Source organism: Lampetra fluviatilis, chromosome 16 (genome assembly GCF_964198595.1).
Source record: "Lampetra fluviatilis chromosome 16, kcLamFluv1.1, whole genome shotgun sequence".
NCBI classification, from domain to species: Eukaryota; Metazoa; Chordata; class Hyperoartia; order Petromyzontiformes; family Petromyzontidae; genus Lampetra; species Lampetra fluviatilis.
Genome location: NC_136290.1, coordinates 8540890 through 8601837, shown reverse-complemented (window position 1 = coordinate 8601837; position 60948 = coordinate 8540890). Strand labels below are relative to the sequence as shown.

General features: G+C 46.7%; 1 protein-coding gene across 2 annotated transcripts; it reads right to left on the bottom strand.

Moving 5' to 3' along the window:
- Positions 1-2943: 2943 nt before the first annotated feature.
- ALX4 (ALX homeobox 4) lies at positions 2944-53589 on the bottom strand. Of its 2 annotated transcripts, XM_078863450.1 has the most exons (5): positions 52846-53589; positions 46017-46309; positions 17138-17272; positions 13064-13117; positions 2944-3662 (listed from the first exon to the last, which is right to left on the bottom strand). In XM_078863450.1, exons 1-5 carry the CDS (start codon positions 52934-52936, stop codon positions 3267-3269), a joined length of 969 nt encoding a protein of 322 aa, XP_078719576.1. In that variant the 5' UTR covers positions 52937-53589; the 3' UTR covers positions 2944-3266. The 2 variants fall into 2 exon arrangements, with proteins under 2 accessions (XP_078719576.1, XP_078719577.1); XM_078863451.1 differs by lacking the exon at positions 13064-13117 and having other exon boundaries at positions 2944-3665.
- Positions 53590-60948: the final 7359 nt, after the last annotated feature.

The following is a 60948-nucleotide window of genomic DNA, read 5'->3' as shown; positions in this document are numbered from 1 at the left end:
TTTTCAAACTGTGTTTTGCAATGTCTGTTTCTGCCCCCTTCCACCCTCCCCAAATGTATTTTATGAGCCGGCCGGTGATGACGCATGCCTGTAATCCAGCAACTCTTAAACGCGAGGGTTGGTGGATTGCGCAAATGCTGTGAAACTCTCATCCCGCATGCGGTCGAGGCCTAACAGGCAACAACAACAAAAAGGTGAACTCCACTTGCTCCATCAGGATGGGATAGCGTGTTGCTCCCTCGCCCCACGCAACTCGAACGCGTGGGTTCTCTCCGGGCGCTCAGGTTTCCTCCCACATGTAAATCGGTCATTTATTTGGCCGCTTAAGATATTCATATATTGAGGGCAGCAAAGCTTGGGCAGTTGTTGGCTGCAGCCTTTCCGCTCGTCTGCGGTTCCTCCTCGCGCCACTGAGTCGTTCTCCGTCTTCGAGAGCGAGCGAAAACTATACGGCGGTTACGGCGCGCTACAAGGTGACATTATTTTATAGTTGAGACTCAGATATTCATCGTTGAGTCCATCGGATGGGATTTGTTAGCAGATGAGACGTGAGTAAGACCCTTTTTTTTGCATTTTTCTGAATTTATTAAAATAACTTAGGAATAAAATATGCTTGTGACTATTACATATTTCAAAATATTTTAATTACACGTCATTTTTTCCATTTATTACAATAACATTTTTTTCAGTTTATTATAAAAGAAAACAATTCTTATATCTCTATGCAAAATAATCGGGGCGTGGGAGGGGGTGGGGTTAAACATTTCAAAACTTAAGTAAAAAGCTTCTGTAAATATTCTCAGTCTTTATCATTATATATGCAGTTGTATATAAAGGTCATTAATTTTTTTTGAATTTTTTTTTTAAATCAAGTTAATAATTTTACGATATACACACCGTGATTTACTACATCCTAACAAAAAATACTACAACTAAAAATAGTCTTCTTTAATGAAGGAAAACGAATAAGAGTAGGTCAATGCTCGTCCCATGCTGTTGACACTTTAGGCTAATTCTTAATTCCATATCAGCAGTAGAAAATAATCTATTGGCTCCTGTCGCAAACGTGAAGTTCCATACAGAATATGCCCACACACAGTGCTATGCTACGAGTAGCTACGTTACTAATACTGTTTGGAGACATTACATTGACTAAACAACAACAACAGCAGACATGTATTTCTGTTTTAAAAAAAAATCTCGTAATTTTAGCTTTACGGCAGTGTGGTAAAACAACAGTAACAACTGTGTAGTGTTTGCATGCCCTATTTATATAATATACATGTCACAATATAGTTATACGTATATACATATATACAACTGGGTCTGTACAGTTACATACATATGGAGTCTGGCGCTGTTGGGCGAAAGTGCAAAACCGCTAAATTAATGAGTCAATAGCCATAGCCATTCACTTAAAGGGATCGTAATTAATTTTTTTCTGAAATCTGTCAAAGCAGTGTTCATAGTTAATGTAGGGGGTGATCCGTTGATAGCCACCCCACTGATTTCCAATGACAGGTGACGAAATTTAATCGCAGCAGGCAATCGAATATTGTGACATTGATGGCTTCCTATTCGGCAGACAGGGTGTTAACATATTGAAAGCGTGTAATTGAGATTTGGTGGGTGAAGTGTAGGGGCTTTGACGTAAAACGTTTGATCTTCAACTTATCCCTGTTCTTTTAGTGGGGGCACATGTTAATGAGCGGGTCTCGGTGTATCGCCTGTTTAAATCCCAATAGCCTTAACGATACCCTTAGGGTTAGGGGACTGATTGAGTTGTGATTGTGGCAGTCCGTTGCAAAGAAACCCGGTTGATTTCTCGTAACGCGTTTTCATTCATCAACCGACAGATGGTTGCTTCATAGACCCCCAATGAAAGTGAGGGGGGTTTGTTTTAATAGCTGTGCGTACATGTGAATGGAATGTGGATCAAACACGTGGGACCTAAGCCTTACAGAAAAACGTACAAAATTCACCGATTATTTGCGTCCATTAGCTAGTTTACATTTTCTGCGTCCAACTGACGGGCTTTCCGGTGTGATGTTTTCTCTCAATGAGCGTTGTTGCGATAATTGAAAGTTATTTTTTTAAAATATCTATTCTGGATTTTTGTAAAAAATAATATTCCCCAAAAATCGTAGCCTACGAGTTGTGAACAGGATAAAAAAAGGTGTGTTGTTTATACAGGCTGATTCGTTTATAGATATCCCACTGATTTGTATTTGATGGCCCTTTGCGATCCCGACAGGTCATTGAATCCATAATACAGGTTTTTTTTTTAATCGCGTAAATATATAAACGTGGCTTCGCTCTCCAACACATCGGTGTGCTTTACTAGTAACGAATTGGCACGTTCTGTTTACGTGACAACCCTTACTAGTTGGCTGTGTCGGGTGGTGGTGGGTTTTAACGACACATTTATATATTTACGCGATGTAACCCCAAAAAAACCTGTATTATGGATGATATTGGTCACGAAAGCCTGCGTGTTAAACAAGTAATTGACTACTGAATTACGAAAGCTGTGTTGGACAACAGTGTACCAGCAGTGTCGTCGCAAGATTATTAATAGGCTTTAGCCATTCTGGCAATAAAACAGTTGTGTTAAGATGTTCAGACGCCAAACAGAAACCTTTTTGCAAGCAATCATGGCTGCATTAACCACACATACTTGTGGTGAACATGCAAACGAAAACATGCTCTGGTAATATTTGGCATTGTCTTTGAAACGGATTGGTCTACACCAGAGACAGCCTTCCTTGGGGCCTAGTCTCAACCAGTGTTAGACCAGAGGACGCCAAAAGGCCTTTTGCATGTTTTTTGTTGGCATGTTCACCACAAGAACCGTGTGTGGTTAAAGCAGACACGATTCCTTGCAAAATGTTTCTGTTTGGTGCTTGAACATCTTACAACCTGTTTTATCGCCAGAAAGGGTAAAACCTATTCTTATTCTTTGATCCTGGCAAGAAAGGCCCCATGTTTTAGCAAGTCTGTTGCGATTGATGGGAGACGTGTACAAGTTTCGGGTGCATCTTTCCATCTGGGGAATCCCTTATTTACTTTCAGGAATACTGTCGCAGTATTATTTTAACGGTTGTGCTTAAATTCGCTTTACCATCGCCACACTTTGCCCCCCTTTACAGCGGTGAACGTGGGATGGAGGGATCGAGGGCTGGAGGGAGAGGGGAGAGAGGTGGGAATCTTGGCGCAGAGGTGGTGGAGGAGGCGGGCGGGCGGGGGGTTGGGGTCTCGGGGAGGAGTCAGGTGGCCCAGGAGATGGCCGCGCTGTGCTCCTTGGCCTTGAGCCTGAGCGCCGCGATGCTCGACGTCTTGCGCTCCGTCTCGGGGTGCAGCTCGAAGCCGTTGATGGCCGCCGCGGCCGCGGCCGCCGCCCCGAGGGCGGGCCCCGAGAAGAGGCCGTTCATGCCGGCGGCCTGGCCCAGGTGGTGCGGGTGGTGGGGCGCGTGGTGCGCGTGGTGGTGCGGCGCGTGGTGGTGGGGCGCGTGGCCCGTCTGCTGCGGTGCGACGCCCATGAAGCCCGACATGCCGCCGTGGGCGTGCGCGCCCATGCACGAGGGCGGCATGGCCTCGTGCGACATGACGCACGACGACATGGGCGGCGTGCCGCTGTTGTTGCCCCACGACGTGTTCTGGATCTGCTGAAAGAGAGGAGAGGGGAGGGCGGGGGGAAAGATGGCACGCGCCCGGTTAGCGCCGCAGGATTGCGACCGGCGTGGTTCTGCGTTCGCATCGGGACGATTTGGGCGGCTCGGCTTCTCCGCAAATGCGTTTCGTCTACGCATGTGGCGCAAAATTAGTGGTCATGATTTATTGTTTTATAGGCTGATAAACGTGCACGTACCGTCACGATTTCTCTGATCTGCTGATTTTTACATCTGATTCATGTGCCGAGAACTAGACTCTGCACCTGGAGTAACCGAGGCTCTGAATGTGCTGCACCGTGACTATGGAATGCCCTCTCACCTGCGGTTAGACATGCTTGCCATGTTGAGGTCTTCTCTAAAGATTTGCCTGTCTTGCCTGGCCTACACTTCCCATATATGACCAGTGGACTCTGCACTTTGTAGTATTTCTATTTCCTAACTTTGTGGATGGCTCACTGAGATCCCTGGATGAATTGTGTCTGATAAATGTAAATGATTATTATTAATGTATATTCATAAGATATTTTACCCGAATAATCCTTTGAAATGGAACATGTCATTTGCAGGGGTGACCACGGTTATTATTATTTTGGTTGTGTAAAAATAATAAAAAAAATAGCCAATTCGTGGTAAGTCAACAGTGGATGACTGTTTGATTTCATCTACTTTTCCACGACTTTATCCGAATTGCGCCGTGCCCCGAGGCCGTGAGTCTATTTACAACGATCGCAGAGCAGTGCCGTCACAGAGAGTCGAGCGATCTCCGGTCAGCGCAGTCGGGGGGGGGGGGGGCAGCACTTTCCAACCCGCTGTGCCACTGACAGCACTGTTCGCCACGTGACACTCAAACCGATATTTTAATCCTCAGGAGCTGGAATTTAGCCACACGAAATGCGGAGCCAAATTTAACGAGGTGGATGTTTGTTGTTGTTGTTGTTTTCTAGATTTGAAGCTTTCGTGACTGCAAGGATTCATATTCTTAGGTTTTTTCGGTAAAGTCACGTAGGTAAAAAACATTAAAAATGAAATAAAAATCACGACGTTTCGGAGGCAACACAAGCTTCCGTCTTCAGGTGGTACCGTCACAGCCACGAAAGCTGTATCAAGTTGTTGTTGTTGTTGCTGCTGCGTGTGTGTGCAGTCACTGGCGACTTGATTTGAGAACATCGACTCGATACACTTGAGAACCCAGTTTCATCTCGGGTGGTTTCCAGGAAACATGAGCAAGCAGAGGAAACCCAAGCGTGTATGTATGAGGGAATCTCTAACACATTGCCACATATTGTTCGGCGAATTAATTGCGTTACTGCAACTGCTGGCCGCTACATTGTTTGATGTAGTAGCCAGTAAAGTCACTAAGCCTGGCCTCAAAAGCACCACAAAGGAAAATAATGGCGTCACCGAAATAAAAATAATTTTAAAACTCCAATTTGTGTAAAGCTTCTGCCCGTGGTTTGGCTTCCAATTGGAGCAGTCTACTTGCAGGTGTGAAGTTAGGCTTTTGCTTGGCAAAGAGGAAAAGTAACCATGTTCTGACGTTAAAGATTAACTCATGTTTGAGCGCAGTTTTCCCCTCAAGAAGGGGTATTTTCTACGAGGCATAACTCAACTGGGCTTGTGGAAGACTGCCGTTCGTGGGCGGGACTGATGACGAAGTGACAACCAAAGGAGGGATTTGTCCGAGGTTAAGCAATAATCTTGTCGTGTGCAGGCACTTAGATTAACTACACTGGTCAACAACAAAAATAAAAAAAATTCTGGCCTGGACTTTTGCAGCTGTTTTAGACTAATTTCAGGGTGCTGATTCCAAATCTGATCTCAGATTTTCTCTATCACATCTCATTTTATGCTATCGGCATACCAAATTTTCATTTATTTTACCCGAAATTAACTCTGTCACTTATGATTGCAAGTTGTTGCGAGTCAGTGACTGCTTTCGTGTTAAAGTATGGTGCTGTATTTTTAGGATAGTGTGTTTATAATATCATTTTATGTAGATATCCACATTTATTTAATATTTTTCTTCTGCAGTTTTTATTGAAAATGCAATATTTGACATCTCAAAAACCTGATGTGATAGACAAAAACTGATGGCAGATTTGGAATCAGCACCCCGAAATTACATTAAAACCGTTGGAATACCTTATGCCAGAAAAGTGTGTTCACCAGTGTTATTAAACACGTGACCAGAGTAGGGTGTCCTTGAATTGTGCTATTTCATCGCAAGACTGAGAGATGGTGGCAGCTTCGGGAGACGTTCATTCAACGGTGAATTTATCCACGCAGTTGATTTTATCGCATAGGGACCCATCAACTTCAACATGATCCCCCAGTGGCTTTGAATAAAATAATTGATTGATTGGATTTAGCTTACATAACATTAGCTTATTACGGTATTTTTATATTGGCGTGAGAAAAGTAATTAACATCCTCCAAACATATTTTGTTGACGCTTTAAGGGGCTGTGAAGCAAAAGAAAAAGTCTGCCAACGTAAACATTTTAACTTGAAAACGTTATGATTATTGACTTTTTTTCGTATGCAATGATAGCCCAATCCACGTGTTGCCCATTGGTGCAGATCTGAACATCGTTCCGTAGATCTCTGGCAGGAATTCAAATTCTATTACTCGCGTCGATCATGTCAGTTGTAATTGCTCTTGGTCGACGGCTGCACAAATACCGTACTTTATTCATGTATACAAATACAATATGTTGAACAGAGGAGTGTATGTTACGTATATTCACGCAGTATTGAGAGAGCCAATCAAAGTAGCTTTTGTACAAGATCTGCCATTTCCTATCCACTGCTGGATGAAGGCCCCCCTCCCCCCATCCCAGGCCATAGCCTGCTGGGTAGACAGACGCGGCGAGGGTTGAAAAATCTCTGCATGGCAGGCCGGGCACATGAAACGTCACCAGTAGTTACAGATGAATGGAGAGAGAGAGAGAAAAAAAAAGGCCAACCCAAAAAGGGAATCAGTCTTACTTAAGTTACAAATTCGCTAAATCAAATACATTCCTAAAAAAAAGACGTAAAAATGACTCTTGCACAAAAAGTTGAAGTAACAGGGATGCGTTGCGTTGTTTTACTCCTAGTCAGGTGAGAACCCATTTGGATGGAACATATTTTTAGCAAGGCAGAATAATGATGTACAGGTCACAGAGGCAGCAAATGAGTAATATATAGCACTGCTGTGCATAATACTTTAGTGAGATTAATTACCAATTCCTTACCTTAGAAATTAGCCGCCAGCAAAAGAAAAGTGAGAACTGGTGCTGCCAAACCATGTGCACATACGGTGTGCATCTGTCCCTTATTTGTAACGTTTAAAGATTGTTTAACGTATTCATTTACAGCACTTTGGTAATCCACTGTTAGATTAAGACCTCAATACTCCTCTCGATCATGGGCGGTTTTGTCCATACTTCACCACGCTGGTCAATGCGGGTTGATAAAGTGTGGGGACCCAGAATCTGTTCAGATATCACTTCTCATCAATGCTGACCGTGGCCCAGAATAACACTCGCTGGGTTCAATATGCGGTGTGCTAACTGCAGCGCCACCACTCCACCCCCCCGCTCTCCCTCCGCCGTTGATATAATATTCAATGTAACAACAGCCCACAATGTGTGCCACTTGCAACACGTTTTCATTTACACATTATAGGACTTGTATTTCAGCCCAATAATTACGCTCGTTTATTAAAGCCGAAACCTGAGCTGTTGAATCTGCAAAAGTGATAATTGTGAAGGAGCCCTCGTAACTTAAACCTCTTGACCATAAATATCTCTCGACATGTGCCTCTCGAGCCGGGAGGGGGAGGCGTCAGTTTTTGTAGGTGGCATTTAATTTAATTTGACATTGCCGCGCATTCAGACACTGTATTTCCGACAGACCTGTTCTTCACCTGAGGACGGCTGCTTGCGTTGTGGCCGAAACGTCGTGAGAATTGTATTTCATTATGCTTTATTTTTGTTATTTTATTATTTCCCTTCTACGTGACTTTACCGAAAGAACCAAGAAGATTGCCACGCTGCTAAGCCCGTATCACGTCCACGTGGACTGGGCTGGCGACTTGAAGTTGTCGAACATCCTTATTCCGCAGATTAAAATTAGAACGGCCTGCTCATATTGTTGGCAAGAACAAATGCCACCGCTGTTGCCGCTAATGTCACCGTGTTCAGAACAGTTACCAATTTAGTTCCTCTTGCACGCGCGGTATTCCGTATGAGGTTGACGGGCAGGCTGCTTGACATTTAACAATGGTTTTCATTTACACACGCGGCCTCTATCCGTTACTCGCGATGACAGCCAAGAGATATTTGAATCTGGAGTGCGCCTGAAACCCTTTCACGCTGTGAAGACAACGGGCCAAGTTTCTCTTCGGGTTTTAAACGGCGCACACGTGAGATGTAAAGACTGTATTTTTTTATGTGCGAAGGCAAGGCACTTTGCAAACTCTCCGGCAGTGTTTTTGTAAAATATCAAAATATGTGGCTGCCTCTATCTTGATTTAATAATCGCACGATTGGTTGATTGATTCAGAGAAGTATGAAGAACGCCAGTGAAACAGTTGTAGCATCGGCGCTGAGCTGCAGACCTCTTTGGGAGATGGCCACTGAAGATATGTGAGCAATGTTGACCCTTGCGAATCTGACTTTGAGGCATATGCATAATGTTTGAATGCAGGAATGGGGGCACCTTTCCTACAGAGTATTATATTTCAAAGGATGTAGCGTGTCGTTCATGACTGCCTTAAAACCTGTTAATCATAGCCATAAAAGGACACATGCTTAGATTTGCGCCTTTTGGCGTCATCTGGTCGAACACCATATGAGAATAGGCTCTAAAGAAAGCTGTCTCTGGTGTTTCAAGGACAATGCATAAATTATCAGAGTATTTCGATTTAAAGCTTTTGTGACTGCAGAGTATTGTTTTTTGTTTGCATTTGACTGCAAGTATTGTGGTTAATGTAAACATGATTCCTTGCAAAAAGGTGTCAGTTTTGTTGCCAGAAAAAAAAGGGGGAAACAGGGGAAAAACCCTATTAGTATGCTTAGATTTGTTATTATAAGGCATAGGTGCAGCCCTGCAAATGCTTGCCCACACTACTGCTTCTTCACCTGAGGACGGCTGCTTGCGTTGTGGCCGAAACGTCGTGAGAATTATTTTATTATGTTGTATTTTTTATTATTTGATTATTTCCATTCTACGTGACTTTACCGAAAGAACCAAGAAGATGAATACCAGTGATGTACTCATGCATATTGCTCAGTGCCACGCCGGGAGATAGAAACGATGCTGCAACCTCTGCATCTTGCGGGTCTGTTGCGCTAAACCATGACACATCGTGTGGCAGCGTCCCTGCTTGGATTGTGTATTTCTGGTGTATAAAAGCAACTTTCTGTCGCTTGCTGGGCTCTGGATACGAAGCTGGATTTGTTGGTGCTTGGAGAGCCATGCACGCTGGTAATTTAGTGCCCTTCGCCAGCACTAAGAGTAAACATATTTACGAGATCCCATATATTTCTATGATGTATTTGAACATTTATTCGCCCAGAATGTCACGACATTCTTCAGGGTTTATTTGTGGGAAACTTTTTTTTAAATATTCTTTTGGCAAAAAAACAAAACCCGTCCGGGAGATGCTGAACAAACCGTGAAGCCATCGCAAAGAGTACACGGGCCCCAAATGTGGAATTTCTGAGATACGCAGGGGACAAGTTGAAGCCTTACTCTTTTCAATCTCCATGCCTCTTGCCCATTCCCAGTGCCTTCGAAGAGCCGGCTTGTGCACGCGTGGGCCTCCCAAACAAAAAAAAACGAACATTTAATTTTATCCCTTGGCAGTTGTGTGTCTATTCCGAATTCCTGCCCGCTCCACGCTTGCCAGCCGCCGCGGCCGCGTTTCAAGCGATGGCATTTTCAGCTTGCGATTGCCTGATAGGCAGAGCCAAACAATGCCCCCCCCCCCCCCTTGGATGTCTATGGATTGTTCCCGACTGGGAATGTGGAAAGAATGAAAGAAGGGGGGTTGGGGAGTCGGGTGACGCTCCCGTTGCCGATATGCAATCAACAGCACGTAACGCAGAACTGCCCGTTGCACGTGAGGGAGTAAGTATTGTCATCGTCATTATTACTATACAGTTAGTATCATTCAAAAATGGAAATAAGTCTGCTCTCGGTTGTATTCCAACGTAACGTATTTCACAGTAAACGTACGTGCCTGTTGACCAAGTTTCTTAAATCAGTTGAACACGTCGCAGGCTTTCGTGACTAATATCCATAAGAGGTTTTTTTTGGGTCAGATCGCGTAAACATCTAAATGTGTCGTTAAAACCCGCCACCACCCGACACAGCCAACTAGTAAGGGTTGTCAAGTAAACAGAACATGCCACTAGTACAGCACCCCGGTGTGTTGGAGAGCCAAGCCACAACATTCACAATCTGAGTATTTCTGATTCCACTTCAGCAATGATCTCATCGACAGGGATTGTACGTGGGGCAACAGCAAAGTTAAGACATTTAGACAGGACTGAAACCATATTGCTGGATAATCCAACATTCGTCATGTTGATCGCCGTTTTGTTTATAATATGTTAAATGTTTTAAATAACTCTGTCGACCCAGCAGTATTAACGGGTGCAACGCAGTCGATCACCAAATCGTGTTGGGGTGCGGTAAAGTGTGGCTACTCCCACCCCTTGCACGACGCCATTTTGGAAGAGTGTGACCCTTCCTCTAGCATTGGCATGAGTAAGACATTGCAGGTCTGCACTTTTACCTTCTATTCATGATTGTATTTGGTAGTGTGACATTCAACATATTACTCTCACCTGATTATCATCATCATCATCATCTGTTATTTGTACTGCGCCTCTCATGCAGTGAATTTCGAAGTGCCGGAACAAAGTGGTATTTGAAATAATTACTAGCTTAGGAAATGGCCTAATATGATGCTCAGAATGAATACAGCTTAAACAATATGCACAACAACCTAAAATAATTCAATTTGACTCGAGTTATCATGTTTCCTTTAACCTTGGTTTTTTTTATTCCATAGTGGTTTTATAATTACATGGAACTGCAGCATCTAGTGGCATATTTTATACTAAATAAATGATTGCTGTTTTGTAACAAACGTGTGTATGCTGGATAGATTTACTGAGACCATTGATCTAATTAACTTAGAGATAAATATTAAGATTCCAAAGTAATCACTGTGCTTATTTTCAAGCAAGTACATTGGCATTGGTGCATGGTGATCTATGCTTACAAACATTGCGATAATTTTTGTTTACATTAATATTTAGCATTTACTGTACTGCAGATTGCATGTTTTGGTGTACTAATGATAACAATAGACAATAATCAAAGCTCTATCAATTCACTTGTGGATGAAAACCTCTCCACGACGTGTTCGTCATGGCAGTTAGGTTGACCGTAGTTCACCACTGTGATGGTTAGTGAAGATGAGAAGCTAGTGACCTGTTCGGATATCACCCGCCACCGGTGTTAGCGCGGTGCGCTAACCACTGCGCCACTGCTCCCTTGATTTGATATTTTAAAAAAAGGTGAAGGTGCAGCCCTGCTATTGCGTGCTCACGTCACTGCGGCAGAAGGGCCTCCACTAAAGGGAGCTGCAGAGATTCCATCCAGAGGGTTACTTTGGCCTGCTCTTACCAAACTCATTTAGGCTGCTGAGGCTTAGGGATTTCATTAGGCTCCCCATTGTTCCCGCTGGGGCACCTTTGATACGTGCTTCAATCAACAGATGTGCTACCGGGAGGCTGTGGATTATAACCGCTGACTTCTGGCTAAGTGGCGAGTAAGCGCATCGCATGGCCTGAAGTGAAATAGCCGGCTTGCCATTGTGTGGACATTGGAAGGCTTGTACTCAATTAATGTTGTCATTGGACTCAAAATGGATACACCAGACACTGGATGTAAGCACACCGTATTTAAGCACGGTTCTGATATTAGCAACACACACATTCGGTGGGGCAAGTTAAAGGGCGACTTCTGATACAAGCACACTTCGTTTCAAACAAGGAAAGAAAAGACCGTGTGAACAGTACTCAGCATCTGTGCGTTATGCAAAAATAACTATCGGCGTTTCCTGAACAAGTGCATTGTGGTCCTCCTGCCTTAGGTCACCATCAGTATAAATGTGAGTAAATGTCCCCGACTGACAGCAGCAGTGATAAACAACCGTGGACCGATTCCTAACCTCAACTTGTCTATCTGAAAGCTTCAGGGCGTCACTTATGACTCCATTCTCCCCTTGTGAAATGTAATTGACTCTGACCTAACAGTGTTGTGCAATTGTTATAATGGGAGTACTGTGGGTTGAGGTGGATCCAGAAACTTCCCAGCCAGGAGGGGAGGCATTTCCAATTCTGTAAGCTTTTTTTTAAGTGCAGCTCGAAAGTGAATCATAATAATAACGTCACTATATTTGATCTGGTATAGATGAATAAAATGCCAATTTTCAGCGTCGGAATGAGGGTTGGTGGGGGCTGTCAACCCATCGCCCCCTCCCCCATTAGATGTGTCACTGTCAGAGATGGCGACGGCTTGGATGCCTTCATCCAGCAGTGGATTGATTATGGATGCTGATGGTGATAGTGTATTCAATACTTTGACTGTACATCCAATGCGTCCTTGTATTCTTTAAATTATGGCTCAAATAAGTCACTGGCGAGCTACAATTGCACGCTTTCAGTCCGCCCAACGACCTTGTTTCTCTTCTACATGCATCTTATAGTTTTTACCCCTTTAAAATATCCCCAGCTCTCCACGACAGGAAGAACAAAGCAACATGAACATAATTAAGACATTTCCTTCAACAACAATATAAGACGAGCATGGATACAAAGTTGAGTTTCATTTGTTTGACCTACGCCAAACGTCATATGTATAAACATTGCTTACTATCAGCTTCAGAATATTTAAGACTGGAGGAATCCGATGAGCCATGAAGCTCTTTTTTTCACCGATGTCCAGTCGCCCCTGTCAACCCATCCGGTTTACCGGTATTCTTGTACAGGGAAATCGAGATTTCAGGTCCATACGGCGTACAGCCGTTTCAATACGGGAAAAATTATAATATTTGTGTCTATTTGTTTGTGTTTCTCCCTTGTGATGGGAATTTGTAGGATGAACGTTGAGATGTATAAGGGCACGAGGTGACCAATAAGGTCTGAATTGGTCTGTGATAAAGTAGGCACTGCTAAGGGTATGAGTGCCGGAGTACAGAGAATGCCCTCAAAGATGTGTTGTCAAAAGTCTGGCGTGCTACGAATGTATTATGATCCAAAATTGGATCATCAGAGAGAAAGAGGTCGTGGGTCAAGGTAAATACGTATGGGTGTCACAACGCTCACTCACGTAAGAGTTGTTGCTAGGGATTACGTCATCACTCCCACTGCACCAGCCAATCACCTGCCGGAGACACATACCCCGCATGTAACTTGGCCGCAATGACACCACTCACGCTACGCGGCTGACATGACATCATCACCCGGTGTGCTTCAACTCGTCTTTAGTGTTGCTCATGTTGTTAATTATTGCGTTATGTTATTCTTTATTATCAGTTACAATCGACTTACGAGTGGTCCGGACCACTCCATTCGCACGGTTTGGCTACGTACGATGCGGAGGAAGTTCAACGTACCTGTCAACCCCTTATCAGTGCTTACCTTATTACGGACCATTTCAGATCTTATTGGTCATTTTCTGCATCACAACGTCAAACAATTGCAAGTCCTAATTTAGTAAATTAATTTTTTGTTTGTTATTGTTGGTGTAATGATGCATCGATTAAAGTCACCGACACACGCGTGGAATCGTGCGTCTACGTATCGATGTGTGAATCAATTCGTTTACGTCGTATGAGTGGGTTAATGGGAGGCCCGCAGTCAACAGATGCCACTGCATTCACAAGATCGTGACCGTGAATCATGATGATACATTATGTGGAGGGGCTTGACAGTCATGAAGATTGTTGCCCTGAGCTAAACCGATAAAACAAACTGTGATCATACAAATAATTCCAGTGAGTTCATGGTGTCGGCCAAGTCACTGATGAATGCCCAAAACAAACCCCATCGCGTTCAAATTAGTCCTGCCCTTAATTTGGCTAAATTCCATCTCCCTTTCACCGTCACGTGATGAACAATACCCTCATTTGTTGAGCATGTGGACAAAGTTCTGCCCCTCTACTGCGTGGACTAGAGGTCACCGTGAAGGGATCGCAGCGGTAGCTCTGTGATATCCACTTCCACGGGCCTTTCTCTGACGCGAAGGATTGGGTTGCTCTGCGAGAGATTCGAAGAGATTGTCCGTCTCATGGCGCGGGCGGCGATAGCGCAATTTGAATAACACTGGGCGAAAATGACAAACATTGCATATGTATTTTGGTTTAAAGCTTTCGTGACTGCAGGGATTCATATTCTTGGTTCTTTCGGTAAAGTCACGTAGAAGGGAAACAATAAAATAGTAAAAATATAAAACAATAATATTCTCACGACGTTTCGAAAAAAAGGCCACTTTTTTCAAATGTTCTTGCTGTGGTTTTCACACCTGATGATGATTGCTTGTGTTGCAATAGAAACGTCGTGAGAATTGTATTGTTTTATATTTTTATTGTTTCCCTTCTACGTGACTTTACCGAAATAACTAATAATATTGCATATACAATCATAGTATTGTCCCATTTTGTATAAAAACACACAATCTACTATTCTTAATTATGGATCGAAAAGGATTACACTTTTTTGGTATCCATCACCTTCATATGACCACCCAATATATCTTCTATTGTTACACATACAGTACCAACCTCTCGTTTCAGGCTGAGCCAACTACAGGAGATATCTGACCGTGGGCAAAGACACCAATTTTTCATATAGCAATGCGTGCGGGTTTTGCGACGTGACCGAAACCCACTACATATTGGGTTCCATGAGATTTGAGTACGGCACACTCGGCCTTCTATCGGCCCCTAAAATCCACACGGCCCAGCCACCACCACCTTCGGATAGAACAAAAACCGAAGGAAAAGATCATGATCTTGCAAAGCTGCGCTTTACTGTTTCTGCTCGTGACGACGATCGTAATTATCATCATGGTTATTCCGCGTCGTAAATCGAAGGGAGATTTCCGCGGCGAGCGGACGCCGTTGTCGGGAGACGGAGCGCTGCGAGCCTCTTGGTGGTAGCGACGTTTCGGCCACCCCCCCTCTTCCCCGGTGGGACTCGGACCATGGCACCTGGTTGGTCGCGGCGAGGAGTAGAGGCCCTGGCTTAACCCCCCCACCGCCCCAAGCCAAACACGAAGCGCTTCGCTGGATTGGCGACACGCCTTGCCACCCCCTGGCCTTTTTAATCGCGCACAAGGGATGTCTTGTTTCGCGAGCAGAAACACGACCGTGGATTAGGGGGGGTTATGGCGCTGGGCTCCAGTTCCTCCTCGCAGTGCGTTGCAGCTCTCCCCCCCAACCCTCACCCCATCCGCCACTCAACCCCCCGCCCCCAACCCCTGTAATATTTCTTGACTTCTCAAATTGACGCCAGCTGTCTTTGTACGTACGTATGCTGAACTTCTTTCGCACCGTACGGAGCCAACCGCGCTTAAGAGGAGGTGCCAATGTATGTGCACGTGCAACCCCTTTTGTCTATTCACTGCTGGGTGAGGGCAGTCCCCACGCCCTTGCCATTGGGAGCTTGCCCACGTACGGTTGTTTTTGGATTGTTCATGTGTTTTTGTTGTTGTTGTTGTGGCTGTAACCAGGCATCTGCGGTCCTCATCGAAAATTTGCATTTATTGCCCACTGGGTTTTTAGCTGTGCCAAAAATAAAACCTAAACCTTAGAAAAAAACGTGGTGCGGATCACGCGGGTTTGTTTGACCGTAGTTTGACTGTGCTCGACGATGTGGGAGCAATAGATGCTGGAACATAGTACAGTACAACAATATATCTTGCTGCACTGCCTTCTTGCTGACAACAGCCCCGTAGCAGCCTACAACACCGTGATCATCCGTGGTGGTGGTGGTGGTCGTCTGCCCATCCAAACACATGTCTAGCCTCAACTCTACTTAGCGTCAGAGATCCGACAAGATCAGGGACATTGCAGGTGCTTTGCTCATTGGCAAATGGCCTTTAAGGGGTTACATTGAGAGGGTAATTGAGTGGCGTAGGGAGGAAATGTCCCTCTGTCTTTCAATCGTGTGAATCACGCTCCCCCCCCCCCCCACATTCCTCAGCACAGCTAATTTGTGAGTGGGTGCAGCTAAATTACGTGTCAATGACAGTGGTGGCGATACAATACGTTTGAACGGAAGACAATCGTCTGCCAAGGAGAAAGTCTGGTATCTCTAGGTTTTTTTCTAAATTTGTGTATCTATTTATGCAGTACATTTCACGAGAAGGGTTGGAGTGGTGGTGCAGCGGTTAGCGCCCTAAGCTTGATCCTCAGGCACTGCTGATATCAGTGGCAAGCGATTTCTGAACGTTTGCTGGATGCCCCAACCTCACATTTATCTTCACCAACTCGAACTGACCAGTGTGGTGAAGTATGATCAAACGGACTAAGGGGGCCTTGATCCAGCAGTGGCTTAACAAATACTGTCACTCACCTGGCTCAGCCTGGCTCAGCTCAGCCAGGTGTGTGGGATATTTAAAGTCGGCAGCTGTGGAGCCGCACTACGTGGTGGTCAGCAGAGGGCAGTGAAGGTAAGTCCAGTGTTGTACTGTGTCTCTATGCTCCAACGCATCCCAGCTCCCCGTCTGCACCAGGGCTGACATTTTTCACTCGATATTTTTCAAGACACTGCCAGGCTGACTTGGAGTAGGGATTATCGGCATAAGGCACTACCACTAGAGTACAAGGAATGCACATCCATATTAACCATATGTTATTGTACCCTATATTACAAGACTCGTATGAACAGGTTTATAAAAAGTAGTGTCATGGGCACAACACAAGGTGAGATGGTTATGGCGTGCCAATATCATTTACGGACTGTTATAGCTGATACTAAGCACCAATTCTAATTCTACACGTAAAAGACAAAGATCCCCTGTAAAGCCATCAACAGACTGTTAGTGCAAACACTGTTAGAGAGGAGCTCCAATGAAGGCTGGCACTTCACACTAAGGGGTGGGTGGCTAACACCACGCCCGGCCGCCTTTGTCTCCCCAGTGGCAATGTTTACACACCATTATCAGGTACTCATTTGAGGCTGAGTCGACCTAGAGAGGAGTTCCAGGACCGATTCAGATAATCGTCACTGGTGTTGGACGAGACCGCTCCCGAGAAACACAGCAAATACAAATATTCCCACCCCCCCCCCCCCCCCACTCGTATAACCGTAAGATACTTTTTTTGGGGGGGCAAGTGATTCGCACGGACAGTCTTTCGTTCTGCGGCAGCACAGCGTTGTGTTGAGGGACGCCCTGTACCTGTGCGTGGCCGTAGTTGTCGGCTCTGGGCATGACCGGCAGCTCGTAGGCGGCCGCAAAGTGGTTCCTCACTTGCTGCATCTGTCCGAACCGTTCTCTCTTGCGCCATTTCGCACGGCGGTTCTGGAACCAGACCTGATGTATTGGCGGGGGAGATAGAGAGAGAGGAGAGAGAGGAGAGAGTGGGAGAGACAAAGCAAAGAGAGAGAAAAGGAAAAGGACAGAGATAGAGCGACATGGACAAATGGTTATACAAGGTCCTGGAATTCAACAACTGCACACAAAGGGTAGAATTTAATTGTGAAGTGCGTTCTTCAGATTTTTTAAATCAAAGTTTAGCATTTCTTCAGCGCTGCTTTTGTGTTTAGTTTGTTGTCCTTCCCCAGCACCTCCGAGTAGCACGGTTGGCTACGTACGGTGCGAAGAAGGTTCTACATAGATATAATGTGTTTATTAATTTGATCATTTTAAACCGGGATCTATTTGCTGCTAGATGAAGGCCTCCCCAAACCGACACAATGTAACTATTCATCCAGAACTTGCGCACGAGCCGATTTCATCGCTCCATCTCCACAGTGGAATGGTCACTATGAGACCTCCTTTACCAGTGGCAAAATACAGTTATAGGTTTTTACCCTTTAAATGGTGGCAAAATATACTACTATATTTGGTGGCAAAATATACTACTATCTTTTGCCACTGGTAAAGGAGTTATCATAGTGTAAATGCTTACCCCGAGCTCTCAATACTCTGATAGTGCGCTGTCTTTGAGTTGTACGCCTTTTGGCGTCATCTGGTCCAACACCAATGGAGACTAGGCTCTAAGAAAAGCTGTCTCGGGTGTGGACCAATCAACTTCAAGGACAGTGCATATCATTATCAGAGTTGCTTCTTTTTGTTTGCATTTTGACTGCTTGTGTTGTGGTTATTGCAAACATGATGCCTTGTATAAAGGTGTCAGTTTTTGTACCAGTTGAAAGGGTAAAAACCTACTAACAGTGGAATGGTCATTTAGCGCAACCCCCACTCTGGGCTGCCACTCCATCAACCACAGGCCATCATCCCAATCTGCTTGTCTTTCACAGTCAATATATCATGTATTTTACTTTACACACGTCCCCTACTCTGTGTGTTCCTCTTCCCACCTCGCAGTGAAATTAAAAGCATCCATCTCCACGTGCTTCTTTGCACACCATTCAGCTTTTGTTCCGCCCGCTTTGTCAATGTCTTTGTTTCTGATTCACGTGATAATTATTACACATTCTGAACGTGTATTGCATGTGGGGAGGTCTTCATCTAGCTGTTGATTAACAATGATAAAAGTTATTATTAATACTATTGATTATTACTTTATTTGAATGTATTTGAACTATGTATGATATACGGTATTGTTGCAACGTAGTTAACTAACATCTCCATTGTTTGGCTGAATTTTAAGAACCATGTAAATGTGTTTTATTTTTGCAAAATCAGGATTCATATTTACACGCATTGTCAAATATATACTGCGTTGCAGGGCTGGATTTAAAAAAAGTAAATACATTTCTGCACATAGTTCAGGCTTACCAAAAGTGTCGACTTCTTTGTTGAAATGTAAGCATAGTTTTAATATAAGCTACAGTGACCAAAAGCAGAAACAAAATACTTTTGTTTACAAACACTGAAGGCGTGAGTGATGGACCTTGACACGATCTCAATAGTTTGATGGAGTAGTGGCACAGCAGTTAGCGCACTGCACCATGCACCTTGCAGCCTGAGCCATGGATAACATCAGCAGTGAGTAGCAATACCTGAACCGTATTCTTTGGGTCTTTCGGTAAAGTCACTTAGATACGTTTAAATTAATTAAAATAAAATCAAATTACGTTTCGATCGTCATCCTCCTGATGACGATCACCGTCGTAGTTTTTGTGTTTATTTTTTATTAATTTGAACCTATCTACGCGACTTTACCGAAAGACCCAAAGAATATGAATTCCTGCAGTCACGAAAGCTTTAAGTCAATATCTGAACCGGTTTGGGTCCACTCATCCACTTCAGTGTGGTGAAGTATGGTCAATCAATGCAATGTGGGGCGGCCTTCATGAAGCAGTCGAAAAACAAATATCTCAACGATATTATTCATTGTTACGTGAGCCTACGGTATCGTTCGCAGCAGTGTTACTAAAGTGTCACTGTCTACCAACGATACAAACCTGTAGCAAATATAACTGATAAACCTTCGATACAAATGGCATCACGTTGTTTACGTGAATTCTGCTCACGGCCAACACCGGTGGCAATTATCTGAACCGGTCCTGGGCCTCCCCTAGGTTGACTCAACCTCAGATGAGTACCTGGTGCGATGTGTAAACCACCCACCCCCTCGTGTGCCGTGGCGGCCTTCAAAGTTGTTCGCGAACAGCACTTGCCCCAACAGTCTGTTAAAGGCTATACCGGGGGGGGGTCTTTGTCTTTGTTATGTTTTTGTTTAATAAGTGATGCGTTTGGTAATAGTCCATGTTGTATCAACATACGTGTGGACTGTGCCTGTATAAATATTATATTTAAGGTACCATTGGCCCTGTGAGCTTTATGCGTGTGCACCGCACAATCGAGTGCCGGGAATCGCAGTCGACAGCATGTGTTTCAGTCGCGATTCAGCCGTTTGTATTTCTACAAAGTAGCAAACAAAACATAACATTTCGACCTTAAAAGGAAAACGTATGTATGTTGAACTTCTTTCGCACCGTACGCAGACAACCGTGCTAATTAAGAGGTGTGGGGAAATGACAACAAAATAACAATAGGTGACGTTTCAGTCAATTCACCTGTTTGATTCAATCTCTCCGACCCTCCCTATGTCCTGTGAAGGACCATTGCCTGAAACGTCGCCTGCGGTATTCGTTTCCTTTTAATGGCCAAAGTGTTATTGACGAATGAGTTCTTTTGTGTTTCGTTGTCCGTGCTTGTGCACCACTGCCAACTCAAGTCAGCAGCCACGGCGGCATCACCAGACAATGCGCAATTCCAGTGCCGGATTAAGCTCGTGCGGGGCCTGGAGCAAATGTTATACTGGTAGGAACCTCCTGGTTACACCAGCCCACAGGGGATTATTGTGTCCGTCCGTCCGTCCGTCTGTCGTGCATCCAAAAATGGGAGGGGTGGGGCTGGGTGGATAGGGGAGGGTGGGGAGGGTGGGGCTGGGTGGGGGGTGGGGCTGGTGGGGCTGAGTGAGGAGAGGCTGGTCACCTCGTGGTGCCCTTATAAAACTCAACGTTTAACCTACTCACGCCGGCTTGTGCCCGCCCTCACAGTCGGCCATATTTGCGGAATACACCACGCCGTCGTTGACCCTGGTCATTGACCGAGCAACCCAACGTTCCTACCAGCTCCGTCCGCAGGAATGTGTTAAAGGGGCCCAAATAAATAATACATATTTTTCAAAAACACATAAATATTACAATTCTTTTTTTTACTTGCATAGTAAAGTAATTTTATTTTTCATTTGCTATACAGCCAGATAATAAGATAAATCGCTAACCTTAAACACCCATTCGTTCATAAAGGTTGAAGGCATTATAGTACTATAGTAATAGAGCAAGTGCAGAATCACTGAACCGGAATTGATAGCTTGAAAGCATTTAGCGCGGGGCCCTTGAAAGTGCGGGGCCCGTAGCTACTACATATGTAGTAACTACATACGTAGTTACTACATATGTAGTAGCTACTACATGTGTAGCTACTTTTGCTACGAGGATAATCCGGCACTGCACAAATGCAATGAGTCCGCTCCGCACACATTCAACGCAGCCTTCAGCTGTCAGCCGTGTCTCTGTCGTGCCAGCAATATGAACGCGTATTCGTATAATAATAATCATGATAATACGTTTTGATCATCATCATCAGAATCAGTAGCAGCCGTGATCAATCCACGGCTGGATGAAGATCTCCAACCAAGGCGTCCCCACCTCTCACAGTCCGTCAAACGCACGTGGCCCACGAAACCGACCACGCACGCGCGAGCTGATCGCGGGGATCTTCGATCAAAAGGGGTTTGCTGCGCAATATCATCGCCTTGCGTTGTGCAACCCTCGCCGCTGTCGATGGTAGCACGCACCGTTGTTATTGCAACGCGTGGTTGTGCTATTGCAGCCTTTGGGGCAATGCGGCGCTGAATGTTGGCCTCCTGGTGCACCGTGTAATTCACACTGGGTCGTTGTTGTTGTTGTTGCTGTTGGAGCTATACGAGCTCGACGTTACCACGCCGGTCAGTGCGAGTTGATGATGAAGGGGGCGTCGGGTTACCCAGGATTGGTTCAGAACATCACTTGGCCCACTGATTTTTGGCGGTGGCCAGGAATCGAACCCAATTCGTTACAAATATTTGAACAAAATACGCGCGCACACACAAATAATCACCAACATACATTGCATCTCATTCCGATGTGTACTATGCGTATATGATGAGAATGCACTTAAACACAAGTGCATTGAATGTTAGTTAACTATTATTATATTTCGATTTAAAGCTTTCGTGACTGCAGGGATTCATCTTCTTGGTTCTTTCGGTAAAGTCACGTAGAAGGGAAGTAATAAAATAATAAAAATAAAACATAATACAATTTTAAACATAATACGATTTTATTATGTTTTATTTTTATTATTTTATTACTTCCCTTCTACGTGACTTTACCGAAAGAACCAAGAAGATATTATTATATTATTTGGGTCTTTCGGTAAAGCCACGTAGATAAAAAAATATATATAAAATATTATTATATTGCATACAACAATAAGTGTACATGCACAGGAGTTAATCAATTCGGACAATTGCACCTGCACGTGTAGCGTAACAGTTTGCCCGCTGCGCCGTAAACCCAGCGACCCGAGTTAGGTGCTCGCTAACAGCACTTGCCCCAACAGCCTGTGAAGGCTATAAGGGGGATCTTTGTCTTTGTATACATTACGAGTAGCCAGCAGCAAGATGTTGCCCGCATTCCGTCAACTTTGGCGTCACACTCCACCGGTGTCGAACCACTGTTGGGTCACTTATCGGGTGGGAAGGTGTCTCGAGACGCCGAAGAGACGTGGAACTCGAGGCTGACCGCCTTCTCAGCGAAACCGATCATCCTCCGACCTCGTGCAATTGGCGAGGTCCAAATTAGACAATTTCACTCTTTGTCGACTTGCAATCACGACAGACATAGGCACGACTATATCTGTGCTAAATGTCAATCCTGCAGCCATTCCAGAACAATATATCAGTCGTTGTGGTCTATCTATACGAGATACGCGTTTGTGTGCGTGTGCGTTCCAGACGGAGCACCGGTTAGCGCACTTGCGCTACGAACCCGGCTACTCCGAGTTCGACTCCCGCTCATGGTCAACACCAGTGACGATTCTCTGAACCGATCCTTAGATCGACTCAGCCTCAAATGAGTCCCTGGTGCGCTGTGTAACAACATCGCCACTGGGGAGACAAAGGCGGCCGGGCGTGGTGCTGGCCACCCACCCCCTCGTGTGCCGTGCCGACCTTCATAGGTGCTGCTCGCTAACAGCACTTGCCCCAACAGCCTATTGCAGGCCATACAGATGGCATGTTGTCCGTTAAGAAGAAAAGTAGTTGGACTCTGGCAGGATTCGTCGCTGGAAGGGATGACGGCCGGCGAATCGAGACAAACACCGGAGTGGCAGGCCAAGGAGGCAGAGAGGACCTCCCTTGTGGAGATGGAGCCGTGAAATGAGCTCGTGTACGGAGGTTATACCGCGCACTGTTTGTTACATTGCAGCTTGGGGAACCCTTCATCCGTCTTGGATGACGACGAAAATAAAGTTTGATGTGCTCTAACCCCCCCCTCCTCCCCCACCCCTCACCCAGCCCCCCATCTCCCCCACCCCTCACTCAGCCCCCCCCCCCTCCCCAACATCTCTTCCCTCTCCCTCTATCGCTCTTACCCAACTCTCATAACCCGATACACAAGCCCCATTTAAGAAAAACAAAAAAAAAGTAGCCTGGATACGTCCCTCAACATAAACACGGCGGTATCACGCCAAGTTACGTAACCGATCATTATAATGACCGTGGTGGAATCCACACGCATCTGTGATCTACACACACACACGTGCACGCACTCATGTCGATAACGCCGTGTGTGAATCACAGTATGCTAACAAATGACTCCGACAAAGCAAAGCCTCAATTGAGTCTCAAGACTCCCTTTCTCGGGAGCGCCCTGCTAAGGTCTGACGTGCGCTCTGTATACGTTTCGTGTATGTGGTGTGTGTGTGTGACTTCAGACTTTAGCAGGATGCTACGTTGCGATGTTTGTGGCCACTCGCCATCATTGAGCTCTTTGACTTCGTTTGGAAGGAATCACCTCGGAGGGAAATCCACGGCATGCGAAGGAGATGACGCTCACTCAAGCACTCCACTCGAATGGATTGAATCATCGCTGCTGCACTCAAATAATATCCTATTCACCTCGAAGCCCCAATGGGTTTGAAAGTTCCACAGATCTCGGATGTGATCCACCAATCCTCGTCACCGAGTTCCAACAGTTCACACCGCCGAATTGTGAAATATTGGAACGTTGAAATGCATGTCGCCTAATAATACAAGAACTATATATACCAAAACAGAATATCAATTGTACTCGTGTGTGAGATGTGTTTGCAAGTAATGTCCATGCTTTTAATATATATACAAGGACAATTGTATATATACAAGGACAAAGACCACCCGTATCACATTTGAGAAACTGTTGGGGCAAGTGCTGTTAGCGAGCACCTACGAAGGCCGGCACAGCACACGAGGGGGTGGGTGGCCAGCACCACGCAAAGCCGCCTTTGTCTCCCTCGTGGCGATGTTTGCACATCGCACCAGGTACTAAGTTGAGGCTAAATCGACCTCGAGGAGGCTCAGGACGGGTTCAGACAACCGTCATCGGTGTTGACCGTGAGCACGAATCAAACTTGGGTGACCGGATTCGTAGCGCAGCGTGCTAACCACTACACTACATCTCTCCACTGCTATACACACACACGCACGCGTACCCATCTACACACGCGTACCATTATTTACTGCAGTAATAGCCCTTTGCAGAGACTGGTCGCAGTCGTGGAAATTTAATTTCCACCCCTGGCCTAGACGCAGTCAGCAGACACGAGACACTTTGACTTAATATGATCACAATTCTTCTTGGTTCTTTCGGTAAAGTCACGTAGAAGGGAAGTAATAAAATAATAAAAATAAAACATTATAAAATAATTCTCACGACGTTTCTGTTCTGTTATTATGTTTTATTTTTATTATTTTATTATTTCCATTCTACGTGACTTTACCGAAAGAACCAAGAAGATGAATCCCTGCAGTCACGAAAGCTTTAAATCGATACATTACCATCACCATGCTGTTATCTGTGAATGACATCGTATAATTGGAAGGCCACATTGACGAAATAATTTCCAGACGATATTGGAAAATCTTTTTGACTCATCCGCAAATGGAGGATACGTTAAAAATGCGCTATAATAATACTCATTCCATAACCTGGCAACCTTAGTTCGAGTTCTGTCCGTGAAAGAACGTCAGTGGCGAGCAATATTAAAACCATGAGTCATGCTTCCTCTCATTCACCAACCCGCACTGGTCGGCGTGGTGAAGTATGGTCCAACAACAACCGCGATTTTGGCCGCTAAAACGTGCCCAGCAGTGGAATGACAAAGTCTCGTGGTTTGTTGTTGCTGTTATGACCATGTGACATCTGGTCGAACACCATATGAGACTAGGCTCTAAAGAAAGCTGTCTCTGGTGTGGACCAATCAGTTTCAAAGACAATGCATAAATGATCAGAGTATTGTTTTTTGTTTGCATTTGACTGCAAGTATTGTGGTTAATGTAAGCATGATTCCTTGCAAAAGGTGTCAGTTTTTGTTGCCAGAAAAAAGGGGAAAACCCCTATTAGTATATTTTGGTACTGGCAAAGGAGGTCCCATGGTGTGGCTGCTCACCCCGAGCTCTCATTACTCTGATAGTGCGCTGTCTTTGAACTGTGCGTCTTTTGGCGTCATCTGGTCGAACACCATATGAGACTAGGCTCTAAAGAAAGCTGTCTCTGGTGTGGACCAATCAGTTTCAAAGACAATGCATAAATGATCAGAGTATTGTTTTTTGTTTGCATTTGACTGCAAGTATTGTGGTTAATATAAGCATGATTCCTTGCAAAAAGTGTCAGTTTTTGTTGCCAGAAAAAAGGGGAAACCCCCTATTAGTACATGTGACATTTGTTTACCGTGCTGCCTTATATTATTATTACACTTGCAGGGTCTTGGGATTTGCCAGCAGATTGGGTTTGCCGGCGTTCATCCAGAGCGTCGGATTGACCATTAAACCGACGATACTACGACTAATGACGACGAATGCAACCTTTAGAGCGGTACCAATAATAGCCCATCACCGTTTATAACACCGCAGATCACCGAGTGGGACAACTGGAAAATCCTTTTACGCATAATCTGGCGCGTATAAGACGCGACCTAGACGGTTTGCGTTCCACCTCCCGCGGGCTCCGCCGCTTGTATGGCCTTGCCGAATCTGCCAAGAAAAACAAAAGCGGCCCGGTCTAATACTGGAGACGATCACTTTACACTCGGACAGCTGAATTGCAGCCGACTTTCATTTGCACCAAATTCCGGGGGACGGCGCCGACATGAAAATTAGCAGAGTCTACGCAGCGTCAGCCCCAGATATGTGTGGCTCGTGATAGAGGCTCGCTTGTGTATATGCGTGCATGCGTGTGCGCACGTGTGTGTGTGTGCGCACGTGTGTGTGTGTGCGCTCATTATACAGTTTGCATGCGCGCGCGTGTGTACGTATGTATGAGCGGTGGTGTAGCGGTTAGCGCGCTGAGCTACGAACGCGGCGACCCGGGTTCGATTCCCACTCACGGCCAACACCAGTGACGAATTAGTATCTACGGCGGTGCGTAAACATTAGCCCTGGAGAGATAAAGGCGGCCGGGCGTGGAGCTGGCTAACCCACCCCATCGTGCCGTGCCCGTCTTCATAAGTGCTGCTCTTTAGCAGCCTGTGATAGGCTGTCGGGACAAGTGCTGTCATTGACCACGATGGTCAGTACAACAGACGCATACAAGCACAGTACAACAATTCATGTCCATAGACTGTCATGTGACAGCCGATTTGTGGTCATCCATATAAAAGCAATATCTCGGCTCAACACTGCTTAGTTTTCTCTAGGATTTGTCGAGATTGCACACATCGGGTGATTTGGGCATATGGCATACGTGTCGTAAGTAGTATGAGATGGCATCTAGGAGTGTGAATTGTATAACTGCGGTATTTAAATTCATAGAGAATGCAAATATAAATGTGCACTCATCCAGTGTGTAGGATATTAGACATTGCTATACGTGCGCATCTAGAATCGGGTGTGTGTGTGATGTACAATCGATGCGTGACATGTTTCGTGATTTGATGTATGGTTAAATCAATCTCAGACAGAACACGCTAAATCTCAACCCAGGTATATCAGGAGATTTAGCGGCAACGGAATTACTAAGGTGGGATATGTTGGAGGTTGGATATATATACACACACAGGTAAGATATATATTAATTAAATTGGATCTTACACCTTGCTCCCAACTACTACCGTGTGAGCGAGAATATTAAAACGTCCCTCTATAGTCTATATAGATTATAGATGATGCACATACGTTAACTTTCACCGCAGTCAGATTCCGTCCCGTGCTGTAATTCTGTTACCGTTGATACGCGTGTGTTCATCTCGACACGTATTTTGTCACTTTATATTCCACCTTGTGCACGTGAACGTTGCACGTGATGCGACAACTTGGTCTTCATGGCTTTGCTTCATCTCTTAATCCACGATTCACGTCTGCGGCATTGTGTGTCGACAACTCATTGTACGTGGTTGTAGACAGAGGATAATAGTTACGTATATAAATCTACGAATACACACATATACAATAGACTTACAAGCAAACCTCAATAATTAATAAGCAAATGGGCCATGTGAATAAATGGATAATTAATGTATTGATCGATACGCATATTACACTGGTCAACAACAACAACATTTTTTTCTGGACTGGACTTTTGCAGCTGTTTTAGACTAATTTCAGGGTGCTGATTCCAAATCTGATCTCAGATTTGCTCTATCACATCTCATTTTTATGCTATCGGCATACCCCATTTTCATTGATTTTACCGGAAATTAGCTGTCACTTATGATTGCAAGTTGTTGCGAGTCAGTGACTGCTTTAGTGTTAAAATATGGTGCTGTATTTTTAGGATAGTGTGTTTATAATATCATTTTATGTAGATATCTACATTTATTTAATAATTTTCTTCTGCAGTTTTCATTGAAAATGCAATATTTGATATCTCAAAAACCTGATGTGATAGACAAAAACTGATGCCAGATTTGGAATCAGCACCCCAACATTACATTAAAACAGTTGGATTACCTTATGCCAGAAAAAGTGTGTTGACCAGTGTTATCAACGCTTTCACTTGTAACTCGTATGCACGCTTTATATAGACGAGCCGAATATTTATTTACTCAATGCATTTGTCAATAGCAATGTCTTTAAAAAAAACATGTAATGTAATCAGCGATGTTTCGGGCCATGCCTCTTCTTCACAGCACATTGTTTTTGACTCGTGTGTTGACTTTGTTTTGTTAGTTTGTGCTCATGCAGCATCGCCAATAACTTTTTTTTAATATTGTATTTTTAAAAGATTGTATTTCTCACATCGCTCTTTGTCTGCCAGGCGGCTGCAGGACACAGTTCATCCCATGCCGCCTTGATCAGACGTTCTTTAACGTGCGTCTGCTTTGTTAAAGCCCGAGGCGGCCACCGTCTGATTCCGTTTGCACACACGGGGTGGTCAACGCTTTGCCTGCCCTATCAACCCAGCGGCCTGAGTTCCATTTTCGGCCACGTCTGACATGAATTGTGAGTTATAGCTATCTGAACATACCCCCCTGTCTTCAGCACAACCCACACTGACAAGCGTGGTGAAGTATGGCCAAACTACCCCCCTCGGCCAACACTCAATCCAGCCACGGATTGACAAATGCCGGCTAATTACAGATCATCAACGCACGTAGCTCAGATGATATATGTGTGGACGCGCGCTGCATACTTGTAGAATACAATGCTCTCGCGCGCTGTAGAGACATCGTGCCCCGCTCACACGATGTGTCGAAGCCAGTTAGTTTATCCTCTTGCATGTGGAGTCTTGCAAGTTGGCTCAGCAGCAGTGCTCCAGGCGAGACAGTCGAGTGTACGAAGTCTATGGGCGACGTGCGTTACTCAACTGGCTCTCCGCGATGAACGGGTGGGTCACATTGTTACACATGGAGTGCCCTTGCCAACTCTAAACGTCTCGGGCGTTTGTTCAACAAGCCCGACTCTATTTGATGAGAACCAGAAGGTGGAAACCTGTGGCCAGAGTTTGCTTCATTCAATAAATGTCATTGCCGAGATAATTATCGGTTTATGGACTTAAACAATGTTTTACTTTAATGAGTGGGAACACGGAAAACCAAAATCTATATATATATTTTATATATATATATGCTCTGACATTCCACCTCCGATTAGCACGGTTGGCTACGTACGGTGCGAATGAAGTTCAACAGGCGTGTAATTAACGGAACGCGTCCGAGAGTACGACCGTGGAGGAGATGGAGCGATGAAAATCAGTTCGTGTGCAGTTGCTGCCGGATCATTACATCGCAAGATCGCGAGACGTGGCGGCGCCTTGGGGAAAGCCTTCATCCAGCAGTGGACAGACCACGGATTACGATGATGATTGTTACACTTGAACGTGGGACATCGCCCGGGTGCGAACCTGAGCCTGGAACCTTTGCAGGGTGCCACGCAATTCTACGTCTCAATCCGTGCTCTCACTCGAAGCCGGGGGTAACAATATCGACACAACGGCGGCGTCTCCGTGCCGAACTTTCAGTAATTCTTGGCATATTTTGTGTTTGCGGTTGAGGGCAGTCTCGGTTGATTATAGTTTATACGTGATGTTGTATTTAGAGGCCACGTGTCTGTATAGTGGATAATGCATGCGAGCCTACGTGTATCTACACTCTCTCTCTATATATATGCAATACGTGGAAAGCGGGTGGTTCAACAGGTTGCGCGCTGGGGTACAAAACCCGGACATCCCAAGTGTTGTTGCTTAAGCGACAAAGAAGTTGTCCTGGGTTGTGTTGTTATTGTTGTTGTTATTATTGGTTCTTTCGGTAAAGTCACATAGAAGGGAAATAATAAAATAATATAAATATAACAAATAAAAATTCTCAAGACGTTTCGACTGCGACACAAACAATCATCATCAGGTGTCAAATCCACAGCAAGAAATTTTTATTTTTATTTATTTTCTTGCTGTGGATTTCACACCTGATGACGATTGCTTGTGTTGCAGTCGAAACGTCGTGAATTTTTTTTTATTGTTTTATATTTATATTACTTTATCATTTCCCTTCTACGTGACTTTACCGAAAGAACCAAGAATATGAATCACTGCAGTCACGAAAGCTTTAAATCAAAAATTGTTGTTGTTGTTAAATCTAACATCGACTCGGGCCTCAAATAAGCACTTGGTTGGGGTGCGCTCATGACATCGGCTGCGGGGAAACCAAGGCTGGCGTGCTGTGACCGCACGGTTGGCTGCTACGTACGGTGCGAAAAAAGTTCAACGTGCACACACTCCAACGCGTGGCCACATCGCACCGTCTCGTGCGCCGTGTCGGTCTTCCATGGGTGCTTGCTCACAACATGTGCCCCGCGAGTCTCTACGGCTATAGGGAATGAGGATGAGGAGGAGGGGAGATTGTTGTCTCATTATTGCTTGCAACCATTACGTGCAAATGCGTTTGTCTTACATGATATTTTACGGTGGTAGGGGTTCTGAATCAATTACAATATCAATTGCTGTACAAGTAACATTGCTATTCAAATGTATTGCTGCCGTACATACGTGCGCTGTGTTTTATTTATCGTTTGTCAAACTCAGAGTGAGATGTTATGATATTATGTGCAGCAATGCTTCGTGTGCGTACGGCAGGCTGGTGCCTATACGAACTCGTCAACCTGCGTTCGATTCCCAGGCACGGCTGACATCAGTGGCCGAACGATATCTGCACCAGTCCGGGGTTTCGCCGGTCACCAATCCGCCCTGACTAGCATGGTGAAGTATGGTCAACCCCCTGCACCCCCCCCCCCTTTCCTAACACAGTGTGGGCGATGCCTTCATCCAGCAGTGGATTGAGAAGAGCTGTACACTATTCATATTAAGATGCCTGTATTAACATTTATAATAGTATATCCACACAGCGTAATGCGCGTGCATTAACAGCGAGCGCTATTTCTGTCGCTGAAACGAACACACTCTCATCACGTAAATAACACACACGTATAGATATAGTAACAAAAGCAAAGCGGACTTACTGCTACAAAAACCCCGTGTTGAAATTCGTGGCTGGGATCATTGTCTGCCGTTGTATTCGTCCCCATGCACACCCAGTCCATTATCTTTCCCGTCAACATCCCAAGGTGTGTGCGATTCTTGCTGTGGATGTGCGTCCGTGCGCGCAGCGCTACGAACCCGGCGATTCGAGTTGGATTCCTGCTCACGGTTCAGCCAACACCATCGACGATTATCTGAACCGGTTCGACATCAAATGAGTGCCTGGTGCGGTGTGTAAACATCGCCAATAGGGAGACAAAAGCGGCCTGGCTTGGTTCTGGCCACCAAACCTCCTCGTGTGCCCTGCCGGCCTTTCATCGATGCTCATGAACAGCGCTTGCCCCAAAAGTCTGTTCAGCCTATACGGGGTAACTTTGTCCATTTTCAAAGCTTTGCGCGGCCGGGCTCTACATAAATCACGTGGGCACTCAACGCAGCGACCGGGGTCCTTGAAAGTAAAGCAATATTCCCCGTGTGTTTTGATTTATTAGCGCTCATAATTTGGTGTGAGTTTCAAGTTTACGCAAGATTGACTGTGGCCGTTCGTCTGGCTTAATGTGCGTGCCTGGGTCACTCCAAGACTCGATTCCTCGCCATAAGCACGTGTCAAGTCACAGCAAAGCGCATTCCGTAAATGAGCCTAACCGCACTATGTTTAACATAGTCTGCATATCATTATATAAAGCCTGTGTCATGCTATTTTAAAACCTGAAAAAATGTGGTTTAGATGTATTCATAAATATATATGGTTTAAAATAAAATGTAATTGTACCGTATTGAGTGTTTGTATTTATTTAGTTTATATTTATCCAATGTTTTTTTTATTATTTTGAAATTGGATACAACCATATAACCATTGCGTATATATTAAGAGGGCATTTTGAATATACATGCAAAGAAAAATTGTAACGCACGAGTCAATAACACTGCCATGAAAGGCTATACATATACGTTTGGGGCAGTAGTCTTTAACAGCAGAGAGATTAACAAAGGTTAATTTAGGAGCTTTCGTGACTGCAGGAATTATTCTTTGGTTCTTTTCGGTTAAGTCACGTCTAAAAATAAAATAATAAATTAAAACGTCGTAATATGTTATTTTATTTTAATTTATTATTTTATTTTTAGACGTGACTTAACCGAAAAGAACCAAAGAATAGATTAACAAAGGGTCACTTCCCGAAACGTCGCCTATTACCGTACACAGCATACGTTTTCCTTCGAGAGCGATGTTATGGATGCACGTGCTGCGTTTGTGTCCTTTGTGGTCTTGCAGTGCTCGCAGTTCAAACAAGCAATTGTATTTAACTCATCAATGAAATGATCTCAATAACGCAACGCTCTACTGGGTACTGCATATATATTTACATGTACCCATGTGAAAGTGCATTTGCACCTTTGATTCTAAAGCCGATTAATGTGTGAATGAAATTCATCCCGATGTTAAGCAATTTACAAGCGCTAATAAAATCGCTCACTACATTTAACTTGCAATAATTCGCGTGCAGGTTGTGTGTTTATGGAGTTTATTATAGACTAGCATTCAACGCGCACTGCTCTGCGCCGTGTAAAACATTTATTTAAATCTCCGACAATGGTACATTTACATATTTCATTCGCAACGCCACGGAAGTCAGTTTTGTACTGCGCGACTGCTGTGTAAGCCGCTCCAGAGAGGAAGAGACGCACACCAACACGTGTGCCCGGTGTCAATTAATGCGCATCAATCTGGTCACGCAAACACGCATGCCCCTACCGAATTATAAGACGCACTCACCCGCGGCCCACACACACAGTTTTGGCTTTAAATACAGGAGAGGGATAACGCGTCTTATAATGCGGGAGAATACGGCTAGGTTGTTTAAACGGCTGTTGCTTTGCTATGAACGCATTCATAAGAATTGCTTTAGAAGCAATACAATGTAGGCTTGGCACCGATTCGCCTGGATATGGTTAACGACGTGAATAAGCTGAATGCGCAACGCATTCTCATGTTGCTTGTGGGGTCCGTGATGAATTATCCAGGACAGGAGATTTTTTTTTTTACCTTCAAAATATATTATTCTCCATTGCCCAATATCGCCGACCTTTCCAAGTTCGCCAATAAATTGTTTTTCTTAATTCAAATGCAGTTTGAAGCTGTTACCTGATTCGGAAAAAAGAGACACTTTAATTTGCCTGAAGAGTTAACCTGAATTTAAATGTTAAATTAACGCTGTGGGCGGGAAGTCCATATACCGCATGTCCCACACATTTCAGACTGAACTGAGATGAAGGGGTTTAGGGACTTTCTGCCAATTCTCCGATGGAGGATGTATATATATCACGAGTTCACATTACAAGTGGAAAAAAACGTAATAATATATTCCCCGGCTTATCAAACGCACTTTCCTTTCCCCCTGTATTTAAAGTAGACGGCAGGGGTGCGTTTTATGATTCAGGTTATTTGACCATACTTCACCACGCTGGTCATTGGGAGGGGGGGGGGGTGGGTGAATTTGGTGATCGGGGGGCGGCGGTGTTTGGCAGGGACTGGTGCAGAGTTCCGATGTAACTTACCCCCTGATATTAGCCCTGGCTTGGGTATCGAACTCAGGTCGCTGCGTTAACAGCGGGCACGGTGCTTAACAAATCCACTCCGCCCACCCCTCCGGCACATTTGAGCGACACGCGCACGTACACACACGTGTGCGTGTGTCTGCGCGTGTGTGTCTATCATATAGTGGACACAGCCTGTGTGTCTTATCGTGGGTCGATGAGCAACCGCCGATGATATGTGCTTAACCACTTTCTCAAAAACACTCAGTCGCCGATGCCGAATCCTTGCGAGACGTCACCTCCCGTGGAACAATCGCGACACAAAAGCGTCGCAGCAATTCTGCGCGTGATATCTGCACACGAATGTTTGCCTTTGCCTGCAGTTAACAACGGAGGTAACAAGAATGCCACCGTTTTTTTAAATCCCGGCCACCCGCCTTCTCGTACCCTTGATTGGTTCCACGCACGATTTGGTTTCGAATCGATATTTCGTCTGCAGATTCACTGCTCGGGTATTCATTGCGTACGTTGTGTGATTATGCGTCGACGCCCGACACCAGTGATGTGCATTGGTCCTGGGTAACCTTTAAGCGATGCGAGTTCAACTACGGTGAAGCTTGGTCGAGCTGAATGGAGTTCAAAAGAACTCACAACACACCTTCGTGAAATATCGCTCGGTTTGATCTTTCACGGAGCTCACGGTCCACCCTAAACCACGTCCTCACAAACCATCTGATGCACAAATAGCAGATTAAAAACTCTACAGCGGCGTGCGACTGAGGCCATCCAGAACACACCGTACAGCCGTATGACAGACGCGATGCCCCGATCCACAAATACGAAGTTGATACAATCACAGCTGTACACACCGCGACTGCCGACGCGGATGTCTGCTACCTTTGACCACCTGAATGTGAAATCGTACTCGTTGCTCTGCGTCGACATCAGCGGCCGTACGAAAGAAGAATAATGAGAAGATTGGCCCTGATCATTGTTTTTTTACCCTTCTATCTGGCAACAAAACTGACACCTTTTTTTACAAGGAGTCATGTTTGCATAGACCACAATACCTGCAGTCATAATGCAAACAAAAAACATAACTCTGATAATGTATGCAAAAATGAGTTGTTCGCCTTTTGGCGTCATCTGGTCCAACACCATGTGAGACTAGGCTCTTAGGAAAGCTGTCTCGGGTGTGGACCAATCAACTTCAAGGACAGTGCATACATTATCAGAGTTATGTTTTTTGTTTGCATTATGACTGCAGGTATTGTGGTCTATGCAAACATGACTCCTAGTAAAAAAAGGTGTCAGTTTTGTTGCCAGATAGAAGGGTAAAAAACCAATTATCATATTTTTTACTGGCAAATGAGGTTCCAATGGTGTAAAAGATTGGCCCTACTCTGTATGCCGACTGATTGACTAACGCGTGGATTGCGGGAGTTTGAGAGCCGCCCCTTACTGAGCAGAAGGAATCAGAGATTCCTCTTTTTCGTTCCACGTCGCCGTTACCGTGATCTCAGGATTGTTAAACGCTCCGGGGAGGAAGTCTCACCAGTAACGTGCACCCGGTGCCCATAAGCTTCAGAATCAGAAAGAATCAGAATCAGAAAGAGTTTTATTCGCCATGAAAGTTCGCACAGACAAGGAATTTACTTTGGCCGGAAGGTGCATACATTCAACATATAGGAATTTTAAATCTTAAATAAGTGCTTTACAAGTCTAACTATACTAAAGGTATAAGTCTAACTAATACTAGGTTATAACCAAATCTAGTTTGCGCGCACACAACTATCGGATTATCAGACGCACCCAAAGCGTTTGTTTTAAATGTACAAAGGAGGGGCGGGTGCGGTATAAAGGGAAAAGTGCGTCTTATAATCCGGTTATTACTACGATATAATATCGCGAGGCAATCGGAGGTAGGCGAGGTTTAATATGCAATTAAGCTCGGCGTCCCGACTCCTGATGACAACCGTCGTAGTCGAACCCGCTCGGCATTGCTCTGTGCGCACTGTCGCCCTCCATTCTCTTCCTCCTATGCACCGCAGAAGGGCCATCGTCCGAAACGTCGCCTCGTAAATGTATATATATATATGTGTGTGTGTGTGCGGGTTCATTTTAAGGCCACGGCGTTATTGACGAATGTGTTTTTGGGTGGTTTCGTTAACCGTGCCTCGTGCACCGCCGCCAACGCAGCTTCGCAGATAAAAAAAACAAAATCATCATCATCCTCGTAAGCGTCCCGTCTACGATCGGTCGCCTGCTCGACCGAAGCTTATTTAAAAAAACCACGCCAGCGGCTGCTTTATTTCTACCCAACTCGAAACGTCGATAACGTTTGGCATTAATTGGTGGGTGGGTGACTTTTACTCGCACACGTCAACAGCTCATCGTCGGCTGATGTACAACCATCCCCGAAATGTCGACCCGGCGTGTTACAGATACGGTCGACACGTGAGCGCGCATCACGAACAAAAGCGTGCGTCATGGTAGCCAACGCTGTCACGATGTCCACACACCACCACCACCACCCCCATATCGCGTGTGCAGCGGGGAGCGGTGGTGCAGCGGTTAGCGCACTGCGCTACGAACCCCGGCGACCCGAATTTCTACTCCCGCTCACGACCATTTTTGTGTGCATGTTGGGCTTCTTTCGCGCCGTACGTAGCCAACCTTGCTAATAACAGTGGCAATATCTGAACCGGTCCCGGGCCTCCCTTGGGTCGACTCAGCCGCAAATGAGTATCTTGTGCGGTGTGTATACCATAATCACCAGTGGTGATGATGTTATACACACCGCACCAGATATACCCTCGTGTGCCGTGTCGGCCTGCATCGGTGCTACTCACTCACAGCACTTTGCCCCAACAGTCTGTTCAAGGCTATTCGGGGGATCTTTGTCTTTGTGACAAGAGCCCCAACAGTCTGTTCAAGGCTATTCGGGGGATCTTTGTCTTTGTGGCAAGTGTCCCAACAGTCTGTTCAAGGCTATTCGGGGGATCTTTGTCTTTGTGGCAAGTGTCCCAACAGTCTGTTCAAGGCTATTCGGGGGATCATTGTCTTTGTGGAAAGGGTCCCAACAGTCTGTTCAAGGCTATTCGGGGGATCTTTGTCTTTGTGGAAAGGCTAACCTACACGCGCCCATGACGTCAGTCCGTCTTTTAATTGTTTTTCAATTAAAACCCCAAAAAAAACCACGCGACATTGTTGCCATGCACACTCTGCGTGTGCTGTTAGTGCTGTGCTCATGCGAGCTTGGTAATGTCTGCATTGCTCGATGTATGTGTGCATATTCCTACTCATTGCGTTAACGCTGCAATGAGCGTGGGGGTTCTCTCTCTCTCCCTACGCACAACACAGCGGCTCTGCGTGGAACATCGCGTGTCCGATAGGAACAAACGTCATAGCGTTCAGTTGCAATCATCATTGTTATTTTAGACATATGCAATACGCGTGGGTTTAAACTGGCAGCAGTCGGTGATGATTGGCAAGCGATAGCGTAAGACGATGTCGTTGCATGAGCACGTGTATAAAGCCAGTGCCAGAAAGCCAAATAAATTAGCTTTATACGGCGTCTTTCAAAAACAATTCATTAAGCGCTGAACAATTACGCAGCAGTATTGCGACCACAGGAGAGAGAGGGAGGGAGAGAGTCCGGGCCGTTCGGATAAGACAGAGGGGAGACTTGTATGAGTAGTAACAAACATGGGTGATGTGAGCAGGGAGAAGCGAAAGCAACATGGGACTTGAAGACATGTATTGAAAATATCATCAGAGGCGTGGAAAAAAACAACTGATGAAAGCTCAACGAAGGAGCTCATCACGTGGAAATGTATAGCAGCCAAATACTCGAAACGCGTGACGTTGATTCTAAACGTGGAGGGAAAAACCGGAGGACCCGGAAAAAAAACCCCTCCGCGACCACGGGGAGAACACGCGAACTACAAATATACAGCAGCAGCAGGCGTCAGGGTCGGGATGGAACCCACGACCTCCTGTATACCAGGGTGAGGTAGTTAACATCTCATATCCACCGTGATGATGATGAGAGAGAGAGACACGCAAACTCCAAATATACAGCAGCAGCAGGCGTCAGGGTCGGGATCGAACCCACGACCTCCTGTATACCAGGCGAGGTAGTTAACATCTCATTGACACCGTGATGATGATGAGAGAGAGAGACACGCAAACTCCAAATATACAGCAGCAGCAGGCGTCAGGGTCGGGATGGAACCCACGACCTCCTGTATACCAAGCGAGGTAGTTAACATCTCCTAGACACCGTGATGATGATGAGAGAGAGAGACACGCAAACTCCAAATATACAGCAGCAGCAGCAGGCGTCAGGGTCGGGATGGAACCCACGACCTCCTGTATACCAAGCGAGGTAGTTAACATCTCCTAGACACCGTGATGATGATGAGAGAGAGAGACACGCAAACTCCAAATATACAGCAGCAGCAGCAGGCGTCAGGGTCGGGATGGAACCCACGACCTCCTGTATACCAGGCGAGGTAGTTAACATCTCCTAGACACCGTGGCGCTCATTATCTGTGCAAGAGTCATATTGAACAAATGCAAACGTTCTGATGTCGGAGAATTATGCAACGTATAATATATGTGTATGATTATCGATGTGATATAGTTGCAGTTAGGTCCAAATGGTGAGATGCTGAAATGGTACTGAGTAACAACAGGCGTGATACAAAAAAAAGTGCGTTCTTGGTCTTAATAACAAAGTTGCTCACTGCGTAAATCTCAGCGTAAATGTATCAATATATACTTATATATAATAGAAACAGAAGGGGTATCGATGGTGATCATAATAATAATAATCAACAGCGTCTTTGTCGATAGTGTGTGGGGAGGAGGTTGATTGACCATAATTCACACTGGTCAGTGCAACGTTGGGCCTCGAGGGTTTGGCTCACACGACACTCGCTACGAATGTTCGTGGTGGTGGTGACCGGGAATCCAACTCAGGTTTCCGGGCTCCTAGAGCAGTGCTGCTCCTACCACGCCATCGCTCCATCACATCGTAAAACTAGCAGCGTTGCACACCGCGGACATATCCAAATAACGAGTGTGTTGTAGGTGTGCTCTTCACGGAAGGCGCACGCATTGTTTAACTGCGCAATGAAGACCATCGCTGTATTTAGTGTGTTTACATGTGGAATATAGTCACATGGTATACTGTTTGTTGTGGCCGTCAGTGGCATGTCGTGACATATAGGCAAAGATTACCTGAGTAATTCAGACGAGCTTTTAAATCATACGTATATATATATATAAAAACATGCTAGTTTGTTCAAAGATAAACCGGCATATGCAATTTATAACAGTTACGTGTACGAGTAGCTATTCATATTCAAAACAGATAGTAACTCATTTACGGATACAAATGTAATAATACTCTTCGTTTTTTTTTCGGTAAAGTCACGTCGGTAAAAATAAAAATGAAATAATAATAATAAATTAAAATAAATCAATTAAATCACGACGTTTCGAAGGCAACACAAGCTTCCTTCATCAGGTGTAAAAAGGCACAGCAAAATAACTGCTGTGCCTTTGTACACCTGATGAAGGAAGCTTGTGTTGCCTCCGAAACGTCGTGATTTAATTGATGTATTTTCATTTATTATTTTTTTTAATTTTACGTGACTTTACCGAAAAAACCTAAGAGTATGAATCCTTGCAGTCACGAAAGCTCCATAATCTAGAAATGTAATAATATTTTCTGCCATTGAATAGCGATGGATTTTAAGCCACGCGCCTGCCAATCCCAACTTTGCCACCCAAAGTTGACATTTGGGCTGAAAGAAAGTGGAGAGAGACGGGGCAGGAGGGTCAAAACAGTCTCGAGCCATCGAATAGCATCTACCCATGTAAATGTGTTTGTGTGTTTGTGTGTGGGGAGTGGTAGTGTAGTGGTTAGCGCGCTGCACTACGGACCTGGCCACCCGAGTTCGATTCCCGCTCACGGCAAACACCAGTGACGATTATCTGAACCGGTCCTGGGCCTCTCCTAGGTCGACTCAGCCTCAAATGAGTACCTGGTGCGGTGTGTAAACATCGCCACTAGGGAGACAAAGGCGGTCGGGCGTGGTGCTGGCCACTCACCCCCTCGTGTACCGTTCCGGCCTTCATAGGTGCTCGCTAACAGCACTTGCCCCTACAGTCTGTTAAGGCTATACGGGGGATCTTTGTATCTTTGTGTGTGTATATAATGCGCTACAAACCCGTCGACCCGAGTTCTATGCCCGCTCACGGCCAACACCGGTGACGATTATCTGAACCGGTCTTGGGCTTCCCCGAAGGTCGACTCAGCCTCGAATCATCTCCACTAGGGAGACAAAGGCGGTCGGGCGTGGTGCTGGCCACCCACCCCGTCGTGTACCGTGCCGGCCTTCATAGGTGCTCGCTAACAGCACTTGCCCCAGCAGTCTGTTAAGGCTACACGGGGAGGGGCAATGCTTGTATGCTCCACACAAAGACAGAACACAATCTATGGTGCTTTTGTATTTACAACATGATAGACGACGTATTATTTAGAAATTTTCAGGGAGCTTTATGAAAAAAAAACCTAAAAAGAAACACATACAAGCCTGACACTGCTGATGAGAAGTTGCATGTCGAAACCGATTCAGAGTTTGCTTGTCTTGAAGCCACGCTGGTAAAATGATGCACTGCAGGAAGGCCGTGATGGGTTGTCAAAGCTTGCTTATGTTTGTATTTATTTTGTTTAAGACATATAGAGCATGCCACTAAAACATTCACTCTAAAGAAGGGACTTGTATTTAAATTTGTTGTAAAATCCAAAAATAAACTATCATAACGCAGTCCATTGTGGGAAATCAGCGGTGGCCGTCCTATGGATGGACTGGCCCCGTCGTTGGAATGTGGAATTCCCTTACACACCTAGACATATATATATATACACATGCTGCATCCCCAATGCGGGACCTTCCTGAGAAAAATAAATAGTTGAGACTCAATAAGACTGTACTGAGTAAATACCAATAACACAAATGTGCAGCTTTATCAATCCACTGCTGAGTGAAGGCCTTGTGCGTTATGTTCACATAGCCATGTAAACAAGTGGTTGTACTTCTGCTGTTCCTGTTCTTATCACTGCCTAGCAGTCGCCTCCTTGCCTACGACATTGTAGCTTGTAGTTGGTTCTGGCTCGCCGATGACTCCTTATCAAGGCGAAACCTACACAGCAGCAGCCTCTTGCTCACATCCACTGCTGAACATATCAACGCATTGCTTAGAAGTACTGAGGTCCACTCTCTACATATCGAGAGCCAGTACGCGTGTTGGCGAACACAGCGTGCAAGCTGACGCATGTGCACACGAATGTGACCACGTAAATATATCGACAACGACCGATACATGAACGCACAAAGACGAAACTGCATCTACCATGGGTGGAAAAAACCCAATTTTTCCAGCGGCAGGCATCGGGTTTTTTCTTTAATACAATTAAACCCGATTTGGGGGAATTAAAACTTGGTTTAATGAATACGAAACTCTGATCCAAGGCTTAGGCTGCTTCCTCGTCGGTGCTGCTATCGTACTCGGGGGGGCCGTCGGGCACGGGGTAGTCGTAGAATTGTAGATTTGAAGCTGTCGTGACTGCAAGGATTCATACTCTTAGGTTTTTTTCGGTAAAGTCACGTAGGAATAAATAAATAAATAAAAATATTTAAAATAATAGAAATAAAATAATAAATCACGACGTTTCGGAGGCAACACACGCTGCCTTCATCAGGTGTAAAAAAGTCGTATAATGCGGCGGGCAGGTTGGTCTTGATGAACACTCCACAATCGTGGGTGCCAGTGAGTTCCTTAGCTTGGAATGGATGAAGCCCATCGTTGAGAAGTGCGGTTCTGCAATTAGAACCAATTAAACCGGATTTCTCCCAATCTCAGATGATCGGGTTTAATATAAAAAGACAATTAAACCCGATTGTAAAAAAACCCGACTGTGCCACCCTTGCTTGGTCATGGCATCTCCACACCGCACGAGACATTTCCATTGATCCGACGTCAATGTCCACGTCCATAGCTGCTTCCTATACAAAGATCCCCCGGGTAGCCTTCACAGACTGTCGGGGCAAGTGTTGTTAGCGAGTGGCACCTATAGAGGCCGGCACGACACACGAGGGGGTGGGTGGCCAACACCACGCCCGGCCGCCTTTGTCTCTCCGTGTGCTGATGATGTTCACGCAAACTGCATGTGACTCGATTGACGTCGCGAAGGAGCGAGATTAAGATAGGATAGCTAAAGTGCCGGATAATTATGGTTCCTTCAGAGTGGCCAGGTAGCAACTTGGTTGGACAGCGCATTGGTGCACGACAGACAAATAATCCCTGGTGGGCAGTGTGGAACCTGTTGTTCCTACCTGGATTATCATCCTAGTAGCACAAGCAGCTACATATGTCGTGGCTACGGGCCCCGCACTTTCAAGGGCCCCGCGCTAAATACTTTCGAGCGATCAATTGATTCTGCACTTGCTCTATTACTATAGTACTATACCGCCTTCGACTTTTATGAACGGCTGGGTGTTTAGGGTTAGCGATTTGTCGTATTATCTGGCCGTATAGCAAATGAAAAAATACAATTACTTTACTATACAAGTTAAACATTTGTGTTTTAATATTTACGTGTTTTATTTATTTAGGGCCCCTTTATGACGTCATATGCTGCAGGCCCCGCATGAGCTAATCCAGCACTGGGGGGCGTTGTCCAGGGGCGTTCGTCCGAGTTGAACCGGGAAATAAACCCAGGTAGAGGGTTTACTACTACTACACTGTACTACTACTACAGTGTGTACTACTACTACACTGTACTACTACAGTGTGTACTACTACTACTACCCTGTACTACTACTACAGTGTGTACTACTACTACTACAGTGTGTACTACTACCCTGTACTACTACTACAGTGTGTACTACTACTACCCTGTACTACTACTACAGTGTGTACTACTACTACAGTGTGTACTACTACTACACTGTACTACTACAGTGTGTACTACTACTACTACACTGTACTACTACTACAGTGTGTACTACTACTACTAGTATCACGTGTACTACTACTACTACAGTGTGTACTACTACTACTACAGTGTGTACTACTACTACTACAGTGTGTATTACTACTACTACAGTGTGTACTACTACTACAGTGTGTACTACTACTACAGTGTGTACTACTACAGTGTGTACTACTACTACAGTGTGTACTACTACTACAGTGTGTACTACTACTACAGTGCGTACTACTACTACTACAGTGTGTACTACTACTACAGTGCGTACTACTACTACTACAGTGCGTACTACTACTACTACAGTGTGTACTACTACTACTACAGTGTGTACTACTACTACAGTGTGTACTACTACTACAGTGTGTACTACTACTACAGTGTGTACTACTACAGTGTGTACTACTACTACTACAGTGCGTACTACTACTACTACAGTGCGTACTACTACTACTACAGTGTGTACTACTACTACTACAGTGTGTACTACTACTACAGTGCGTACTACTACTACTACAGTGTGTACTACTACTACTACAGTGCGTACTACTACTACTACAGTGTGTACTACTACTACAGTGTGTACTACTACTACAGTGCGTACTACTACTACTACAGTGCGTACTACTACTACTACAGTGCGTACTACTACTACTACAGTGTGTACTACTACTACTACAGTGTGTACTACTACTACAGTGCGTACTACTACTACTACAGTGCGTACTACTACTACTACAGTGTGTACTACTACTACAGTGTGTACTACTACTACAGTGCGTACTACTACTACTACAGTGCGTACTACTACTACTACAGTGCGTACTACTACTACTACAGTGTGTACTACTACAGTGTGTACTACTACTACTACAGTGCGTACTACTACTACAGTGTGTACTACTACTACTACAGTGTGTACTACTACTACTGTGTGTACTACTACTACAGTGCGTACTACTACTACAGTGTGTACTACTACTACAGTGCGTACTACTACTACTACAGTGCGTACTACTACTACTACAGTGTGTACTACTACTACAGTGCGTACTGCTACTACTACAGTGTGTACTACTACTACTACAGTGTGTACTACTACTACTACAGTGCGTACTACTACTACTACAGTGTGTACTACTACTACAGTGCGTACTGCTACTACTACAGTGTGTACTACTACTACTACAGTGTGTACTACTACTACTACAGTGCGTACTACTACTACTACAGTGTGTACTACTACTACTACAGTGTGTACTACTACTACTACAGTGTGTACTACTACTACTACAGTGCGTACTACTACTACTACAGTGTGTACTACTACTACTACAGTGTGTACTACTACTACAGTGTGTACTACTACTACTACAGTGTGTACTACTACAGTGTGTACTACTACTACTACAGTGTGTACTACTACTACAGTGTGTACTACTACTGTACTACTACAGTGATGTGTGTACTACCTACGACACATGTATACAGTATTACTATTTACGCGATCTAACTATATTATGGATATTGTTTGCGAAAGCCTCTGTGTTGAACTTCTTTCGCACCGTACGTAGCCATTGCATTTGAACAGAATGTAAAAATAAAATCACCAATGATTCAATAAGAAAAGATAAAAACACTTATCCTGGGTACCCTTTCCATTCGGCGGCATCTCATCATCACCATTAATATTATCATTGTTAATTGTTGAATTACTAATATCATAAGTCAAGAATGTGCGTGTCCCGCGCGTGACGTCACTCCACATGCCACACCCCTCATTAATAATCATGAGCTAGTGACGTCACTCCAACATGGGGCAACCACCCTCCTCATTAATAATCATGAGAGGGTGACGTCACTCCAACATGGGGCAACCACCCTCCTCATTAATAATCATGAGAGGGTGACGTCACTCCAACATGGGGCAACCACCCTCCTCATTAATAATCATGAGAGGGTGACGTCACTCCAACATGGGGCAACCACCCTACTCATTAATAATCATGAGAGGGTGACGTCACTCCACATGCCACACCCCTAATTAATTATCATGAGCGGATGACGTCACTGTACATGGAGCTCCCTCCCTCATCAATAATCAGGAGCTAATGACGTCACTCATGTGGACCCCGCCTCCACCCCCTCATTAATAATCATGAGCGGGTCATTATTTTCGATTGAATATTTCAGATAAACTGCCTTGGACATGGCTATAGGCTTAGTTATCATCATTAGTATTACCACCATTCATTGTTGTCGCCAGTCACATTGTTACACATGTACCTGCACTGCTACACGCAGGTCTCCCTTGATAAAGGGGTCGTCCATAAATGACGTCACGCGATTTTGGACGATTTTTGACCCCTCCCGCCCCTCGTCACACGGCGTCACAAAAAGTCAAACCTCCCCTCAAATGACGTCACAAAGCTCTGCCCCCCCCCCAAACCATGACTCCATTTTGAAAATAAAACATGCTTCAAATCGCTTTAAACTATTTCATTGTAGTGCGTATTTAACGTGCCGCTGCACTCTGATGTTGTAGGAGTGTTGTTATAACAATTAGTGTTGTTATAAACAATTCTATATTTATTGATTTAAAGCTTTCGTGACTGCAGGGATTTATATTCTTGGTTCTTTCGGTAAAGTCACGTAGAAGGGAAATAATAAAATAATATTAATATAAAATAGTATGTAATTCTATATTTATTTAAAGTTGCGCATTTTGATGTGAAGTCACATTTCTCAACCCCCCTCCCCCCTCGTCACACATCGTCACAAATGTCTGACCCCCCCCCTCCCCCCTAGGTGCGTGACGTCATTTATGGACGGCCCCTACACATGTGCCTGCACTGCCTGGCCCAGGTCTCCCTTGACAAAGTGACGAGTATCACGACTGCTCAAGCTCCCGAGTTTGTTGCTAGACAGCTCTCACCCCCCCGCCACGCCCGACATATATTAGCAGTACTCCTCGGTGTTTTCGGTAAAGCCACGTATGTGAAAAATTACAATTAATAAAAGTAAAATAAAATAAAAATCACGACGTTTCGGAGGCAACACAAGCCTCCGTCTTCAGGTGGAACCGTCACAGCACGATTGCTGTATCGAGTGAGAGAAATTCGAAACGTCGTGATTTTTATTTTATTTTTATTTTACTTTTATTAATTTTAATTTTTCACCTACGTGACTTTACCGAAAAACCTAGGAGTATGAATCCTTGCAGTCACGAAAGCTTCAAATCTAGAACATATTAGCGGGTTTCACTGCGCGTTGTTCAACGCGACTGACGTCCGATGTGCAGCGAAACGTCGGACAACCACGCGATAACAAACCGAAACACAAGGATAAGACAAAGATCCCCCGTATAGCCTTAACAGACCTTTGGTGCAAGTGCTGTTAGCGAGCAGCACCTATGAAGGCCGGCATGGTACACGAGAGCGTGCGTGGCCAGCACCACGCCCGACCGCCTTTGTCTCCCCAGTGGCGATGTTGTTGCACACAGCACCAGGTACTCATTTGAGACCGAGTCAACCTAGGGGAGGCCCAGGACCGGTTCAGATAATCGCCACCGGTGTTGGCCGTGAAGCTTGAATCGAACCCGAGTGGTCAGCTCCCCCACACACACAACGGGGAGAGAGAGCTGCAACTTTAACACCAACGAGTTTTCGAATTCAAATTTCTTTTCCCCGTTACCTCCATCGATTGCATCCCCACCCAGCCCCCCACCACCCCAGCCCCCTAGCCCCCCAGCCCCCCACCGTGCCCTTACCTGCACTCTCGCCTCCGTGAGATCCGTGCGCAATGCGAGCTGCTCTCGTGCGTACACGTCCGGGTAGTGGGTCTTCTGGAAGACCTTCTCCAGCTCCTCGAGCTGGTAGCTCGTGAAGGTGGTGCGGTTTCGTCTCTTCTTGGCCGCCTTGACGCCAGGCGCGCCCCCCCCTCCGTCTCGCTCGGACACCGATTCGCCGCTCGACTTGTCCGGGGAATCCTTGAGCGACGACTGCTTGAGAGCCAGGTACGAGGAGGCGTCCATCGTTGTCGACTGGTTCATGGCCGAGAGATCTGGTGGTGGTGGTGGTGGTGGTTGAGGTGGTGGTGGAGGTGGTTGAGGTGGTGGCGGTGGTGGTGGAGGTGGTTGAGGTGGTGGTGGTGGAGGTGGAGGTGGTGGAGGTGGTTGAGGTGGTGGTTGAGGTGGTGGTGGAGGTGGTTGAGGTGGTGGTGGTGGAGGTGGTGGAGGTGGTGGTGGTGGAGGTGGTGGACGTGGTGGAGGTGGTTGAGGTGGTGGTGGAGGTGGTCGAGGTGGTGGTGGTGGAGGTGGTGGAGGTGGTGGAGGTGGTGGAGGTGGTTAAGGTGGTGGTGGAGGTGGTGGAGGTGGTTGAGGTGGTGGTGGAGGAGGTGGTTGAGGTGGTGGTGGAGGTGGTGGAGGTGGTTGAGGTGGAGGTGGTGGTTGAGGTGGTGGTGGTGGAGGTGGTTGAGGTGGTGGTGGTGGTGGTGGCGAGGAGGAAGAGGCGACACGAGAGGAGGGGGAGTGGGGTGGGGGGGAGAGACGTTGTAAGCTGGACATTTACTTACGTCTGAGAGGCAACGATTGCACAGTCCACTGGTGATAAAACAGGAATAGGCTCTTTATATAATTCACGGGTAACGGCAGTCAACAAGGCAGACTTGTTCACCGGTGGCGAGTTCTTGGCGCTCATCAGCAAGCCATTAATTCGTTGGTTACGCAAATTTGCCAGCGTGCGGACCTACAGGTGTTATGAATTCGAATGCGGCATTGCAAACAACAGAACGCATGGATGGATACGTACACACGGTCAAACCGGGCAAATATCCACAACAGCCAACTCCTACAAGATTGGCCGTTTCCTCTTGTCCGTGCTGTGTTCAACTACCCCGTTATTGATTGCAGGATGCAAGCCTCATTGTTTTCCTCCTTATTTCTTGGTATTGCCCTGTCCTGGAACGACCGCCCATCTCGTCTCTGGTCCAAGTCACCCACGAATTTGCTGAATTCAAAACGCGTTCGTCGTTTCGTTTCACTCAAATCTGCGTCGCAATCGTTCGTTGCTTCTCGGTTGGCCGCTCCGAGTGAGTTACGGGCCGCTGATCTTCTAACTCGTTGAGCGTGGCGGGAATATCGATCTAATTTTGGCAACAATCAATCAATCAAGCCTTTATTTCTATAGCGCTATTTCGTTGCAAAGGATGCCATTCAAAGTGTTGTACAGATATAATAACAAAAAAGATTAAATCACAAGAAGAATAAAAGCAATTTCCATGCAAAACAAAATTGCATTATAATAAATTGCTGTCGAAGGACGTATTAAAAAAAGAACACTATACAATAATCTTAAGTAAAAGCAAGTTTTTAAAAGGTGAGCTTTTTAGATGGAACTTAAAATCGCTTAATAATTGCTGAAGCCATCAAGATCCCCTTGGCAGGCTGTTCCACAGGCGATGACCACGCACACTCAAAGCCGGACAACTGGTGGCTGCTGCTACGTGCGACTGATTGGGCTTGTCGCGGTGGATGCTGAAAAGGCTCTTCGAGTGGTGTTTTCGTGGTTGTACCGCGTCGTGTTCGTCGTGATGGCCGTCGTTTCGCGACACGTGGAAACGAATACCGCACGAAGCCGCTTCGAACAACGCGCGGTGCGACGTGGAAACACGACGGAAGAGATTTTTTATTTAAAGCTTTCGTGACTGCAGGGATTCATATTCTTGGTTATTTCGGTAAAGTCATCACGTAGAAGAGAAATAATAAAATAATATAAATATAAAACAATAAAAATTCTAACGACGTTTCGACTGCAACACAAGCAATCATCATCACCAGGTGTGAAATCCACAGCAAGAAAATTTGAAAAAAAGGACGGAAGAGCTTCGCTCGTGGCGCAAGTTCGGTGTCAATGCTGCGATTGACAAGGGCTCAGGGCGAGAGACATTTCATCGTCACGAGTCTCATCATCGCCACTTCATCATCATCATCATCAGCAGCAGCAGCAGTTGCTGACCCCGCTTGTGACAGTGACCTTTGGAGAGTGCTCGACGTGAGAAGACGCGTGGGACAGGACCACGTGGCCCTGTTACTGCTGCTGCTACTGCTGCTGCTGATACTGCTACTGCTGCTGCTATAACAAGTGGCGCTAACGTGACGAGACCGCGGCTGGCTCTGACAGTCGAGACGTGTTCAGTGTCAACTCAGTGGCAGGCGGGGGCAGAGGAGGTCGCGAAGGGGGTCGCATTGGAGAAAAGTGTCTCAGCCAAGGGGTTAACAAATGTTGCCATCGCTCGCGTGGCTAGAAGGGTGGTGGGGTAGGGGGGGGGGTAAAACGCGCAGACCTCTCTCCCTCTTTCTCTCGCCACCTCGTTAAGTAGCTCAAGCGCAGGATGCGTGTTTTTTTTGGAGGCGTTCGGTTTAAGCGGAGGGAAAATAAAAAACACATTAATATTGCACAAGCTTGGCGGAATTTTGAAATTAAATGCCGTCCGTGCAATGTAAGCAAACAGCGAGTTGCTCGCTATTAATGAACGAACGCACACACACACACACACGCGCGTATCGTGTTCAACATGTATAAGACGTGAATGATTATTGTTGCAATTCTTATTGTGGATTATTTTACACGGGAAATCCTCAATGAGTCTCAATACTCGGTGAGCAAGAGGGTCCTTCCGCATTGCGTTGTTGAGCTAAGATGATTCATTCATCAGCGCGCGGCACTCTTTACGCAGATTCGCTATTAAAGCGATGTTAGTCTCCCCCCCACCCACCCCGTTTGACCATTCCAGTGTTCCCAATCACGACTGATACCGCATTAACCTCTCGCTAAAAAACAACAACAACGGTGGGCGTTTGCTGTTCTCGATTGAAAATGTTCAATTCGAACACCGCTCGCATGTGGCCGGAGTAGCTGACTGTGAAGGTTTGAACGTCACGCTCCCCTCCTGTGTCCCGATAAGAAATCGTATTCTTCACAGGCGCGTCGATGTTACGTTGGGAATATTGCCTCTTCGTTGTTTTATTTTTTTTAAACGCGAAACTTCGGCAACAGCACGGACAACAACAACAAAAAAACTCACGCCTCGACTGCTTCGGGACAGATTTTCAACGCAGTCGTGGGTGCATCTCAGTGCTCAGCGGCACATAAAAATTCCCGCTCTGCCCGCCTGCCATCGCAACCCAAGTTTCATAAATAACCTTCGCCCGTTGACTGCGTAATGCGTCAAAATAACGTTGCAGCAAGGTCCTGTATGGTGTATAATTCGCGTATTACATATACACCCACAGTTTATCATTTGTATTGTCTGAGCGCGGAACGCAAATACGAAGTTACCCTCCTCCCCGTGTTGCCTGAACGGTGGTGTGACGGCATGTGCGTCTATGAAGTCCGGCACGGCACACGAGGGGGTGGGTGGCCAGCACTATTCCCGACCACCTTTGTCTCCCCAGTGGCGATGTTTACACACAGCACCAGGTACTCATTTGAGGCTGAGTCGCTGAACACATACGCGCTTAATATCATGAACGTGTTTATATATATATACGTATCACCTAACACGCGACATGCACCTTTGCGAGATTCCAGTTGTGTCATCAACTCTATGGCGTTACAATATCAGTCGGTCGGCCGAGCTTGGTGATGGCTCTCACGCTTACGCCAAAATGCTGGAAAGAAAGTCTGTAATGAAAGCAAGAGCCTCTCGTGATTTCTCTGTTTTTGTTTGACACTCTTGAGAAATGTCGAGCCATTCATTCGCCGCAAAAAAATAACGTAAACCACGCCACCGCCGGTTCTGTACACCCGTGCATCTTAGACTGAAGATGACACGCCAAGTGAGATGGGGCATGTGTAAGAGGCAGTGATTCATACAGAATGCACGCGCGTTGTGAGTGGTGTGTGTGTGCTCCGTGCGTGAGTGGTGTGTGTGTGTGAGTGATGTGTGAGTGGTGTGTGTGTGAGTGGTGTGTGTGCTATGTGTGAGTGGTGTGTGCGTGTGCTCCGTGTGTGTGAGTGGTGTGTGTGTTACGTGTGTGTGGTGTGTATGTTAGTGTGAGTGGTGTGTGTGTGTGTGGTGTGTGTGTGTGAGTGCTGTGTGTGTGTGAGTGTGCTCCGTGTGAGTGGGGTGTGTGTGGTGTGTGTGAGTGAGTGGTGTGTGTATGTGGTGTATGTGTGGTGTGTATGTGTGGTGTGTGTGTGTGAGTGGTGTGTGTGTGAGTGGTGTGTGTGTGTGTGGTGTGTGTGTGTGAGTGGTGTGTGTGGTGTGTGTGTGAGTGGTGTGTCTGTGTGAGTGGTGTGTGTGTGAGTGGTGTGTGTGTGAGTGGTGTGTGTGTGAGTGGTGTGTGTGTGAGTGGTGTGTGTGTGAGTGGTGTGTGTGTGGGGGGTGTGTGTGTGAGTGGTGTGTATGTGTGAGTGGTGTGTGTGTGTGAGTGGTGTGTGTGGTGTGTGTGTGTGAGTGGTGTGTGTGTGTAAGTGGTGTGTGTGTGAGTGCTGTGTGTGTGTGAGTGGTGTGTGTGTGAGTGCTGTGTGTGTGAGTGGTGTGTGTGTGAGTGGTGTGTGTGTGAGTGGTGTGTGTGTGTGAGTGGTGTGTATGGTGTTTGTGTGTGAGTGGTGTGTGTGTGTGCTTCGTGTGACTGCTGTGTGTGTTCTACGTGTGTGTGTGTGCTACGTGTGAGCGGTGTCTGTGTGTGTGTGCTACGTGTGAGCAAGGTGTGTGTGTGTGGTGTGAGTGGTGTGTGTGTGTGTGTGTGCTACATGTGACTGGTGTGTGTGAGTAGTGTGTGTGAGTGGTGTGTGTGAGTGGTGTGTGTGTGAGTGGTGTGTGAGTGGTGTGTGTGAGTGATGTGTGTGTCAGTGATGTGTGTGTGCTACGTGTGTGTGTATGCTGCGTGTGTGTGAGTGGTGTATGTGTGAGTGGTGTGTGTGTGTGTGCGAGTGGTGTGTGTGCTACGTGTGTGCGAGTGGTGTGTGTGTGTGTAAGTGGTGTGTGTGGTGTGTGTGAGTGGTGTGTGTGTCGTGTGTGTGTGAGTGGTGTGTGTGTGAGTGGTGTGTGGTGTGTGTGTGTGTGCTACGTGTGTGTGTGGTGTGTGTGTGCTATGTGTGAGTGGTGTGTGTGCTGTGTGTGTGTGTGCTATGTGTGAGTGGTGTGTGTGCTGTGTGTGTGTGTGCTACGTGTGTGTGTGTGCTACGTGTGTGAGTGGTGTGTGTGCTACGTGTGGGTGTGTGAGTGGGGTGTGTGTGTGTGTGCTACGTGTGTGTGTGCTACGTATGTGTGTGTGAGTGGTGTGTGTGAGTGGTGTGTGTGTGCGCTCCGTGTGTGAGTGCTACGTGTGTGTGCTACGTGTGTGTTTGTGCTACACGATGCTGCTCTCTTGTTGCGTAACGCAACGGTGGTTACCGGTCGAGTCGCACGGCTCCGTCGCCTACTTTGTGCACTAAGTTTCGTGCCACCGCTCTAACGCGTGCGCCGCGACTCTCGCTGCAGCTATGAGTCGCCTTCAAAGCAATAACATAACGCGCAGAGAACAACATGTGGTAAGCGTTACGGGCGTGGAGAAAAAAAAAAGAGGTTCTTCAAACGCACACACACATACGCACACACGCGCGCATACACGCACACACAAACACACACACGCATAATAACACACGCACGCACACACGCACGCACACACGCACATACACGCACGCGCACACACGCGCACACACGCGCACACACACGCACACACACACGCGCACACACACACACGCGCACACACACACGCGCGCACACACACACACGCGCACACACGCACACACACAGGCACACACGCGCACACACGCACACACTCACGCACACACACGCACATACGCCCACACACACACGCACATACGCCCACACACACACGCAAGCATACACACGCACACAAACACACACACACACACAAACACACACACGCACACAAACACACACACGCACATACACGCACACACACACAGGCACACACGCACACACGCGCACATACACACACGCACACACGTACACACACGCACACACGCACACACACGCACACACACACCCGCACACACACACACACACGTACACACACACACACTTACACACACACGCACACACACACACAAACCCGCACACACACACGTACACGCATGCACACACACACGCACACACACGCACACACACAGGCACATACACACGCACACACACACGCGCACACACAGACACACACACGTACACACACACACGCACACACACGCGCGCACACAAATACACACACACACTCACACACGCACACACACGCACACACACACGCGCACACAAATACACACACACACGCACACAAACGTACACACACACACTTACACACACACAACACACACACACTTACACACGCACACACACGCACCACACACACACGCACCACACACACCACACACACGCACCACACACACACGGACCACACACACACGCACCAGACACACACACACACACGCGTACACACGCACTTACACACACACACACACTTACACACACACACATGCACACACACACTTACACACACACACACTTACACACACACTTACACACACACATAAACTTACTTGCAGTGGCGCACGAGTCGGGTAACGGTCGAGAGGAGGACGATGTCAGCTGCACGGAGTTGAGAACGCACAGATCTTCTCGACACTGCATCTAAAAGCCGACGGCGGGCACCACGGCCACGAACTCAAACTTCTCCCTGAATGTCTGCCTCTGCGGCGAGCAAGAACTCCCCCCCCCCACACACAACCCTTCCCCACTTCGTATTGCACGGAGCGCTACAGAACAAATCTGCGCTGACTTCACTTCGCGGTCGAGCGTTTGAGCCGTACTTCTCAAGTCGTGAAAAACGCTGTCTCTGTCTCTCTTCCTCCTCGTCTGTCTCTCTCGCTCTCTCTGTGCCTGGCTGTGCGAGCCAAGACTCTGCTGCTGCTGCTGTAGAGCAAGGCTGCGTTGCAGCAGGCCGTACCCAACAGGCACAGGAGGGACAGGGGTGGGTGGGTTGGTGGGTTTGCTGTCTTCGTATTAATAACGCACGCGTGCGCACGCCGCGGTACCGCTGCGACTGAGGCAATGCAGTCGCGGTGCTGCTGAGCTATTGAAGGGGGCGACCTCCGGGCCAGCCTATCTGATGCGAGGGATCGGAGATGTCATCTCCTGCTCTGCGTCAGGCCACGAATCGCTGCCGGCCCTTCCACGCACCGCCGCATATATCCGAGCAAGCGCGGCCCCGGGAGAAATCAGCCCTCCTCAATTAAATTTCACCCAGAGTTTGCAGAAAAAAAAAACTTTGGCACATTTTTGGTTTCTCCTCCTCCTCCTACTCTTCCTCCTCCTCCTCGTCTTATTCTCGCCCCCACCTCCTTTGCCCGCCCTCGTCCTCCCCTCCCTTCGTCCCTCCTCCCTCCACCTCCCTCCCTCCACCACCTCCTCCTCCCTCTCTCTAGCACCATGCTCCTCCGCCCTCTCTCTCGCTCTCAGTGCCTCTTACTTTGTGCTGTGTTGTTGCTCTCTCTCTGTGTGTGCGCACGTCGAAAGCAAATCGCGGAGCCTCCGTTTCTTGGCACAAGCAGTGTCGGGGGGGGGGGGGTGCACAGCAATCGCAGTGGCTCCCCGCACCCCGCAGAAACGCAGAAGCGTCGGCCACGGGGGGCTGCCAAGGCGCCGCCAAGCGGGCAAGAGGGGGGAGGTGGGGGGGGGCCCTTTCTCGCTGTGACGGCAGCCTTCCACGTGCCGCATCAAACATGCGTTATCCAATTAAACGGTTCTCCCCGTGATTCCTTAAGCCCGCCGCCGCCTCTCAGAACAACGCGTACCCGCGCACGGCGCGCTGCGAGCGCCTCTGCTCTGGCTAACTGCGGGGCGGCTACGGTGCGACTGGGTTCTGTGATGTGTAAAGAGCTCCGCTGGTGCTTTGGACACACACACGGGCACACGGGAACACGCGCGCACACTCGCGCGAGTCACGGTGGATAAGAAGGGGCCATTCAAGGCGGCGCTCTTGCACACCTATACGATGTACCGCTTGTGTGCGGTCTGTGTGTGTGGTGTGTGTGTGATGTGTGTGTGTGTGGTGCGTGTGTGTGTGGTGCGTGTGCGGTCTGTGTGTGATGCGTGTGTGTGTGTGGTGCGTGTGTGTGGTGCGTGTGTGTGGTGCGTGTGTGTGGAGCGTGTGTGTGGGGGGTGTGTGTGTGGTGCGTGTGTGTGTGGTGTGTGTGTGGTGCGTGTGTGTGGTGCGTGTGTGTGTGATGTGTGTGTGGAGCGTGTGTGTGAGGTCTGTGTGTGGTGCGTGTGTGTGAGGTCTGTGTTTGGTGCGTGTGTGGTGCGTGTGTGTGCGGTGCGTGTGTGTGTGTGCGGTCTGTGCGTGTGTGTGGTGCGTGTGTGTGTGTGGTGCGTGTGTGGCGTGTGTGTGTGGTGCGTGTGTGTGGTGCGTGTGTATGGTGTGTGGTGCGTGTGTGGTGCGTGTGGTGTGTGTGGTGCATGTGTGTGGTGTGTGTGTGGTGCGTGTGTGGTGCGTGTGTGTGGTGTGTGTGGTGCATGTGTGTGGTCTGTGTGTGTGGTGTGTGTGTGTGGTGTGTGTGTGTGGTGTGTGTGTGTGGTGTGTGTGTGGTGTGTGTGTGGTTCGTGTGTGTGTGTGTGGTGCGTGTGTGTGTGGTGCGTGTGTGTAGTGCAGTGTGTGGTGTGTGTGTGGTGTGTGTGTGGTGCGTGTTGCATTGTGACGCTGCTGCGCATGGCAGCGATCGGGGCTGCCATGCGCGTCTCTCTGTGACCCTATTCCTCGCAAGCGGGGTATTTATAACGACGACGCTCATATTGCATACGTGATTAATAAAAGTTGCATTACAACGCGCAGCCTCACTGGAATTGGTTATGCGATGCCCGGCGATTTAGTTTAATGCGTAAAAAAAAAAGTAACGATTGGATTTGGGCGACTATCGGTGTCAATATTCCTGGGGGAGGGGGGGGATCGGCGGTGGGCACGCTGCTGACTCGCTGTTGCTGATGGTGCTGGCCGATGTCTATCGCAGCAACTTGCAAAAGTAAATAAAAAATCTCGTTCGCGCGGAAGCCACAGCGTGGTAGTGCGACTGCGCGCGGATTTTGCTGTTTTGGCACCGGAGCGCTGTTCGACCGAACGGGCCCATTGCAACCACGCGAAACAGGCGAGCACAAGCGAAAGGCTATGCATTCGATTTACGGGAGCATGTGTGTTGTTGTTGTTGTTGTGGTAATTATGTCAACCCAGGGTCTTAAGAGCCTACGAATCGTATGCAGTTGCCGCAATGGGAGTGTGACGCTTATGCGCTTGTACATTGGCAACGTACGTACGTACATACACACGCACGCATGCGTGTCTGGGCTGTATTATTGAAGACGTTCATTCATAATTATTTCAACGTCGCTTTGGAGTTATCCAATTCTAAAGCCTAAAGAGCATCATTGTTGCAATGGCTGGCCAGGTTTGTTGTTTTGTGAGTACTCCGTGTATTTATTCTGCGTCTCGAACTTCGTCGTGCGCTCGCTTGCAAAGGTTACACAAGAAGTCAACGTTTTACATACTTCTTCAAATTAAGGTTTGCGTTCATACGCGATATAATGCTGCCCAGCAGCGTTGTATAGTAAAGGTGATGTCGCCGATGGACGGTTGCGTCAAAGGCGAGTTGTGTGCACTGCGTGACAATTGCACAAATAGGCCACTCCAAGACGCTTGTGAACACATTCAGAAGACAGCGGTGAAGATGTTCACACTCTTTGTGGAAGCGTTGTGATTTCAACTCGAAGTTGACATTCAAATATCACCTGCGACGTTTCGAAGCTTTGCCCGATTTGTGTTCGTTCAGAAATGGCACATAAATATAACGATATTGTACAAAATGTTAAAATCCATCCCCATAAACACAAGTATACGTTGAAATGTCGTGTTGGCTTTAAATATATATTCTTGCAAAAATGTTACGTTGAATTTGAAAAAAACATAACTAAAGGTAAAATTAATTAAAGCGTAGTAGGCACATGCATGCACTATGCATACCTGTACGCAATCACAACAATGGCAGTAACATCACTCCCTTGTCAGTAAATGCATGTTTGCTAATTCGTAGGAATTTGTGTGTATATGTATATGAATGACCGATATTGCTCAATTTTCAGCACACAGGCTGCCTCGTCTAACCTTCATATCTGCTCTGAATAAGGGCTATTGCCCGAAACGTCACCGATTATGTGTACATGTTTTGCTTTTTAAGGCAGGGTTGTTGGCGAGTGTGTTGGGTTTTTATTTTTACACAGCTATCAATTGCTGCTTAAATGTAATATGCAACTGCATTCACGAATCAATACATGACGATGTCATTCATAGATGTTAGTCGAATAGCTGAACCAACAATTGACCTTAAATAAAAAAAAGAACATGCAGCAAAAGTGAAAAAAAAACATATTACAACAAAAAAAATCGCATTTTACGAAAATACAAAGACTGAATGTAATTAACGTTTTAGACAAAAAACCCTCTGGGGCAAGTGGTGTTAGTGAGCACCTATGAAGGCCGGAACGGCACACGAGGATGTGGGTGGCCAACACCACGCCCGACCGCCTTTGTCTCCCCAGTGCTGATGTTGTCACACCGCGCCAGGTACTCATTGAAGGCTGAGTCGACCTAGGGAAGGGCCAGGACCGGTCCATTTTGTCGTGAGTAGGAATGGAACTCGGGTCGTAGGCTTTGTAACGAATTGCTATAACCACGTTTTACACGTATAAAGACAAAGACCCCCCGTATAGCATGCGCTGATAACCCGGCCACCTGAGTTCCATTCCCGAACACCAGTCTCGATTTTCTGAACCGACCCTTAGGTCCGCTCAGCCTTCAATGAATATCTGGAGCTGCGTGACAACATCAGCACTGGGGAGACGAATGCGCATACACCATCGTGATGACATAGCAATCACGAAGCATGTTTATCAGTAATGTAAGTGTTCCTATTTGTACGCATGTCCCTACATGCGCGTGTATAAGCCTGGTATCTTAAGCAGTTTCCAACCCACGACGCGTTTTCTGATTGTTACCGCGTGTCCGGTGCCGACCGGCACGATGTCCGACGTTTCGATCCACGTGCCTCCGGGGGAGCTTCTTTTCGGAGACACAAATTCAGATAACGTCGAAAGAACGCGGGGGTTGGTGCGCATGCGCGTCCAACGTCTTTCGCACCGTACGTAGCCAACCGCGCTAGTCGGAGGTGCGGGGCACGGACAACACGAACTAAACAACACAAACTAAACTACAAACTAAACACGACAAGCAGCGAGCGAGCCGCGCATCAGTCGCCTTGACCCCCCCCCCGGCGCGCCCATGCCCATGATTAACATTTTGTTGTTATTCGTGCCAGCACCGCGTGTTGCTATTGTCCATAGTTTATACTCAGAGCTGTTATAATAACAATGGTTTCCGCTCAAACCTGAACCGCGTAACAACAACAATACATAGCAGAGGTATGTTCATTGGTAATCACAAAAATAGATGGGAGGGGGGAGGAAGTGATCAAACATACACAGCATTTGTGTGCACTCATCATTATCATCATCACTCGTTGTTTATCCACTGCTGGATGAATGCCTGCCCGCGATGCCACAGGAGATAGCGCTCACGGCAGCGCCTCCATTGAGCTCAAGCCTCCATCTCGGCAGGGGTCGTCCTCTCGGTAATAATTCCGTCAATCGCAACTCAATCCGTACGAGTCTGTGAGTCTCTGCGTGAGTTTATGGGTCTCCTTGTGGGTCTCTTAGGGTAGGTCTCTGAGTCTCTGCGTGATTTTATGGGTCTCTATTTGAGTCTAGGGGTCTATGTAAGTCACTCAACTTGAGGACCCTGTTTCATCACCACTCAGTCTATATGAGTTTAGGAGCCTCTAAGTGAGTTTATGGGTCTCTGTTTGCGTCGATGGTTCTCTATGTGAGTCCATGGGTATCTTTGTGAGTCTGTGGGTCCCTGTGTAAGTCAATGGGGGTTTTTAAAACCACAACTCAGTACATATAAGTCTATAGGTGTCTTTGTGAGTCTATGGATCTCTGCTCATCCGATTAGCACAGTTTGCTCCGTGCGGTGTGAAATAAGTTCAACATACACACAACCCTCGTCCATTGGCCTTACTTGTGTCTAGCCAACAATGTATCCTGCCCACACATTACTTTCCTTAACAATCTGTACGATGTCCCTGGTTTGCTGTTGTTATCTTAATCAATGCGTTCTTCTCTCTGTCTCTCGGTGCAATGCCAAGCACGTACCTCCTCTCCGTGCTCGTTTGCACGAAACAAAAACAAAAACATCCTCGTTTGTCAATCCACTGCTGGACGAATGCCTCCCGACAGCGTGTTGGTCATGTTGGCTTTGTAGGAGCGTGTTTCACCACGCTGCTCAGTGCGGGTTGGTGGAGGTGTGGTGTGGACTAGTGTAGCGGTTAGCGCGCTGCGCTATGAACCTGGCGATCCGGGTTCGATTCCCGCTCACGGCTAACACCAGTGACGATTATCTGAACCGGTCCTGGGCCTCCTCTAGGTCGACTCAGCCTCAAATGAGTACCTGGTGCGGTGTGTAAACATCGCCACTGGGGAGACAAAGGCGGTCGGGCGTGGTGCTGGCCACCCACCCCCTCGTGTACCGTTCCGGCCTTCATAGGTGCTGCTCGCTAACAACCCTTGCCCCTACAGTCTGTTAAGGCTATACGGGGGATCTTTGTCTTTGTCTTTGGTGTGGACTTTGCCTGGACCATTTCAAATATCACTCGCCACTACGAATCTTTGCCGCGACCAGGAATCACACGCAGGTGGTTGGCTTCATTGCGCAGTTGCGCTAATCACCGCCACGTGGCTCAAGGCTTTACGCAGCAATTGATTCGCTCTCGTTACCAAGCTCATTGTCGGTTAGTCGCCTCCTTGTTATTCCTCTAGCGCTACTACTGCGATTCATGTTCCCATCGAATTCACTCAATGATTTAGCCGTCCATGTTTGAGGACCCAGTCTATCAGACTAGTTCGTCTCGTCCACGCGCTGTGTTGATCCACCACACTGAGGGTCACAACAACACTCACTCGTCCACTCACTCACTAACACACTCACTCACTAACACACCCACTCACCACACTGCAGGTCACAACAACACTCACTCACCCACTAACACACCCACTCACCACACTGCAGGTCACAACAACACTCACCCACTCACCCACCCACTCACTCACCACACAGCAGGTCGCCTCACTTCTCTTTCTGCTTTATCACTCGCTCCGCTTCGGAATTCCGTCCCATGGTCTCCCTCCCTCTCTCGAGTTGGTATAATATTTCTCAAATCGAGAAACGTATTGTCGTATCCTCGGGATTACGAGACACTCCAGAAAGTAAGACGCACACCGACCTCGCACCCGGTATCAATCAAGTCATACCATTCTACAAGCACACCGGATTATAATGCGCACCCCAAATGTTTGCTTTTGAATAGAATTTGCGTCTTGATTTTTACGAAGAATACGGCAAGTCTCATTATATTATGCCTGTTCGTTTCACGATGGATTTCTGGGTCAGATCGTGTCAGTGAAATGTGCGTTGTGGACCCTCCGCCAACCAACACGGTCAGTTAATCAAGTTACAAATCGTAATATTTGTCTCGAAAGCCTGTGCTGTTTGTTTCTGGCAGCTTGGCGTTTTTATATATATTATATTATTTTTTTTATTTGGTCGGGGACTTTTTGACCCTTTTGCTCAGCAACCGTCGTTTAAACCAACAAAACAATGCAGCCCATCGCCGTAGTCAGGGCATTAAAAATGAACGTTGGGGCTTTCGGACGGCGTACAATGCGAAACAAGCCGCGCTCGCTTGATTGATACCCAAGGCAAGTCCCTCTTCAAATGTCACGCGCGTTCTCGCCGTTCGTGGCGCTAATTCGGACGCCAGGAATGCCAATTGCCACCCTCGCCACGAGCGCGAACGGGAAACTGCCACTGGTCGCTGCTCGCCGCCGGATGATCGATCGCTTGTTAATATAACCCCGGGCAACGCGTGTTCTATCACGGCCAAAGTGGGGGGGGGGGGGGACGACGACACCGGAGAGACAAGAGAGAGAGAGGCAAGGAGATTGAGAGGGCGAGAGAGGAGTGGGAGAGGCAGAGAAGGGAGGGAGGGGAGGGGAGAGAGCCGAAAGCCTCAAGTGGAGCCACTAGGATACGACGCGACTATGGGAGGAATTTATCGCGTGCTAATTGGGATTGCTGAAAGAGATGAGACCCACAAAGGCATTGCTCGTCGTTGGTGATTACACGATGTGTAGGAAACTCCGGGCAATGGCTAGAATAATCGTTGGCGTGGGTGGTCAACGCATGCATGTATCCTATGCATATGATCTATGTGTGTGCACGAAATATATCAGCATAGCTACGCGCTGTTAATGCGCAGAGCACTCGCCCGCGCGTGTGTTTAGATTAGCTTTTGCATGTATTCGGTACGTGGATTGACGGGCATGTATCATATGTATGGATAAGCTAAGCTTGTCGCTTGCGCGTAGATGCACCATAGGCGCGCTGCTCAAGCACAAGATCTAGATTGATAATGGCTGGCACATGTCTCACAAGAGGTCGCGCATGTATCACAATAGCTTGCGTTTGTATTGACACTCGCTTC

Bases quoted from the DNA above. Each gene is read 5' to 3' on its own strand.
- ALX4 (XM_078863450.1), bottom strand. From the start codon at position 52,936: ATGCAGTGTCGAGAAGATCTGTGCGTTCTCAACTCCGTGCAGCTGACA. The intron at 46,310-52,845 runs GTAAGTTTATGT...CACCACCACCAG, and splicing joins CGACTCGTGCGCCACTGCAA to ATCTCTCGGCCATGAACCAG. The intron at 13,118-17,137 runs GTACAGGGCGTC...TGTCTCCGGCAG, and splicing joins ACAACTACGGCCACGCACAG to GTGATTGGCTGGTGCAGTGG.